Consider the following 71,185-nt stretch of genomic DNA (forward strand, 5'->3'; position numbering starts at 1 on the left):
TCCATGGTTTGTGGTAAATCCTTAAGTGTTCCAGGAGAACACATCAAATTATTCAGTATCGCTTTGCCAAAACTCTAGACAGCAGGAAAAGATTTCACTTTTTGACTGCTGACTGTCACTTGGCTCGAGTCTTTCAGGCTGAAGGGATGTAATAGACGAGTTGTTACACTGGACAATGTGCAGGAAAAAGAAGGGGCTGTGATTTGTTTTGATACAGTTCTAGGGTTTTGTCAGACTTTCCAGGATTCTCTGATACTTACCCTTTTTTCAGATCAATAACCAGAACACTGTGGATTTGGACAAGCATAGATTTGGGGCAGTTTTCTTCTGGGACTGGCAATGTGCAGAAAAGGGGAAAAAGGAGTGGTTTGGGAGAATTGCTTTGTCTCATATTCTGAAATACCCCACTCTAATATGACCCAAGTGTTTACTTCATCTCAGTGGATTCCTCTTCAGAAAGACAATATAACCCAAAAACTTAATATATACAAGTTACAGCCATAAAACCAACCATTTTAATTGAAGCCATTAAAAAAAAACATGTGAGGCAATATAAATGATAAAACTATACTTAGGAAGAAATAGCTAGCACTTTCTGAAAAGCTTTAAAACAGCAACAAACACTTTACAAAAGATTTGAAGGAAGAGAATAAAATTTCCAAACTACAGGTATCGTATAAAGGTAACATTAACAATTATCTTATAAAATACAGCAACAGAGACAAAACGGATACTCAAGCTCATCTGAAACTAAGCCTTCTGGGGTCTTGGTTAAAATGTGTGTTCAAAAACTATTTTAAACAAGGACTAAATACTTCATATTTTAAATGTACAGGTCCCTGGCATAAACATAGCACTATACACATCTTCCAAATAAGCAGTAATTACAAGTTCCTTTAACCATGCGTGGTGTCATCTTCTACAAAGTCTTTGGCCATTTCTGCTGTGATCACATCAATATGACTGACCTGGTGGAACAAAGAAGCATTCAGTTATTACAGTACCTCCTACAGAATAAGACAGACATTTCCAAAGGCTCCAGGACTCAGCAACAGGTCTATGACCAATTTATAACTCCCTTTAAAGAATGAGACATGGGACATCTGCAGGTATTTAAATTCTCTTTCAAGAATGAGAGAACTTTTCATAGAAGACCACAACAGAACTAGAAATTGATGAGATGAAGTGAGTCTGATTCATTTTGAACTCTTGCTAAGTCTCAAATGCACAACTTATTTTAATTGCAGTGTTTACCGAAAAACCTATCATACTATTTACCTTGTTTCTGAATTTTACACCATAGAACTTGTCAGCTGACTCAAGCAGTTCAGGCCTAAAAGTTGTTGTAATAAACTGAGCATGTTCAGCTAATTCCATAATCATATCTAAAAAAGAAAACAAAAATTCTTTATTAATGTAATCTTCTCAATAAAGTGAGACAAACAGGAATAGAAAACTCTGCCTTATTCAAAATGAGGTTTTGGTTAATGAAGCAAAATACTCACAAATCAAGAAAGTATTTATACCAGTTTTACTTCCCAGATAATACATACAAGTATTATCATTAATTGCAGTATGGACTCTGCTAAGTCCAGCCACTCAGCAAACCTACTATGGTATTAAACTTCTACAATAAAAACAGCATAAGCATTTTTCCATTAATTTTTAATATCAAACTAGACTTCAAAACAGGACTGTTTTTCAACACACTTAAGTGCAGTAAGGAGACCCTTTAGATGCAGTAACAAAATGGAGCTTCTAGCTAAAACCAAGTTCATGAAACCTTCCCCAAACACACCCCGGGCTTCTCAAAAATGTGCTTTTATGATTAAAAGCTTTATTCTTAAGCATCAGGGATGAGAATACAAACTATTACCTTCAACTACAATGAAGACTATAAAAGGTAGACAGGTACCTGAGACAGCTTTTCTATGCTGGGCATCCAAGGCTTGGTCGATTTCATCAAACAAGTAAAACGGAGCTGGATCACATTTCTGGATGGCAAATATTAGGGCCAGGGCCACTAAAGATTTCTGTCCACCTGAAAGTTGCTGCATTTCTCTCATTTCACCCTGCTTCCCTGTAAATGATACCTAAGAAAACAATGCAACAGGAAGGTTATTCCATAACACTGAACCACAGCATCACTTGCTATTAAACAAACAGGATCAACTAACTGTTGCCTTTTAAAATATAGTTCGAAGGCAACCTAAACGAACATGCAGGGGACTGAAAACCAAGTATTTTTCTTTACCCTTATGCCAACTCCAGTGAACTGATCTACAGATGGAACACTGCTCTGAGATCCAGATCCCCTTTCGCTCTCAGTGCTGCCTTCACCTTCATCCTGGGACTGGCTGCCCTCCACATCTCCTTTCTTCATCACTAACGTGGCCTTGCCACCAGGTACTAACTTTTGGAATACTTCACTGAAATTTTTTGACACCTGAAAAAGAAACAGTCAATAAACCAACTCATTTTTAGAGTGAAATCGAATGCTGTTTTTGCATGAGCACAAGAAGTATCTGCTTCAAAGCAGAGATCCACATTCTTAAGCAGAAGAAATGTATGCTGTACAAAGCTTGACTTAAAAAAAAAGAGCCAAACCAACCATTTTTGTAGTATGAGAATTTTCAAAATTTTTTACAAGAAAATGGTACAATTAAAACATAGAACTGTAGCAAAACCAAGATTTATTAAGTAACCTTCAGTTAAGCAAAAAACCTTTAAAGAGAAGAATTCACAGACTTCGTAGTGAAGATCCTTTGTCAACATTAGAATTACTTTCACTAAATCTAAGAAGGGATTTGGTGCAGTTTTCTGCCACAGTTCCCAGAAAGGGTTGTACAGCATACATAGGAACTCACTTGACAGGAAGTATTGAAAAGGTTTAAAGAAAAGCTAGAGTTGTATTGGAGATGGGCACATATTGAAAATGGTAGCCTATTTATTTTTCAGTACTTAAAAAACCCACAAGCCTGAAGTTACATGACACTGCCTTCTCCCAGTATAGATTTATTTAGTATCTGCTTCTTCCCATATTGCTGCTACACCATGGGACAGCTTGATTGATTTCAGCACCAGTGTCTTTACAACGGTTCCCATTTTGTTACCTGTTTGAAAGTCAGCTGAATAGCCTCATATTTCCTGAGCTCAAGGACATTCATCAGCTCCATGATGGATTTGTAACCCCTGTCCAGTTCTTCTTGTCTTTTTATCAATTTTTCCTTCTGCTCTGAGAAATTCACAAACTGATCTAAAGCTTTTTTGTTAACGTGACTGTATTTCTTCAGTTCAGTATTGCACTGCTCCAGCTTGCGGAATAACTGAAAACAGAAAACATTAACACACCAAAGTGACTTGCAATTCTAGCCACATTTGACACCCAAGATGCAGGTGACACTAACATCTCAGGTTGTGAAACATGAAACCAAGGACACTACTTACCTGCTTTAAACTTAAAGTCTGATACTTTTCAAAAGCCTCCTGTGGAAGTGAACCCAACTCTCGGATTTTCTTCATGCATTCCTCTTTCTTCTTGAGAAGCATGCCTTGCCTGTTCGTCATTTTTTCAAGTTCTTTTGTATCATGGTTAATGGCATCCATATGCTCCTTTTCCATGTTCTTCCAGCGTTCCATGCTCTTCTGAAGTTCCTTAATTCCTGCTTCTGTTTTGTCAATAGAGTTATCCAGATCTGCAATAATGAGCAAGAGTACAAAACCCAAAGTTGTAACTCTTACACGCCTGCATAAGATCAGCAATGATCCAAGAAAGTATTTATGAAACAAAAAGATAAACTAAAGAAGATCTATTAAGGAACAGGTTAAATTTCAGGCAAAAGGCTGAAAATCCCTCTTTTCTTCCCCTCGAGAATATGGCTTAAAAAACCCCCAAACAAATGTACTACAGTCATATTGTTCAAGTCTTGGAAGACAAGCAAAGGAAGTTTCAAGCCATACAGATGTGATAGTCTATTTGACAGCAGCTGAGCTTTAAATGGGTTAGACAAAATTCAGAACAATTATACAAGATCTTGCTTGTAGGACAGTTGCCTCGCAAGTACTATGCCCTGAAGCCAGAAGCCCATTACCACCAACACAAGTTAATTACAATATGGTCTATTTCTCAATCAAATATGGTATGTGTGAACTTTCAAAACCCTGGAGAGTTTTCTTTCCAAAACATAATGTTACCAACCATCTGACCGTGCCAGTGTATCCTTCACTCGTTTGTTGATAGCCTCAAGTTCTGATGTTGTGGCAGTAAGAACTGTGCCACCTTCTGTTTCTCGAAGCTCATTCAGTTCCTGTGGGATAAATAAATGCCACCAAGCTTCAGCAGGAATGGGAACATAAGTATAAGCCAGACAAACAAGCCATCCTTTCATATAACTACATGTAACTATTATATACATACAACATTCAATATTTTAGTAAACTTCTAGAGAATAGTTAAGACTTTCAAACAAATCTGTCATTATGATAGTTCTACTTATACACAGGACTGTATTCACAGTAGTTTTTGTCAAAAACTTACTGTACTGAAATTCAAAGAAACACTTAACTGTTTATCCCAGTTTATACATATGGAAGCAAACCCATCACAGACAATGCAGTGCAACAAATGAATATTTATAAAATTATTTAATACGTGTTAGCCCTGGAAATAAACCAAAACCAGACTGCAAAAGTACATTTAAGAGGAAATCCTTACTTGTTCCACTTGGTCTAAGCGTTTTCTCAGATTCTCATTGAGATATGTTTCAACTCTTGTGATAATGCCTTCTAATTTAATCCTCTCATTCAAAAGCTGCCTGTTTTCCTGAAGAAAGTACAGTAGTGTATTAGTTGCCTTACCTGACTAGGACCATTTTTTCCTTGTTACAAAAAAAAAGAAACTAGTACAACCACAAAACCAAAAAAACCTACTCTTCACACAATTCTGTGTATTAAAATATCACAATTCTCTAGACTGTTACTCTAATTTTAACGTACAGAAAAAACAAATAAGGTGTCTAGTGTAAAAGTCAACTGTACAGATCAGTGAGTTTATTAATCTTTATTTCTATATGAACCCAATTCTTAAACCCAGAAATGCTTTAGAGAGTATATTTAAGAAGCAGTATTTTTCCAGCAACATGTGTGTCAACCAGAAGCTTAGTTTTGTCTCCCCTATCACGTCCTTAAAGGAATTGTTTTCCTTTCCCATACTGTGCATCCTCCCTTCAGATGATACCTATTTGTATTTATTGTTGGAAAGTCAATAGCAAGAAAATTATGATGATTCCAACACAAATAGCCTTAATTCTCACACAATCAACTGGCAAAATTCACCCAGTGTTTGAGAAAACTTGCAAATACACTTTGCAAATGAGAGAACTTCAAACACACCTACCTACTACTAATGAAGCACTACTTTAATGACACTATATTCCTAAGTGACTTTTCATACAAAAAGACAAAAACAAGTTTATTGATAAGAAAGGGACTACATTTAATGGCAAGACATTTTCTTTTCCTTACTTGCTGTAGTTGTCGGATTTCATCATTAAGAGCATCCACACGCTTCTGATCTTCAAGACTGAGCTGGGACAACAAATCTGTCCCCAATTCTGCTTTTAATGATTCTCTAGTTGACTCCATAGCATGTAAACTTGCCTCCAAGCTCTGCAAGCTACGTTGCTGTGGAACAGATATTAGACAGAATCACTCCTCAAAGCAATCCTCAGATTTATATGAATTTCACCTTTATATTAACATATTTTTGTGGAAAATCTCCAGTTCTCTCTTCATATTTTGTATTATAATATTAACCAGAAAGGAATGCAAGTTTATCAGTAACATTAATGAAACAATATAAACCCAGTAACAACTTTCAATATCCCCATACCAACCTTAGGCATAAATGTCTTTTCAGACTGCTGCCTCTTCTCCTTCAGCATTTTCATCTCTGACAAAATACTGTCTCGAGAGGCTTTGAACTTTCTCTGCTGTGTTTCAATTTGCTGCATTTGGTTCATTAGCTGATCAATCTCATTATTAATCCATACTGTGGGCTAAGGAAAATTCTGTCCTTGTTTTAAAAATCATTTTATACCTACTAGTACCTTCAATTTTTTCTGTCTGACATATTCATCTGTCATCAAAATAAGAAACAAAGCAAAACTCCACCAAACCATAATAATCAGTTGTAGAGGAAAATTCAAGGATCATCAGCAAAAGTAACTTGAGCAGCTTATCAACTTATCAAGTCACTTATCAAGAACTAAGCTAAATGAAGCTTTCCTTGCTTATTTTACATGACATTTAGAAGAACGCTTCTGCTTATTTGCTGTCCCAACAGTGTCTCTAATGCACAGATGCAGGTCAACAAGCAAAGGAGTCCAGGTTGTAGGACAGAACGACCCGGGTGATGCAGAAGAAAACGGTATAAATCTCCCTTACTCCTGAACTGTAGATACTGGATCTCAAAAGGACACTGTGCGAAGAGACTGTAAAGACCAAACTGTCAAGAAACTCAGAGCTTATTATAACACAAAGCTCTCCCATCTCCCCTGCAGAGCGTAAGTGGACTATGTAACACATCAATTCAGGACACAAGTACTAAAAATACAGCCTGAGTCAGAAGAAGCAGAGAAGATTAATACAGATAACAAGAATATCTGGTTATGGCAGTTACTACAACAGACTCTAAAAGGAATAGAAAGCCTCATTATCTAGGGTTTAACCTCATCTCTAAGTTTTAAAGATCAATATCAAATACAGTAACACAGAGAACTAGGCTGCACACAAAACAGTCAAAAGAAATGCCACAGCTAATATGTAACAAGTCTGTCTCCTGTTTTTCATCTATTACTGTAAACACAAAACAAAAGCTTTGCCACACAACCTTCCCCACTAACAACAAAAGGATATTTTCAATGTTCCTGCGTAAGTTTTCATTGAGCTTTGCTTCAAGTTCACCAAGTTCTTCTTCTGCTTTTCTAACATCTTTTTGCAATTCAAGCCGAGACTTCCTGGTATCATAATAACCTCCAGTCAAAGCACCTCGATGGCTGACTTGATCACCTAAGAGCAGAACAGAATGAGATATAAAGTGCACACTACATGCTTGCCAAAAAGTCCAGCACACTTTCTACAACGCAACTGAGCAGGTTAACTAGAACATTTCAACTAACCTACAAAAGCACTGACTGTATCAGCAATCATATGTTTACAGTAATTAGGGAAATGTTTATTTCTGTATTCATTTTAAGTGCATTCCCTCTCTCAAGATGAACAGAGACTGCTATGATCTCCTTTAAGCATGGGCTTACTTTTGTGTTTGTTTTTAATTAACTTCTGAAACCCATGCAGCTTGAAGGAAAAAAAATACTTATACTAAGGGAAAAATGCAAATGCCTAGCACTACCAGTTTGGAAAAAAAATCTCAAGTTTTCTATGAGGAAATAGAGAGATGAAGTAATTAGCAGCATCTGTGGCTTGTAGAGTACGCTGACACTGAAAAATTAATAACTTCCTCCTCAGACACCCTTAGAAATTTTTTCAGATTGACTTTAAGACACAAAAAGACAACAATAAGCCTGCAGGGAATCTGCCCTCTTAAAAACAGGCAATTAACAAGAGATATAGATTGTTTCAGAGAACATAACATGTAAACAATCTGTTGCACAGAAGAATGCACCTTGCCCTTATCAGGAATTAAGGCCATTCATTCACACCCTAAACACTGGCTTGACCTTGGGAAAACACCGTGCACACTCCAGGAAAACAAACACCTGTTAAATTGGATTAAAAAACTGGATGAATGCAAACCTAATCTCCTTTGTAATTCTCAGGATGGAGATACATAGCTACTAACATTTAGATCCGAAGAAAATTCCACAGCTTGTCGAGAAATTCTGTATTTTTAAGCATTGTACTTGACCAAATGCAACCTTGTACATACATCTCAGTCAAGTATACTATTATTTTTAATTATCTTATTTTGACAACACTGAACAGACCAAGTTTAATGAGCCCCATGTCCCCAGGATTCCTATTTTTACAATAAATAATTTATAAAATTGCAGTATTTACCTTCCAGAGTGATACAATCCATTGTGAAAGCTCTGGCCAGCTGGGTGGACACTTCCATGCTACGACAAATTAAAGTCTTCCCAAAAACATGTTTGAATGCTTTATCGAATCTTGGATTGTATCTCAGTTTGCTGATCATAGGAATAGCATCCTGAAGTGACAGAATTACAATTCAGCAATTTAAGTAATTCTTGATTATCAGGTTACAATAAAACTCTACTTATTAGTACTGCCTTTTTACTTGCAAAGTGCAGTTAATAAAGAGCAGATATCTCGTAGGAAAGTGCTTCTCTGTGACAAGAGTTTTTTTATGTTGAGAAGCATACATTAAAAGTAGTATTTAACTGCATTCACCAGAAAAGCAAGTGGTGGGCAATAAGCAATGTACACAGCTCAAAACATGAGGCTTTGTAGTTATGAAGCAAAGGTAGGTTTGAAAGGAATTCTTACTCACATTAGTCTCAGGATAAGCAGTATCTCTAACATCCAGCTTGTTCAGAGGGAGGAAAGTAACTTCTCCAGGAAGGTTCATTTTGTTAAATTCCATTAGGATTTTTGTACTGACCTCATCAGAATCCACAATGTGATAAAACAACCTATTTAACAAGCCAAACAAATAGGCTAAACTTTACTATACTAAAAGGACAAACATTTGTATACAGACAGTATTCATGCAGGTACCATTAAATAACACATCACTATAAAGCTGCATTGCATTTTCAATTCCATGCCTTAGAAAAAGCAAGAGGAGATACTCTTTTCACTTTTGCTAATATGGGATCAGCCAACACCTTTACATTCCACGATCCAGCCAAGAGTAGCTCAATACATGTACAGTGACACTGTGTACACACCTCTGTCCTGCATTTCCATACACAACGTTCAACCCTCCCTCTCTGCATGGATCTACAGAATTTGTCTCTGCTACCTCTATACACCACACAGAGAGACACAGACCACATTCACCGACCTCCCTGCACACTATGAGGATTAGCACCACAGGGACTGAAATAAGCAATTTTTTCTTTGCAAGTTGAACTACAGCTTGCTTGTTACAGCTTTTTCCAAATTATGGGGCACAACAGGATTCAGAGAGAACTGAAAAGTGCTTGGAAGAGACGCCCTTGTTCACACTGAAACAGAAGTTGCAGAAGCGCCACTGCATTCCAGTCGTGGTAGCATCAATATTTCTATATGACACTTTGCAAGATCATGTCACCTCTGTGCTCTTTCCAGCTCTTACGCCACTACCTACATTTCATTAAAGCAAGAACTTTTATGACTACTCATGAGTTGGAACAGGGACTGATCACACAAAAAGACAATTTTAATTAGATGTTGCAGCAAGTGGTGGATCACCCAACAGACACTTACTTCTTCTAGAAAACATTTTACACGGACTCATTAACACTCAACATCTTTTCAGACAGCTTTTAAACAGTAGTTTTTGACAGTTTAGAGACCATTCTCAACCATGAGATTTTCTAGTGCAAATGAAATAGTTCTTACTGTTACTGAAACATCAGCCTTGCTTACTGTAGAATTCTCCACACTAGAAGATGCTGTCCATTTTATTCAATGTAAGTCTTACCACCAATCAAGTGTCAGGAGTGTGGGTCTGGGGCCTTTTTGTTTTTTTTTTTTTTCTTTTTTTCTCTCTGGTTTTGTTTTAGGTTTTTTTTAGACAAAGTCAGGAGCAGCTAGGACTAATATTTAAATAGGCAGAATTCTTCTTAGTTCCTTCACAAAGGAATAGCAGTTAGATCATGCTATATAGAAGGCCCTTTGACAAAAATAGGCAAGACATGAAGTTCAAAACAATAATATTTCAGTAGCAGCTTGCAACAACAACTGAATTGTGACACTGCACTAAAGAGCACATAATTACCTGTTCCCTGCAGTGACTTCAACACAGGTGTAGAAAGCTGGTTCACATTCAAAGTTATTCATCACGATTCCATGATAGCCATTTAGAACATGCTGGTTTATGCCTTTTCGACGGAAGTGCTCCAAAACTTTGTTTATGCTGTCTATACCATTCAAAATGGCCTGTTAAAATACAACTAATTACTGTATTGCAGCTAAAACGTGTGGGCATAATATTCATTTTACCATTAAACTTTGTAACAGGTGTAACCTTCTTTTTTGCCAAATTCCTGTAAACCTACAGCACTAACAGAAGATACTGAAATAAGAATCCATCACTTCTCAGTTTTTTTTATTTGGGGTTTTTTTAAGCAAAAAGGTATCAGAAGAAATTTTAAAAACATTCCATTTCTTCCTAGTCTCCTTATATCAACTACCTTGAGCTTGCAAAACTCACTTTCAAGTAGCTCTAGAACCATAAATATTTGAAAAATTCAGCTTAAAATATAATTTGTCGAACTTAATTATGACAGAAAGACAATAATTTAAAAAATAACTTATATCTTTCAGATAAAACTGACTTGTCCTTTAAGAATGAGATTCCACAAGGGATTCTCAAGAGCAAGGTTATCTTACCTTTCCTGTTGCTGCTCTGAGAAGCTGCTGTTTCTTTTCTAGATCCTCCCTCTTTGCAGCAAGAGCTTGTTGTTCTGCATTCTCTTCTCTCCATAGATAACTACAGAACAAAACCAATAAAATTTTGTAAGTGTGAATGCAATCTGTAAGTTTTATTATTATTTTCTTAAAGACTGCTAATCTAATGGGAAGGCAAAGTGCAGAAGTTCATACATGGCCATATTTAAAAAACATACCTACATGCCATGTTAAAAACTACACAGTTGGGGTCCTTCACATTAAGTGAGATTGAGATATATTTCAATTAATTACTAACTTTCTTTCACTCTGTAGCTCATCCTTTTTATTTTTCACTTCATAGTATTTTCTGTCCAATTCTTCAACACGAGCCTTCACTTCATTAAGATCCTGGTCCAGTTTCTAACACAAAGAAAAGAACAGTATGAAACTACAGCTCTCTATATTAAAAAAAACAAACAAAACCAACCAACCCTTTATTTTATTCAATACTGAACTACTAAAAAATCAGGTAAGTCCTACAAACATTCTAACCAGTTTACAACAAACTGCAAAAGCACTAAGAAAAAAGACAGCTTTGTAAAGAAGCAGTAACAAGGTGTAGGTGCCACACAGATAGCAAGGCAGGCACTGAGTTCAGCTGTGCCTCTGGGCATTAAAGTGAAATGGATCCCTGTAAGTCACAGCAAGAACTGGAATCAAAACAGTAACTAACATACATATAACTTCTGTGTAATCATGCTCTGAAATGACATTTGTGATAAGTACAACTAATCTTGTGTACCATGTCAACCTGCTATTAGTCAAAAGTCTCAGCCTGCTCTCCAGCAGTACTAGATTTTCAAGACAGCTGCTGTCAACAGTGTGCTGTTTAAGCCAATGCACAGACATCCTCCCTTTGCTCACTTAACACCTGCCATTTTCAAAGCAGCTCAGGGCTAGCACTCAATAGTGTTTACAAATTTATATGTGTACAAGGAGAAGTAACTGTGTTCTAAAAACACAGCCAGCTCACTCCAAACTAACCTTGCAAGCTCTCAATCACATTCACCCAAGATGCCTTCTCTTTGAACAACAAAAAGCTATACAACTCTTCACCTAAGCATAAATCAACCTTCCTTGAGGAGGAAAAGGAAACCAAGACATGTTTATAGAAAGGAATCAAAATCCACAACAAATTGAACCCCTTCAATTTTATAGAATTACCACTGAGCAGTCCAGTACAATTGCAGTCAGCCAGTGGTAAAGGCTGTTTTCTTCATTCACCAACTCAGAGAATCACGACTTTGATAATGTGGGTCCCAATCAAGAAGTGTTTTAGCAGAACACCATCATCTTTGTACAACTACACTCCTCCCTGGTGTCAGACTGACCCTTAATTTCAGTAGGAATATTACACAAAGACCAAGAACACCATCAGCATTGGCACTGTATGCTCTCTCAATATAAAAGCAGTGTTTTCACAGCTGGAGCTCCTAGCAGAAATGCTATCTTTGGATTATTTTGCTGTATTTGCACTCTAAGAGCTGTTTCTGAATGGAAATTAAAATCTAAGTTATGCAGGTAATACAATAACAGATTAATCTTCTAACATGCCTAGGGATGCAACTTCTAACCAGCTGCAACCATGGTACAAGGGTGCAGTGCCTGCTGCATAGTTAAAAAGATCCTCTTGCTTGGGGAAAATGAGAGAAGTGGAAACAATCAACACAGACTTCTATAAGAACGTAACAAACTTATCTATGACGTGGCTATGTTCAATGTAGACAAGAGCAAGGCAGATAGAAGCCTCTTCCTGATAACTCAGGCCAAACATATTGGGGAAAATACCAGAAGGCAAAGCCAACATAGAGAGTGAAGTTAGTGCAATGCTAAAGGAGTTTAAAGCTTATCTGCAGATTTTCAGTAAGCATTTTTCAAAGACCACATCCAACCAGAAAGTCACATCATCCTTATAAATATGCACTGAAGTCTGACTGTCCAAGACTGAGTATTTAACCCTTCTCCCAAAAAGACTGAGAGTAAGCTGAAAACTTACACTGTACTGTTCCAAGTTTTTCTCCTTGTTTGCCTCTGTATCCTCTAAATCCTTGTGTATAGCTGCAATCTGCCGCTTCTTGTCATTGATGGCTTGATCTAAAGACTTCAGCTCTTTCTTTATCCACTTATCCCTTTCCTCTTTGGAAGTAAACTGGCTCCCTCGACCTTGTTTTGCATAAAGATCTGTTCTTTCTTGTGTAGCCTGTGCAAGTCTGTTTTGAGAATGGAAAGACATGCTGTATTATAAAGAAATCTTGAATTTATTAAAAGCAAGCATTAAGAATTACAATTAGAATTTTCAAGACGTGTCAAACCAGGCTCTAAAATTTAAGCACCAAATCAGTAACAAAAAGGATCATGTTATAAAAAATAAAATCATCCACAAGAAGTGGTTAAGCTTAGAAAATCATTTTGCCAAATACTGCTCCCATCCCAACAATAAAGCAGGCTTTTTACAGACCGTCTCCAAGTGCATGTAGCTACCCCACTGTCAAGCAACATGTACAAGCTTTTGTTAATTGCAGATGGATAGCATTGATAAAATTTGTACAGAATGCCACAGACCTAGCAATTCCCCTCTCTTCTTTTTCTTTTACGCTGTTAAATTTTGGCTCTGTTTCTGCCAGTTCTTTCTGCTTCTCCTCGATTTTCTCAAGAAGTTTTTGCCTCTCTTTTAGCAGTCTTTTCTGAAAGTCAAACAAAGCAGTATTTAAAGCTAGTATTTAAACTAATCTACCAAACCTTACAAAACAGTGACAGGCTCCAGTCTAAAACCAAAACCTCAGTGTACAAGAATACTTCCTTGTGCCAGTGACATTTTAAGACTTCACTGCTGTTACATACCCTTTGCTCACTGTTGCCAGCTAATTCATCCTGTAGATCTTTAGCCTTCAGCTCTAATTTAGTCCTCTGTTTGATCTGCTCCTGTCTTTCAGCACTAAGTTGCTCCTTCTCTTCTTTCATTGCAGAAATCTTTGTCTTCAGTTCTCGAACTTGCCGTTCTATTTCCTATGCAAATTTAAGTATGCAGTATCTTAAACACTGAAGGAATATTTCACTATTTATCAAAACTCACAAGATCATTATTCTGTAGATCACAATACAGTAGATGTGTGAAAAACCCCAAGCTTCCAAACAGGATGAACGCACGCAACAGAATTCAATATAATTTTAAGACACCACCAGCCCTCACCCTCTCCCTCTCGCCTTCCTCCAAAAAATCCCCAAAACCACAAAGCAAAACACACCTCTGGAGAGCCCTTAAAAATATTTTTACCTCCATTTTATCTCTAGCATCTTGCTGTGCATCTCTCAGCTGCCTGGATTTTTCTCCACTTGTCTCTCGTTTAGCAGAAAGCTGTATGGAAATATCACCAATAGCTTAAGTAGCCAGATTCTGTTTTAGTAGTAGTTCCAGAAAGAAATTATTTAGTGAAGAACAGTGATGTTGAGGAGTACATACAGTGCAGGTAGTTCGGTGCACAGCTGAGGACTGCTGCAGGTTGAGTTTTGGGTGGCGGAAGCCACAGGAAGAGAACTAACATCCCGTTGCACAACAAAGGGCATGGGAAGCCCCAGGCTTCTACTGTGATGGGATAAAAACTCAGTTTCCTTTGCTGGAGTCCCTCCTTGGAGGCACCAGCTTGAGCTGTTCCTTTGTTATTTAGTTACTGCATCAAGATGCAATTATTTTAAGGATCGAGACATGTGAGACTCTGCTATGGGAAATCTGATCTGACTGTGAGCGTGGTGTGCAGGGAGTCAAGCGAGGCACCTGTGCTGGGAAGGGGCTTCGGTCCTAGCTCAGGTGGTGTGGTTGTGACTGCCAGAGTGGCTCCTGAGTGGCTGGACAGGAAAGTTTCCTTAACACTGTCAGGACTCCATCAAGGAACAAAAGGGGATGGTAGCAAAAACAACCCAACAGCTCATTACATTTTGTACTAGCCAAGATACTTTACCTCATCAAGCTTAGCTCGGGTTTCATTAAGTTCCTGATTATAAATGGTGTATTCTAATGCTCTCCTCATTTTATCCCATTTCTGGTATTGTGCCAGTTCTTCTTTCTCCTCTTCTAGAGTATGCAGTCGCTCTTCAATGTATTTCAACAACTCATTGATCTTCTCTCTCTTGCCCTCTTTAGAAAGCATGACAAGATTGAAATTCAGTTAAATGCTGTAATATAATCTCTCATCTTTACAGCCACTGAATCTACTCCAGTGATTAACTATTTGTCAACATACATGAAATGTTCATACACCCCATATACAGAAGTTCTCAAAAAAACCATCCTAACAGCAGAACTGTTGATACTTGTTACGTAATGCAACACAAGCATATACTCTCTTGGCTCATACACTTAAAATATTATAGACTGTACAACATGAACTTTAGTGTTTGCACAGCAGTAGGTATCCTGATTTTTGGATCACTGCCAGCTGACATCACTCATATATTTTGAGTAGTACATTTATCTGTATTAGCTTAGCTAAAAAGTTTTATTACTAAAAGCACACAGAAGGTAGCTTACTAAACCTTTTGAGATATTGGAAATTCAAGGAGGAAATATGACAAGCTCTGCATGGTTTAACATACCATGAACAACATCTATCTAGCTTTACTGAAAAAGCCTGAAGTTTTAGAGTTGACTTACTGTGGCATAAAGCAATAATTTCTTAGAAATTTTACCTGTTTCTTTCATTAATGAAATACTCTCCTCTTTACGTTCATCGTACACTCTGGTACCAGCTACTTCTCTCAGTAATTTCAGTCTTTGAGAGTCAGGAGCTGTGGCCATCTGGTTGATCTGAAAATTCAAGATCTATGATTTCAATAACCTGCTCTGGATGTATGGCTAACCACAACAGATCAAAGATTGCACTTTTTTGCTCTGCCTGCTTGCCTGAGGTTTTGGCAGGAAGATTCAGACACACGGCACACACCACACTGCTTTCTTTTTGAGACAGTTAGTTTAGGACAGCAAGTATTCTGCTTGCAATGAAATTTATTGCTTTTCAAATGTTACCATTTGTTGCCAAAACTCAGGATACAAGTATTATGTACACTGAAGAAATCATAAACCACTCAAAATTATGTTTAGAGAAACTCAAGCTTGGGCTTTTAAGTCCTGGTACTAAATCAAAGAGTTTAAGTGCCTCCATAAAACCACACTAAAATGTAGGGATTACAAATCTTAGAATAATTCACAGCATGAAACACTCATTAATATGACATCAAATCAGTCATACAATTACACCCAACGTAAGACTCATTTCCCTTTAATAGAATTTCAGTGGCTGCATGCTTTTGTAAGAAGGTAACTGTTTCTTATTTGTCTTATATTAAATCCAGTATGTGTATTTTGGCTGTTAAATAGTGTGCACCAATCCTCACTACAAGTGACTTTCCAGCTCAAGCTGTTTCTTTCAAATACATATATTCAACTGTATAGGAAAATATGTCCTGATAAACATCTGGCAGACTGTACTATGGGTTAGCATTCCTGACATCAAGTGCTCCTCAAGTGTCCTGCATTCCTCTCTAAGTATGCCTTCCAGTAACCTTTTGGAGGTGACACTTACCAGCATCTCTTTGATCCATCCTGTGAGCCATTACAAGTAGTCTGTTCTTTGTCTGCAGATGTGGGTGTCTTTTGAAAGCTCTAGTAAGCTGCTTGGGTCTTCAAGACCAGTTAAGACAGGCCATGAGCCCTTTACCTGATGTGCACTTTTGGTACTTCTGCATTTTCCACTCATTGTCCACTGACAGTACTTTTTAACCTCTAATTCTCTACCACTACTTTGCTGCCTCGTCTGTAGGCCCAGAAATCTTTGAATTTACACTGAAATAGTCACAGGAATCAAGTCTGCTTTGTATTTAACTATATGGAAAAAAACCTCATTATAAAGATGACCATGACACAAACCCTTTACTAAATATCAACATTTACGGACATTAAGTATTTTTTTCTTAAAATCAACATAAACTACTAAAACAGTAATATCTGCCAAAGAAACAGCTACATACAAGAACTATTTCAACTACAGTAGATTTAGGTTTTGGTTTCCTTCTGAAATAATTGAACTAAGTTTGGCATGCAGGAAACATGATACCCTTGACAGTGATTCCTTCTACTTCGTGAAAAAGACTTACCTTTCCTTGTTTGACAATATAGTAGGGATTACTGCGAGAAAATCCAGCACTTTCAAGAAGATTCATGACATCATTTTTCCTGAAATGTTATTATGAAGCCATTAAAAACTTACAGTAAAAATGACAGCTGTAAAAACGCAGTAAAGTATCACAACTACACATCACATAATGTAACCACCGTGTGCAATGCATGCTCTGTTTGAAGAAGCTTCTTCATTTGAAAATGGTGATACTAAAATGAAATGAGAGAATAAAAATGGAAAATATCTAAAATACTATAGAATTGGAAAGAGATTAAGAAGTAAGGACCTTGAAGCACAGAGGAGGGAAATACAGGCAAAGATAACACAAGGAAGGATATAAAACCACCTAGAGTGTGGTAACTTTTATTTTAAAAAGCCCTGAAAGAAATACTATGCAAGCAGTTAAACACCCCATCAATGGATGGATTAAACTGCAAATTCAAAGTCTGCTGTCTATTGCACAAGGACTGACACCCAGTATTACACAACAGAAATAAATTATTTCATCCTAATGATGCAAGTGTTGGGTTTGCCTGTAGAATTTTACAGGAATACTACTATTCTCATTCAGATAAGAAAAAGAAGTACCTACGTCACCATTTTCTTGTCTAAGAAATATTGGTCCTTCTTGGCTCCAATGACTCTACGAAGTGAGACTTCCTCTTTATCAATCTTAAGAAAACAAAAGCCAGTAAATACACATACCTACTGCAAGCAGCTGTAACTAACCCAGAATGTTTATGGCACTTTTTACTAGAAATGACTCAAAAGCAATTACCATACTGAAGTCTTCCATAACACTGAGACTACTTGAGTCTGAAATTATAATCTATGTCCAAAGCAGTTCACTGAACTTACCGGTAACCTGTTGTCGGAATTGTCAAATATAATCTCCACAAATGCCGAAATAACACGAGGACCTGTACCTTCCTAAGAAAGGAGATGTTTTGGTTAGACAACTGCCACCTTATAAAAGATTTTGAACTCATTCTTCTTCTCTTTTCCCTGATGACCCCACTTCCCCCTTCCTTTCAAGGACTCGAGATGCAAAAGCATTTACATAAGATCCAGCATGCATATTTTTATTTCTGAAAATCTTGGCTACACATTCACTGGTGTGCATTATCAACATAATGTATTACTGCGCAATAAATTCCCTTTTGCCAATGGAAACAAAGAAAGATGCTTTCAAAATAATTAGCTTAAAATATCCACAGCCCAGCAATTTTAACATTTTTGTTGTACCATTCAAATGCATTAGCTTATTCTTTAGTTTTTGTTGTTATACACCTTCACTTACATGCAGCAAAGCCAGTCTCTGCTCCGGACGAAGATGACTAAACTCATCACTGAGGACAAACTGAATTGCTGTAATGAAATAGTAAAGAAACAGAAGATTTATTCTTTCCTTCAGGGAGCTATGCAGCAGTTTCATTAACTCAAAACACAGTGGTTTACTGTTGTATAATACAGTCATGCTGTTGCTAAAATCTTACAATATTTCTTCATCAAAAACCTTAATTTGCTGGATCGTTATCACTCGACCTGCTGTACAGCAGGATTTATCTGAAGTAGTTATTGTTGCCACATTTCTGGCTCACTGCATAATCATTAACAATGCTGAACAAGTAGGAATTCATGAGCTTTCCTCTACATATACGCAGCACACAGGCTAGGCTAAAAATATTGCTAAAATACTTAGCACACAGCAATTTATAAACACAACTGTCACAAAGACTACTGACACCTTTAATTAGCATCTTTGCTCTTCCATTAGTGCTCCCACCCCACACAATCCCCCTCATAACCTTACATTAAGCTGTGCTAAACTGCTATGGAGTAGAATTTAGCCACTAAGGACGTCTAAAACTACTGCAAATATCATGAACATCTTTCATGGTGGGCAACTTTTAGAATCACTTTCCTGTAAATACTTTTGCCAACTGAAAGCCTTAGAAGGACCTTAGTAAGAGAAGCTGAATTCTAGGGAAAAACCTGGACTAAGTATTAAACAAGTGCATTGAGATATGCCTTTCATCACTGTCAAGTAATTTCCAATCTGCGACTCCTTATTGAGGAGGATAATTTGTTAAACCAAATTCTAGCACAAACAAGCAAAGAAACCTGGTATCTTCAGCATCCCTTGGCTAATAAGAAATCCATGCTTACCATAAAAAAAGTTGCTTTTTCCAGATCCATTTCTTCCCACTGAAAATTAAAACACAAAGTATAGCACAGGTTATAGTTGACATAGGTTAACAGTGCAAGGTACCTTAAATACTACATAAAAATATTCAAGAGCAGAACCCAAATATAACGCAGCCAAATGAAATCTCAGGGGAATGAGGTGAACTTGGTAGGTGGATCACTTAGTCATTGAGTACAGGACAGTAGCCCTTTGTCCACTCAAACACATTACCTGGATTTACAAACTCCAATACTATTCCACAATGAGAATAATAGTTATTCCAATCGTATTTATTGCCGGGCTTTTTGCTTCTTATACTGATATTCTGATGAATAAGAACAGTAGACCTAAGCCAAATTCTCCTGGCCCCAGAACATTTATCCAGAGGAAACCATTTGCCTGTGCATTCAGGTTGGCTGTATGAACTTCACATAGCACATTAACTTCTTAATACTCCACTTGTTAATCCTGCAGTGTTTTTTTTAGAAGACTGGAATAAGTGCTACTTCTATATAGAAAAATAAAGGTGTAAGAACAGAGCACTACACCAACATAATTTCAGTGTTTATTCCAAAGTGTTTCAGCAAGGCCCAGAGTCTTCTCTTTAGCATCAGCACCTGCTGTATCTGTTTCAAACCCACTTGTCTTCCAGTAGCAATGAACACCCCAGGCTTTTCATCCCTGCCTGCCTACATGCCATCCAGATTCACCTCATCCTCAAAACTACTTGGGATTACAAGGCATTCTTTTTAAAAAAGCAAAAAACCCTAAATGAAACAGAATTTTTAGTGTATTTTAAAAACATTAATACCTGGATAAAGTTTTAGCTCCTGAGGAAATAACTTTACTTAGCAAGATATCTATTCATGTTATATGCATGTTTTTACTCCTAGTACCAGAGTTAAATCCTGGCTATTAAGATTTTATGTCCGAAACTGACTGTTTGCTGTTGGGTCAGCAGTCTCAAAAGCTGCTGCACAATCACAAAAATCAACGCAAACAAAAAGGGAGCGCCAGGCGTCCATAGGCAGAAATAGGAAGAGGTATGAGAATGGTGGACAACAATGTGCTATTAAAATACGTGTTATTTATGAAACTGCCCTTTAAAACTTACACTTTTTGACAGTTTACAGTCCAGAAATTCATTCCCTTAAAACTGGAAGAAAGAGGATCTTCTTTCTCTGCACAAGTTCATAACTGCTGGTGTGCTTATTTATAAAAATTATGACACTTGCATAGATAAAAAAAAATAAGAACCCCGTACAAATTCTCTGCTGCTCTTCCTGCAAGGAGAACCTGTAAAGGAGGTCTGGCTGATACAGAGATGTGCACCTAGGAAGGAGTTTATGAACCTCACTCTGTTTCTGAAGATTCAGCTCTTCTTCCAGCAAAACTGAATGTTAATAGTTGTTTGCTGGAAGTGGAGCAGGCCTTGTGGTACATTACAGACAACTGTACAGAAGTTTCCAAAACAGAAAATACAACCATCACATGTAAGAGACTATTAAAAACTATAAAGGAGACTAACATGAATATCACCTGAAATAAACGTGCAATTTTAACTAGTGCTAAAAGGCAAGTATCAGAACTTACCAATGACATTGTGTTTGGAGCTGAATGGGTCCACAATGGTTTGGTCCCTGTAGCTTCGAAAACCCTGAATGATTACCTGGTGAGAAGAGGAAGTTGTTTTATCAAAGTTCTCTCTGTTCTTGAACAGTTTTTGTACTGTAAGGTTTGACAAAATATTTACATCAATTCTAATTTAATTTGCCTGCCCTTCCTGCACACATTCAGCTTTTCATCTCAAGATGAGAACTTACATGAAACTTGCTCCTCACCTAAGAATCGATTTAGGGACAGATTTCTCCCCTAGCAAGAGACGCTGGTATTTGTGCAGGCCAAAGCATAGCAAGCAAGAGAGTTCCAAGAGTTTTTTTTAACAAACCACACAAAAATATGTGTTTGCCTGAAGTATCATATATAGGAAAGAAAACTCAATATAACAAGCACTTATATTTAATTTTTCTAATGCAACCTACTTACAACAAATTCTCCAAGCAGTGAAACTGCAGGTTGCAAAAACTGTACTAGACTGCCTATTTCACATGCAATAGTCTCATTTTACTGCACAATCTAGAGGGAAACATAAAAAGGCAAGGTTGTCTTGGTTCTACCAATTCACAGCCTAACAAGATAAAAATGTGCACAAATAACTTCAGGAGCTATGAAGCAAATAGTCTGGAAGCACACATCAAATTTCAACTATTTAATTTCAGCAGCATTTTGAGGTTTGCCAGGCCTAGTAATATACAACGTACAGAGTTACAATATCCTAAAATTTCAGCTCTGCATAGCAACAAAATTGATCCAACTTCCCACACCAAGCAACCTGTTTCATACATCAAAGCTGTGCTGAAAGCACGGCAGCTTTGCTCTGCTCAGTACGACACCAGAAATGCAGCAGCCACCTGAAGGTTTGACATTTGCAGATCTTCCAGCAAGAATACTTGAAACAGGACTACAGTTACCATTTAATAGTTGTGTTCTTTGCCCAGCTCTTCCCCAAGAGAAACAGGACACAGTTAAAACAGTGGCACTGTTTCACTATGACAGCTACAATACACTAAAAATCACTTGTTAAGAAGACACCAAACCATCTTGCAAGATACTCCTCAATACTATTACTGCTGAAGCTTAAGATACGAAATTATTTAGATATTTTGTTTGTAAGGTCTATGGTCCCATCACCATTTTCTCTTTCTCTGAACATGTCATTCCTTCTCTCACACCCTCAAGTATTAAAGTAGCCCATATTCCAGAAAATGAGCATAATACTTTTTATTCAAGAAGCAGATACAAAACTTCAGGAAAAAGTCCAGAAGTGGTACTGTAAACATTTAAGCAAGCCTTTCCTCACTACTACAAAAGCCTCTATTAAGTGGACACCTCAGCATCTCAAGAAATAACTACCTTCAGAACTGCATTCATATTCTGTAATATTCTGGTAGCATTACACAAACAGTTGGGAGAAAAATTCTGCCCACAAGAAGTACTGGAAAAAAAGTTCCAGTGTTTTGACTGGGACAAGAAAATGCCCCTATTTATTTATGCCAAGTTTGATCCTCAGTCTTTCTCCCATTATATGACAGCCTGCTACTAAATATTACTGTGGAAAATTCCTCTTATCACTTGTTTGTACTAATGGATTAAAACCATCTCGCTCATATTGAATGAAAATGCCATGTCAGACAGCAACTCAAACATTGGAGTTTATAAAAATCAAAATGAAATAAAACTTTAAGGTATTAATTAAGTTTTAGTCAGAATTCAACAGAGCCCTTCTCTTCCCAGGCATTATAGCTCCCCCATCAAATTCTCTTTGCAAAATTATTTCATTACTGGAATCTGAAGCTAAAGGTAGGCAGAAAATTACTAGTCCTTGACCATCAAGTATCAGATTGAAGCAGAAGCTATTTTGGAAAAGGAATAGTGTTCCAATACAGCTTCCTTCAATACTTTGCCTACCTAAACCTTTTCTGAACTGCAATTGTCTGTGCTCCCTCTCCTCAGGCCAGATAGTTTTCTCTAACCACCTGCACTGTATTCAGATCAGCTACACTGGAAGCAATCAAGGATTTCAGAATCTAATGGACCAAACTACAGAAAGCAGGTTTAAGTCAATGTATGGACTGAAGACCCAGGCACTGTGGCTGTGAATACAAACACCCAACCCTCCCTAAAAAAACCAGTCTGCCTCATCTACCAGATGGAGACTTTTGCAGCAAGCTCTGTGCCAGCAGCTTTCAAAGGAAAAGCAGGAACAGAATATCTTACTCAGGTCTTGCCACTCACCCTAGGCCACAGCAACTACGTTCATTCACTTTGATTTTACATATTAAATAAAAAATATTTTTAAAAACCCAGAAGTTTTGAAACAGTGCTGCTTCCAAACTCACTAGATTTCAAGGGGAGGGGGAGAAATTAAAAGAATGGGCGAAAAAGTTGGTCTTTACTACATTTTTCCCATAATATTTTAAGAACATCTGGATTGGAATAATTAATTTACTTGAGTCTCATAAGAACCTGAAAGTCTCTATAAAATGATAAAAACAACCAATTCTTGTTTCTTGAATACTGCTATAGAAGCATAAACTTTTACCACAAGGTACTGGGCACAACTTTCACTCAGGCACCATGGGAGTGTGATACATGCAGACTCTGAACACCACCATCTTGTCCCCAAAATTTTTCTCTAGATGGTTTATCACTTCATCCATCCTATATATTCTGAAACTTCATTACTTCTTCGTTGCCTTGTATAGACTCAGATTAAGACAAATATTTTTAATGTTCAAATTCCAGGAATAACGTCTGGAAAGCAACAAAATAAGGGATACTGATGGAATCAAATTCATTCTTATTCTTTTTATTCTCATGTTCACACATTGTTACACTCTCTTTCATAGCTCCTATAACAGTATTGGTTACTAACCACCCAATCTTCCTTCTATTTTCCTCAAAATGAAACGTTTCTCCTGTTCTGAGTTAATTTGGACTCTTACTCTATGTATCTTCACTGCTGTTTGCTTTTGGGAATTCAAATCTGGAGAACAAAAACTCTTACTCAAAGTCTTTAAAGCAATGTGCCCACCTATGATGATAAGAGTGATTTACAAAAACACGATCAAAAGGCGTTTGAAACACTGCCCAGTCAGCCAAACAGTAGATGAAAACCTGGTATCTGTGGAGAACATGCACTTTCAAAGTTAAGTAAGTATTCTTCTTACAAAAAGACACCTGCAGGGTGTCAGGAACAGGTCAATTTTGAGTCCACCAGGAAATCAGAATCCTGGTAGGCTTAGTATGAACACACATATGCAGCAGCATGAAAGCAGTAACAAAAATCTGCTGCTAAAGCGGTTGCAGGGATACTACAGAAGTAATATAATGATGACCTCAAAAACTGTTTTAAAAAGGTCCATACCAGGATCTTTTTAACTGAGCACCAGCCATAGATCCTTTGGCAAGGGTGAAGTATAACAGGTGAAATGGTTCATGCCCGGGGGCCTGAGACAGCACCCCAAAGCAAAGAAGAGACCCCACAACTTGAACAGCTGAAAGATGCCTCTGACAGCTGAGCAGAGCCCTCTGTTTGGGTACGAGCCCTCCGCAGCCGGGACACCGGGGTTGGCGTACAAAGGGGCCCCGCGAACAAGTCTCGGGTCCATGAAAGAGAACCCCCAGCGCCACTTCACACCTGCAATGAATGAAAGGGGAGCAGAGAGACAGAGAGAGCCCCACCAGCCCAGCCGGCGGAAAGACCTGAACCGTGGCCGGGCCGGGGCCACCTCCGCCAGCCTGGACCTCGATCCGCCCCCCGGGATAGAAAAGATCGAAGAAAAGGCCTCCGAGCCCGCCGCAAGCCCGCGGACCCCCTGCTGAGGGCCGGGCAGATGTGAAGGTGCAGAACCCCCAGGCCCGGGGAGGGGAGGGCTGGACCTACCGCCCCGGCCAGGCCCAGGCCGCACCGCACACTGCGGTCTGCGCAAATCCCGCCGGCTCACCTGCTTGATGTACATGTTTGCCGAGGATGGGGTAGGCCCGCCACGCTGTCGCTCAGCCCGCCCTCGCCGTCTCTTTCCGGTCCGAGCGCTCGGCTTGACCGCGGGTCTCCGCCGCCGCCTCCCACCCCCTCAGCCGCCCCCCGCTTCCCGCACAGGGCCCCGCTCACCCTCACGCAAACAAAATGGCGGCGGACCCTCCCCGTCCCGTCCTGGCACGAACCATTCAGCGCCACTTGGAGGGAGAATTGCGGAGCAGAGGACGCGCTCCTGTCCCGCCGAAGGAGGCACACTACGTGGGACTTCGGAAATGTCCTTTTTACAATCTTCTAAAGTGTCTCGGTGGTCTTTTGGAGGGCGCTGAGTGGCGGGGAAGGCGGGCCACCCTGCCTCCAGGCCGCCGGAGTCCCCCCAGGGAGTTGGGAGAAGTGGTTTCTCCCGCCGAGGGGCGGATTGGGCGCCAAAGGCAAGTTGAGGCGAGCGGGGCGAGAGGCGGCGCGCGTCCCTAGGGGGCGCTGCCGGGGGCGCCCTGAGGGGCCACTTGCGCGGGAGGTGAAATAAAGGCTCTGTCTGAAGTCCCGGCTTCTGTTCGAGGATCTAAAAAGAATTTTTTAAAATTAAAATGGTAATAAAAAATAAGCAGCAGCAGCAGCGTTAGGACCTGCGCTGGCGCGCTCCTTGCCCCAGCGCACCCGCTCCCTCAGCCATCTCCGCCCGGCTGCGTAGGGCTGGGAGCCGAGCTCCGCATCCCCAGGGAAAAAGTCTGGGCGAAGCCAAATAGGTGCCCAGGGTGAGCTGGGCAAACAGCGATGGTGTGAAACATTCTCAGGAAAACAGATTGGCTGGAGTCCTTTACCTCGCAGAGCCACTATTCAGCTCCCCAGAGAAGCTGTCAAACACAAAAATAAGCAAAATGGTGGAAGAGAAACATTAATTTTCACCTACTTTCTTCCAGTTACGGTAATTTCAGGTGTTGTGACAACAGTCGGGGCGTGACGTCTCAGAGAAAATGCAATTTTCAATTTGACAGTGCTCCTTCAAAACTGCAGCTGTAGCCAGCACTTAGAGGCATGCAATAGAATTCCTCCACTGAGCCTCTTAACACTAATAAAAAATAGATTTAAACAGAAAGGTCTGGTTTCTACCTCTCCTAGAATAATAGATGGATGAATTACTTTTCTTCCCTAATGGGAAAATCTCCCCAGTCCCAGACATTCTTAAGTGCCATGTAATTAAATGGTTTTACTAACAGCCCTTCAAGAGGCTATTGTAAGAGATTTTACCAGCACCTATAGAGAAATGGTCCATTGTTTCTTCGGAAAACACAGGGCTTAAAAAACTAAACCGTTTAATGGTTGCTCCACAAACAAATTCAAAATGAAAATTTCCTGCCTGTCTTATTTGGCTTTTAAATAACTCAGTTCAATGGGTCTGAGGGGAACAATATTTTCTCTATTTGCATTTTCAAAATCCCTTTCATCTTAGGATTTCAGGGAATTTTAAATCCTCAAATAAGTCTCACAGCATCTTTCTGGGATGAGTTTGTGAAACTAAGTTTACTCTTCTTCACTTTTTCTGGGGTGAAGTGAGTTAGAGATAACAGTAGTTCAGGTCCCAGATGCCTGGCCCATCCGAGGAGACTCCTGGTGGGGGGAGAAGAGAGTTTAAGAAAAGAAACAAAAGTCAGTTTCACCACTTTTCCTTACAACACAATTAAACAATCTTGTACCTGATTAAAAGAATAATCTACATCAATCTTTATGTTAATGTTTGCTGTGAATTAATTGTACACATTTACACAACCTTGATTACACAGATTTACACATTCTAGATAAACTTGGAATTTTCAAAACCACCTGAAACACTCAGATGGGAGAAAACAGAAATATGTTTTGCATATGCATTTGAGACTCTGTTGGTACTCCACATCGGGCAGTGCAGTCCGACCTCTGCTGAAACAAGGCAACGAGGGTTTTGTCCCAACAAACAGTGAGGATATCTCCTCCCTAACAGTCTTCTCCTGCTAAAGACACAGGTGGTCATGGATGGACCATCACTGTTTCTCAGGGCAGTAATAGGCATAGAAATGTTCTTAAATTGGCAGGTTTTAAAGTTCATTCCTCTTTGTCTTCTGCTTTTAGAGGTACAGGATGCCTTGAGTCACGTTTTAGAGATTTCCTTTGTAGTTCAGAAGCTTATTTTCACTTAATCATAGACTCCCAGAGGAAGGAATCAATCTTTGTGCCCTAAAGAAGGGGTTCAGAGAAACCAGCTGAGGAAAATTTGCCTTTTCTCTTGACTGCTATACTGACATTGTTGTGCCTGAATGCACCAAGTCCTCTTGAAAAGCCTGTCTCAAGCCAAACAATGCACATCTGGTGCTCCAGACAGTTCCCTGTTGTTGAGGTGTACCAAGAAGTGCATCACTCTGTTATGAACAGGCACAAACAAGGACCTGGGATATCTTTTATCCCCAGGTATTCATTCTCTCTTGAGGACTTTGGATATACAACTCACTCCAGCAGTTTGAAGAGGGCTCATGTGCATACAAATGTGCACAGACACACAGGTTATATTTATTCATAAGAGTAAAATCATATCCCACTGATATTCCATCATCAAGCACTCTCACCAGTGTGACGTTCTTGCAAAAATAGTAACTGTATTCATTAAGGATTAAGCGGCAAATGATTGTCTGGTTCAAAGAGTGTTTCAAATACTCAAATAAGGCCCCTGCACACAGGTTTTGTCACATAGCTTTTAGAGATTGTACTCGAGGGAGGGGAGTGGTGGGGAAGGTATTACATTTTTTGTTATTCTTTTGGATTTGTAGTACATGCTGAAAATATGCTTCCAACTCAAGTGTGATGCATGTCATTTTTATTCTGTCAAGCTGCTGTCGCTGTAGGAGTGTGCAGAAAGCTGGCAGCTCATAAAACAGCACTCAGCTTTCAGAACCTGCAAACATATAATCAGTGCTTGCTACGCGTGGAGCTCACCTTTCTTCAGTAGGTGCTGCAGAGATTTTTCCATGGATCTGCTTTATAAGCAGTGTTTTTGTATAAATATGCTAGAATTAGACATTAGCATCAGAAGGGAGGAAGTGGGAACACTGCTTTAATTCATCTAGGCTTCATCAGCATAAAAATACGTCAAGCATTTATTTCATGAAACATAATGGGAACATATAGATGGGATTTCAGTTCTGCAGAATTTTTTTTCTCTCTTCTCAAATAGTAGAATTGCTCTCAGAAAAAAAATGTTAAACCTATTGCGGGGGAGGGACAAAGCACTTTAATTGTTATTAACCTCTTCTATTACCACTTTCAGTTGTGAACTAACACGTGTATGGACTGCTTTCATTCATGAATGGCTGCAATCACGAAGGTATTTACTGCCTTTTTCAAATGACTGTAGAAATCAGTAGGTTCACTGCAACATCAATCCCTTGTGCTTTATTGCTCTAAATCATTAGGGGAGGCAGAACTTCTGGAGACAGCTCTTCTTAATGCTGGTATTGCAGCAGGATCACAGGAGCAAACCAGGGAACTTGGATTTTGGTTGACACTTCGATTACACCCTGCAGAAACCAGTGTCCAATGGCACTTTGAACTCACAGATATTCTAATGTTCTACTTCCAGGCTGGGAAACAAAGGCAGTGAGAAAGTATCTTGCCCAAGGTCAAACAGGATAACTGTTGGACAGCCAAGAATACCTCTTCTCCTAAACCATCCAAGCCTGAATCCTAAGGCATGTTGTAAATAAAGTATGTAATTCGTGCTATTATGAATAAAACTGGAATGTAATCAGACCATGTAGAGACAGAGTTTCAAAATCCCTCCACCAGCCTGGCTGAGAGAAAAATTTCACAACACTAAAAGAAGTTCTCTCACAATAAGTGAGGATTCCACCTAGGTGGGGTTAGACCTTATCACCGGGACATTTGCACCATGACGACTTGGTTACCACCTTCTGATATCTACATCTCATCTGATAAGGAATCGGACATTCCGGGAACTAAAAATAACTGTTCCAGGAACCAGAGATGGCCCATTCATCAGCAGAGATGGCCCTTCCATCAGCAGAAATGGCCCACTCATCACCCAGGATGGACAATTCATCGGACCCAGGAAAGGCTTTGTGCAGCCCAACTCCGGGACAAGAAAACTTCATGAATATGCTAAAATTACGAGAAGAATAGAATTAATTCGGACTCTGCCCAAAAACTGTATAAGAAGGGACCAGCCGAAGCAGCAGTCATGAACTTGGGAGGTCTGATGCGATAGAGGTCATGATCTATACGTGTTCGCCCAGCTCCGACCCCGGGCTCGGAGCTGCTTTTCTTGATCGTGGCTTTCTGTGTGACCGATCTTTCAGTCGCGGAATAAAATCTATTTCTTTATTAAATTTAATTTGGCTGAATTTCTTTACCTCAGGCAGCAAGGCCAAAATGCATCTTTCTCTCACCTTTAAATTAATTGGAGATTCTAGCAGGCAAAGTGAGAGAAACCAGTCCTTTATTGACAGACCCTGGCCTGTGCATCCATCTCAATGCCCTCAACCCACCAGGCTTTTGAGGGACAAGGAGCACTTATGCTGAAAAAAAATGCAAGCCAACCACACATGGGCTTCCTTTCCAACAATTTCTTTTTGTCTTGAACAAAGTTACTGAGCTCTGTTGCTCTCAAACCCTGTAGTCACCTGTGCCTTGCAATGCAGAGTCTGACCCCTCACCAGAACCTTCAGAAATGTCTGTGATTTTGACAGTGAGCAACTGCTTGCCACAAAACTTAGAAGAGGGAGCCCCAAGTCTGCAAGAGCCTTAAAAGAATCTCAGTTTGATAAAGGGTGGATGTAATTAGAGGTTCAGATGCCAGCTGCGCAGCATTAGCCAGTGTTATCTCTGTTCCATGGTGGGTACCTGTTCCCACCACCCACAGGCCCTTTTCTTGCTCTTTTTTTGTCTCCTGCTCCCTGCCTCTACCACAGTGTGTGCCAAGGGGTGCCAGGGTGGTGCTGTACAGGGGAATTGGCTGGGAGGCATCTATATGAAAAATATACATGAAAAACACCAGAGGGGTTTTTTTTGCTTTTCCTTTTCTGACGCTTTCTAGTCACTCTAAATGACTCAAGACAGTCAGTCAGTCTCTTTTTAACAATAAAAAAAAAAGTTTCTCTTGATTACTATGATCTTTTGAACATGTAAAGTTGAATAATTATTGTTGACTATTAAGTATTCATCCATAAACGCTTTAATCCAACAACATTTTAAGAAAGCTAACATGTTTGTCAAGAAGAGAGTAGTGGGGTAAAACATCACCTTAAAATGAAAAGCAGAGAAAGGTTCCTTTTTGAAAAGAGCGTGTGTTATTATGAATTAATCTGCTGCAGGTTTACTGAGGGAGACCGTTGTTGTGCTCATCGTCTTTCAGATGAGCCTCTCTGTGAATAAAATGTGGTTGTGGTTGAATGAATTTCCCTCGCTTCACCAATTTCATAAATGAAGGCATTTTGCACACATGGAGCGGGGGCCGCCCCCGCGGCCGTGCGGGGAGCGCCGCCGGCAGGTGGCGTGGGCCAGCCCGGCTCCGGCCGCGGGCGACCAGGGTCACAACCTGCCCGAGGGGGAAACCAGCGATGCTTTCCTTTGCTGCGATGCAACCAAAAGCTTCGCTGCATTTGGAAATTTTGTGAAAGAAAGCATTGCTCTCTGTTTTTTCTATTTTAAATTCCGGAGAAGGGAAGGGACATGCAGTGGGATGCTTATGGAGTCAGCTGTGTCGGAGGGCACCCATACATGCAGTAACAGACCTGTTTTGGATGAAGGAGAAGCAAATCAGGGACCCTGGATCCTACAGATCTGTTGCACCCAGTAGCTGCCCTAGCAGTGAGGGTGGTAGCCCACAGCATCTCTTGGCTTCAGTAGGGGCTTCCCTGAAGAGAGCCTGGGTTGGCACCAGCTCACGGGCATCAGGGCAAGTGGATGGCTTCTTTCAGGGGCTGTATGACATTCCTGAGGCCAGCACCTGCCCATCCACCAGCAGGGCTCAGGGACAGCCCATGGAGGACAGGATCAACTGGTTCTCATCAAAATAAATCATAAACAAAGATAGAAATCTGAAGATCTGTTAAATCCCAAGCTCCAGGTGAAAGATCGCCAGCTGAGACAGCAGTGCAAGACTAGGAAATCAGGAGGTGAATTAAAAGCAATTTTACTTCCAAAGAATCTCCTCATGTTCAAGTGAGCAGTAAATGCAATCCTGTCAGTAAGAGAGCCACAGACATAAATACATATCCCCCATGTGCAGGACTGGCTGCTTGCTCTGAAGGTGTGTCTGCAGGAAGACTGATTCTTGCTGTTACACAAGAGGGGGTGAGGGACCAAGGGGAAGCAGTGGTGACTGTCTTGGCCCTGGAGGTGTTGCTGGTTTGATGACATCATTGACTAAAGGGATATTTTGCAACCTGTTCCCAGCAGTGGCAGGACACAGACTGACTGAGGGCTGTGGAGACTCCTTGGAGAAATTGGGGGATGGATGCAGAGAAGTCTCTGAATGTCTGCACTCAGCACATGTGATGAGCCAGACTGTGGGGTAGGGGCAGAAACAGCCTGTGTAGGTCTGTGACCCAGACTGCCTCATTTTGGGGCAGCTTTTTCAGTCTTTATGGCCAGTACAAACAAATTACATTTGACAGAGGTACCAGACTGGATATCTGACTTCCACAGAGCATCCTGAAATTCTGGAAAAAACCCTTTCCCCTTGCCTCTGCTCCTCATTAGCACCCTGGCAGGAGGTGGCTGCAGTAAATTTGTAATTAGATTAGAACAAAAATAGTTATTTAGGCTGACCACATCCATTCAACTAAGTAATACATATCTAAACTGAAGAATCACATCAGAATCACTCTGCCTGGGCTTTATTCCCTCTTTAAGCCATCCATCCGCAGCTTCGAGATCCACAAACAAATGTGATTTTTTAACCAGAGCACCAAAACCAGCCTCAGGAGAAGGCAGACTCCTTTCTCCAAGGCATTTTCACACTAAGGTAGGCGAGTTGCTGACCTTATGGCATCTGACTGACTAACAAGTTGCAGCAACTTCACCTGACACCGGGTGGCCTCCCCTAAGTGTGAAATTTCCCCCTATGCTTTGAAGATCAAAGGAAAGCAAAGATAACTTCCAGTTTTGCCATGGAAAATAAAACCACTGCCCCAGGAACTATCTTGGGCCTCACTCCCCATTAGCGCTCAGCATTTCTCAGGCTCTTCCCAGCCGGAGCCCAGGGGCAGAAGGACATTCTCCTATCACACCCAAGCTGGCAGGCTTCACCCGTGCAACTTGTCATGGTTCGGTCCAGGTAACAGGCATCTTTATTATCTTTTCCAGCCCTCCAAGGAAGTGTCTTGCTGTTTATTCTACACTATCTCTCTTAGCCCTGGCCTGCTGCCTCTTCTTGTACCCTCAGCTGCCTCACAGAGGGAGGATGGAGAAGGAAATGAGAAGAGAAACCAAGACGGGAACACTGTCTGAAGCCTCTTGGCAGCCTCCCCTGCTGTCTGCAGACATTCCTTATGTGTCCCAACAACCTTTCCCCAGGATCCCACAAGCCACAGCGCTGAGTATGGCAGTAGCTGGTGATGCAGAAGTCTTCTGCTTCTCCCTTCTTCATGGCTGAAGCCTATCCCCATCAGATGTCACAGACAAGTCCAGAAAACTCTTTTCAGCCGGGTTTAGTAATCAGAAGTGCCAGGAGCCACTTTAACACTTAGTAGCGCAGGAAACAACTTACCCTCCCCTTCTCTCCACTGGTGGCCCCAATCAATTCTCTCGAGCATATCCGCCTGCGTCTGTCATGCTGACTGCCAGAAAACCAGCTGCTCTTCACAGCTGGATTCAGTAAACTGAACCATGTCAATACTTTAGCACTCAGTAGCACACAGATTTCTTGCCACCCACCCAGGGCTCCCATTGCCTGGCAGAGTGGCTGCGCTGGCTGTCTGAAAGTGCTCCACAATTGGTTTTGTTTTTAACTAAGTAATACATTATAGCCTGGGGGAAAAAAGAAAAAAAAAAGCCAACAAACCAAAACCCCACAACAAAGTCTCTCTTCTAATAAGGAACACATGGACTCACAAGCACAGTACAACAAATACATCATGCTAACAAGATTTTGTGCTTAGGATAGTCTTTGTCATGGGTCTAATGTGCATTGCAAACATATGATAAAAGCTTTATGCCTTTCTCAGAGTGAGATTGATATCATTATCCCTGATGCAAGACAGGATGCAGAGACATATAGATAAGCCTGTGAGAAACGTTTAGAGAGAAATTCAGGTTCACTCTAGCACCAAAATGCTTCTTGCGTGAGCAAAGCCACATCAGCAAAGCTCTGTTTTAACAACAGAGCGGAAATATCCTCTGGAGAAGTGAGCTGTCCTGTGGAAAACACAGTTTTGCTGCTGCAGTCCTTTTCTATATACTCAAGGGACCCATCTGGTCAGTTTGGTCAGTCCAGGTCTCGCTCACTTCCTTTATGCTTTTGACAAATGTGCCTGTGCCAGCAGGAGCAGCTGCATCACTCGCCCTGGAAATCCACAGGCAGAGCCCACAATTGATCCCAGACTGCCTGACCCCGGGGCTTTCTGTTAGCCACAGTAATTACTGGGGGCAATGTGGGCATTGCTAGGGAGACCTCAGGCTGAAAGCATATCTAGGAGATGAACACAATTTCTGCTCCATCCCTGTTAGGAATCTGCTTCACCCTGGCCAGCCGCTCAGGGCCCAGCCGGATGGAAGTTAATGGTCATGCTGGAATTCGTGTCAATTGATTTTCCAGTTAACTTGACTTAATGTGATTGGAGGCATTAGAGCAGAGAGGATATACCCGCTGTTCCAGTTGGGTCCTGTAGACTTCAAATGCCATTTCAATGCAGAAGCAAGTTTTAGTTCCAATTAGAACAAATAGCTCCTTAAAATAAAGATTTAATGGAAAGATGCATCTAGACCCTGATCTGAGTCCCATTGTGTTCGGGGCCCTTCTCCCCACCAAGGCGATAACGCCTTGGTTCAGGGCCTGGAGGCAGCTCACAATGTATGGGCAATTTAATAACGAGAGATGACTCACCCACTGTCTGCTTTACAAAGGAATCTAAGAAATGGAGTATCACAGTGACAGAAATAAACTACTATTCACACACAGACAACCCCCCACCCAAAAAAAAAAAAAAAAAAAAGCCCATCAAAACTACATTGTCATTTCACTTGGGAGACATAAACCTGGTCCAATTAACACTTACTCAAGTGAGTAACTTTACTAACATGATTAGTTCAGAAAACCAAATCTGGACAAACGGTTATGCCAAGGGGGTTTGAAGTTTGAATTGAGGCCTTTATCAGTTTGCCTTTCATTTCCAAGCCTCTGACAGTCCCAGCAGATCAGAAACCTTTACGTGGTGCCTGTTCTGAAGTCCTAGTCATGACTGCAGCGAGCATGGGCTGAGGCAGGATTTGTACTAAAGGTCTTTCCCACTTCTCATGCATGGCATGTCTTATGGGTCCCATGGATCCCATGCAAGCTTGTGTCCTAGAAATGCTTTCCAGCCATGATCTCCCCAGCACAGGTCATATTCTGGGATATGAGAACAATCCCTGACAGAAATATGGGAGTCCTCAGGCAATGCTGTCCCTGAGGCTCCTTAAGGTTCTTTCTCTCTTTTTATCTACCATGGTCACTCCTGATCTTGAGTTACTGCCTTTATGGGTTTGTTTGGTGTCCTGCTAGGATTCCCAGAAGCTACAAATAACAGCCAGTGACTTCAGTGGGGTAAGCTAGTACATGAAAGGGATATCTAGGGGCCATAAATCCTCTTCAATAGCTAGACGAGGCTGGAAGAAGCGCTGAGCATTTCAGCTGTTACTGCAGAAGCCATTTGTCTCAGTAACCTTTATATTCCCTGCAAGTGTTCATAGGCAGGACACATAGAAGTATATCACCACTGCTGATGGAAAACATGAACAGATTTGGTAAGCCTTACTTAGATGTCAGAGTACTTTGAATTTTGAAGCTGAAATAAAAAGATTGAAATGACCCCAAAGTTTCCAATGAAATGGTAAAATAAAGTAGGACTTTACAACTGAAACCCTGGTGCCAGAACTCCATTTGATTTTCTCTGATGACTCAACCTATTTCACAAGCTATTTTCATATTCCTTATTTAGCAAACTTACTCATGTCTCAGTAAAAGCCTACGATGTGATAAAGCCAAGAAACCGTAATGTGTGGTACTGGTAACACCTCCCACGTAAAAAAAAATCCTACTTCCATATTTATGTGGCTCTGCAAATTGGTTCCTGCCTTTTTCTCCCCAGAGAGTGAGCTGGCAGTGTGTCTACTCTCCAATTAATGTGAAGCTGTGAAAAGTGGAGATGGAGGGTCAAATTCACCATACCTGGGGCCTCACACTTTTTTTTTTTTTTCCATGCTGTAGGCACATTTGGACCTTTTACTTCCCTGCAAGGCAGGTGTTGTTTTTAGCATACAAATGACAATGCCTGCAGAATACCTTCTTCATTCATGCTTTGTCACCTAAAAATAGATGCTCCCACCAGAAGGCAAGAAGCTAAGAAGAGCTGCCTATCTTGTGTTGCTCAAGGGACTGGGGATGGGCACCTCAGTACCAAGTCCCCATGGAGCAGGTCAATTTACCTGGATTTTAGTGGTAAGGATGCAATTTCTACCTTTTGGAAAGCTCTTTAGGCAGGAAGCAGAAGAAGCTGGAGAAAGCCTATGCTTTGTAACCAGAATAGACTGCAAATAACACCAGCAAATGTATGGACTAAGAAGACACTTAGGGACACTTAAGGACAGCACCCACTCATGCAACTCCACCCTAGATTTCTTCATAATCTGATTTGCAATGATTTGCAATGGTGTAGAGATATGTATTTTTTGTGGCAGTGTCTTGAATGCTTGTTTCTCTTGGAGACACAAAGGAAATGCAGCATGTGTAAAGCAGAGCCAGAGGCTGAGCAACTGCACTCATGCTTGCAACATGACTGCTCCATGCAAGCCTAAAAACGAGGGACCAAAAGCTGCATGGCACAAGCCCTGTTCAGTCCCACCCCAGGATCTGAAACAGGTCCTGAGTGGCACCAAGCTGTCCAGGATGCAAGGGTGCACCATCAGGAGTGTGAATGGAGATATGTCACATCCCAGCACAGCTCTGAACTTGCAAAATCCCCTTTTCACTGACATTTCCTCTCATCTTCTTTGGTGGATCATAATGGATAAGTGCTAATCGAAGCTTTGTCTCGAAGTACACCATTCCTGCCATCTTTCCCTCATTTGCCTTTTCTGAAGTCTGAAAGCATCCTGATAACAGCCTTCCCCTTGCTGTTATAGGTACAAGGATCTCTACTTTCCATCAGAATTTTGTTTTTGATGTCCCTATTCCTCTCTGAAGCTTCGCTGGTAGATGGACACAGGCCCATCAAACCAGCTAGTTCAGCTCTCACAACTACCAGCCTCCACCCTTCAGCTTTGACATTCCCCACACACCTACCTGATCTGAACTTCCATCCTTAGCAATGAGCCACTCAAACCCAAGCCCATTTGGGCTATAAAAGCCCCCTAAATATTCCATCCTACCATATCTGGTGAATTTCCTCAATGCATAAAACACTGTTGGAACTGTTCCTTTCCCTAAGGATGGAGGCACCTATTGTGTGCTGCTGTCTGGGAGCAGAGAACCAGGGGCTCTACCCTGCACGTGTGTTCAAACACGTTGCCTTTTCCCAGGTAGGTGCCATCCCGATTTGACACACTCACCTTCATATATTAGTGCTCAGATCCTCAGCTCCTTCTTTCCCATGGGAGCAGCATGGCCAGGAAGGGAGGAGGGCACGTACTCTCAGCCCAAAGCCCTGCAGTCAGATGGCTGTGATGTCCCCTCAAAGAGGTGGGGTCTGCCAAACTGGCCAAGGGACTGAGCTGGGGACAGAGGTCTCACACTAGCACTGAAGTAGCAGAGCAGGCACCAGCATGAGAACACAACCCTTTGGGAGTCAGTATTTGCATCCCACTCTGACTTTGATTCTGGGACTCCTTCTGCTGGAAGGGGAGGTGGATTGAGACCAGACATGAAGAGGGGACCCCTGCCCTGGGCAGGAGCATAAACCTTGGTCTCCTGTGTCCAGGCATGACAACAAGTCCTCTTCAGGCTCCCCCAGGGCTGTGGCCTTCTACCCTTGCTGAATCCCAGCCCAGCATCTCCCCCTACTAGCTCCCATATCCACCAACACACCGTGCTTAAAGCCCAGGATAAGAGCTCCCTTCCAAACACAAAGCAGCTGCCTTCCCTCTCTGCTAAATACCTGGCTCCTCCACCTGACCTGTGGTCTTTTCCAGCTGCCTTGGTCAAATCTGTCAAGGTCAGCAGTCCTTCTGTTAATCCTTTCAGCCCACTTGCCTTGTGCTCTACAGGTTCCCATGTTCCATCACTGGCTCTGCAGAGGGTTTCAGTTTTCCCATCCTTAAGAAACAAAGCTGGTTGTCCACCCAGAAGGGTTTAGTGCAGTTTTAATGAGAACTGTTGGCTGCTCTGTTTCTGTCCAGGTTGTAGGTGTCAGTATTCAGGACACAGCCACTCTCACTAAGCACAGCAGCCTTTCTGCTTGGGTGCTTGTGTGGGCTGAGAGGCAGAAAGCATTTTCCACATTTTCAAGAGTTCCCCAAGGGGTCTAGTCAGGTCTTTCAGGAAATTAATTGATCTGCTCTTACTAGCTCATCTGCCTTACCTCCCTGGCTGCTGGTTCCCATGTTCAGGTTTCCCAGAACCCAGGCAGGGCTGCTGACACATCCCTCTGACACTGGGGGAGAAATCCAATGCACATCCCCAATAAGACCTTCTCATCTATCAGATTTGCTTTCCTGGGGGTAAGAAGTTACAAATGGATGCATATGTGCACACATGCTGTGTAACCCAGATATTTACCATAAATTTTTCAACTCGATAGTTTGGAATTGCATATTATAAATGTGCTGTGGTGATGAGCCAGAAAAAGCCTAGAAACTTCAAGATGAAAAGGGGAATGAAAGGCATCAGACATGCTGGTACTTCTGATTTAATTTTTTTCATTTAAAGAAGTGAAAAGATGAGTGTTACCCACATGATCTGGTTCCTGGCACCCAGAGGTGCCACATGTCACCCACAAGCGTCACTCCAAGGACCAAGGCATGTAACATCCCTTGTCATGGGTTGGAAGGAAGTGGGGGCCATGCCTAGTTCAGATTTTCATCTTCAGCAAGATGGTAAATCTTATATAAAACATGCATGAATCAAAACAGAAGTGCCTGCCTGGCTGCTGGGAAGTGACGCCACTGTGACTCATGTCATTCTGTTTTAAACAATCCTCCCCCTCACCTTCTCCCCTCTGTAGTGATACACCTTGGTGGCTTTTCAGCACAGAGCACAGTGATGCTTTCTCATCTCTTCTACCTTCTTTTTTCTCAGGTGACCTCTCCTGCCACTGAGATCTCCCAAAGTACTTTCGCGGCTCACTCCAAGTACAACAAATAGCTTTATTTTCCTGGCATTTTTTTCCTTTATTATTTTTTACACTCCATAAAAACCATTGCAAGTTTTCTTTCACGTTCACGAGATCTCCTGGAAATTATTGCCATTTCCCATACATATTACATATTTAAAAATAATAAAAAGGCCAACAGACAGAGACACTCATCCTGAACTCTCTGTGGACACAGAAGCCAATGTGAGCAAGACAGAAACCATTTTTTCTGGACAAAGGCTGACTAGAGGTGACCACACACTCTAAGCAAGTCACATAACACTGAAAAAGACCACTTGACCACACATGATACACAATGGGAACAATTGGGAAGGGATGGAGGAAAAGTTGTCTTGGAGCTGAAAGCTTGTCAGGTTTTTTTGGTGTGAAGTCCAGCAGTTACAGTGTTTTACAGCGTTATCTGATGGGAAGTGGATTCGATGAGGATTTTGGAGACATTCAAGTATTCTAGGGCTGTTCTTAAATAACAGATGGGAGGATAATAGCTCAGCAGGGTAGCTGATAGATGTTAAGTCCCTGCTTTACTTAAAAGCCCATCCAGTACAAAGGCAAATACAGAAGTACAGGAAATGCCACACCTGAATGGACCCACTGGTGGGGTTGGTATCCAGTTACACTGTGGACAATACCTGACACTTCAGAGGCTGGAGCAGGAGAGGGGATTTTCATCTGGTTGTGCAACAGTGTCCTGGGAAAGGCATTCCCTCTCCCCACTCCAGCCCTTTGCTCCCTGAAACATGACACAGGAGAGGGGAGGAGGAAAGCCAGAGAAAGATTTGAACAAATATTCACTCCCACCATCTCTGTGGTTGCAAAGGTAGTGCTTTTCGTTATGCTTTCTTCCCTGTTGTTGCTGTTTATTGCTTGAAACTTTAAATAAGGGTCTTTTCAAAAATAAGATGGGAAGGAGATGGGAACTGAGAACACACTAAATGGATTTCTCATGGTTCTCCAGGAATCTGGAAATACAGTAGTGGGTGCACGTTGTGTGGTTAAAACCCTAAAAAAGCACTTTGTATTTTTTTTAAAAAAAGGACAATAAAAGTTCAGAAAACCTGCCATGCTTAGACCACTTGCATCTTACAGTCACAGCGTATGGGAAGTATGATCCATGACAACCACTCCATCTCAGAGTAAGTGGATGAGGTTTCTCTATTGCACATTCATGAAATGTTCTTGTTGGGGATCACAGTTTGGATCAGGACCACACCAGCTCTGGGCCCCCCACGGTGTTCAGCAGGACGAAGACGCTGTCATTGGGCTGAGCTTCAGCTGGTGGACAGGAGAGTGGATGGGCACAGAACTCAACACTGAGGTAGGAAAGGCAAAGCATGAGCCCTCAAAGTTTTTGCCCAAAGTCAGTTCCTCTGCAAAGAAAGATGCAGCTTCTCTTTTGCATGAGGCAACAGGGGGGCTGGGGGTGGAAGACAAGATCTCTGACTCGTATTGTAGCAACTGGCCCATGAAACCAAAGTTTGGTGAGATCAGGCTGCGGCGCTGCTTGATGTAATCGAAGGCTTCATCCAGGCGCAGCTTCTTTGTCTTCATGAGATAGGCCATGCAGATGGTGGGGGAGCGCGAGATGCCCGCCTCACAGTGCACCAGGATCTTGCCGCCTGTTCGCCTGACGTAATCTGAGGGAAAAGCCATTACAGACATCAGTTATTTTTTGGGATGGAGAGGACACTGTGGCATACCCAGAGCTGGGGCAGGACACAGCCAGTCTACCAGGAAGGAGAGGCTTGCTCTTCTGCTGGGTGCTAAGGGTGACATGGAGATCAAAAGACAAAGAGGACAAAACCCAGCCTGTGATGGACCTGAGCTGAAGATGACACTTGGTTTCAGAATCTGTGGATCCTGATTTGGTTCTTTTTGCATTTTTTAGGAAAGTCCTTTCCTTTCTCTGTGCCTACTTCTCTTTTGGAACAACTGACCTTGCAGAACATTGTGATACAGGCAATGCTTGTGTTTGCTGTACCTACATTTCTCTACCTGTGGCTCAAAATGTTGTCTCAAGCTCAGCCTGGCCAGCCCTCCCACTACCTGGTCACTCAAAAACTGCAGGGGCTCTCATCATCTTTGCTAGAAAAAGAGGATTTTCCTTCAAAATCCTAACTCCCTGCTTGGCGAGTTGGCAGCAAGCAGCAGTACCAGGAGGTGAGCCCTTGGTGGGTACCCTTGGGTGGAGAGGCTGAGCCCAGTCTGTGGGGCCTCACCACAAAGCACACAAGCACTGGTAGGCAGTTGCTAATTACAGCCTGGTTAAAGGATGCTTGGACTTAAGTCAGGATATAAAAGGCTTATGCAAAGCACCCATTTTACACAACAGGAGCCACTGTGGTTACTCACACAACACAATGATTGTTATTAGATTAAAGAGAATGTGCTTAAAATAAGCCCTTTCCACACAAAAACGCTGTTCAAAAAATAGACCTTTCTCTGCTCTATTGCCTTGAGCAACATGTTCATGCTCCAATTTATGGATAACTGTGAGTGAAACACACAGAGCTGAGGAAGTTATCATTTGCCTGCCTTCAATTGTCTGCCAGGGGACTGGTGCCACCACGACCAGTTATATTTAGCTACTGCACAAAGTTAAGGAAGACATGGGTTTGAGTCATCCCCAGCATCTACACCACATGCCCAATTTTAAAAGAAAGTGAAAATTAAAGTCATCCTCAAAATCTGGGAAATTTCCAAGTGACTCGACATCTATCAGAAAGGGTTGAGGATAGGACAGAAATGTGCCATAAATTATTATTTCCCTGAAAGGTGTGAGATGTCCCTTACTGGGAAGGAGAAGGACTTAGAGTGCACCCTCAAGTCAGGTTTTTGTAATTCTGCCTGCACTGTTGAAGGACTCAAACTCAGCTGAGCAATGAGTCTAGTGAGTCTGTAACCTTGTTTTATTCTTTCTCTCTTGAATATTCCTGGAGAGCAACAGCACCGATTTCAACGTGATCTCCACCCAGGTGCAGGCTTCTCCACCCCACCAAACCATCTTGTGCTTCTCAGGGAGGATCCTCTCTCTTGTGCTCCCTGGCACAGCTCTTGTTCACGCACCCACTCAGCCAAATGCAGGAAGATTTGAAAGGGAATGGGACAAGTTTTCTAAAGGCCTCCTAATTTTTTTGCACTGGAGTGTTTGATATGATCAAAAGGAGGAACAGAAAGAGCTCTGAGATAAGGGGGGACAATGGATTTCTAAGACCCCGCCTTTGGGATATCTCAGCACAGTACGGCAATAAGATGACTGCTTCACCTGGTTGTTACTCAGTCTGGCATGCAGGTCCAAGGAACTGGGGTTTTTTCCTTCACAAAATTCAGTAGACTTTGAAGTGTATTTTATTTTAAAATTAATTAAATGAATTTTTAATTGATTTTACATTTTAAATTAGTTTAAAATACATGAAGATCTGAAAACTTGTTCATTTGTACCTACCAATGAAGTCTATGGCTTCCTGGAAGTGAGAGCTGATGTCTGCTGTGTGACTGTCCTCCACTGGGATCCACTTGTAACAATACTGGTCTTTGAAGGACTCTGAGCTTTTCCTGGAGACATTTAGCAGGGCTGTGATGTGTAGGTTGGCGAGAAATTCACACTTGGAAGCATGATAGGCACTACCAAGGTAGAGAAAAGGCAGGATTTCGACTGGACCACCCTGGAAGAGAAGGAGCAAAAACATGTAATTCTTTTTTCAAAAGTCCTGCAACCTAAGAGCAATCTGTGTGGGTGCCTGCTCCCTCCCTCTCTGGCTTTTTTGGACCCCAGTGCTGCTGGCCAATGAATCAGTGCCATGGCAAAGCCCACACAGGAAAAATGTTTTAATTTTCTTGTCCACATCTGCAAGGTACAAAGTCAGACCCAACCCACTCATGTGGAGGATGTTTGTGGCTTTCTTTAAAGTGCTGCTCCTTGCAGTGCACCCAAAGTGCTTTCATATGTGGTGCCCATTCCCACTGAGGCTGTACTGAAATAGGGGCAAAGCAGGGAGCCATGTCCAGCAGGGAGGAAGATGAGGACAGAGGAAGAGGCTGCTTTAGCTCAGCCAGGGCTTAGCCCCTCTGGTCACATCTCCAGAAGTGAAACAAAACAAAAAAACTGGATCTAGGCTCCCCCCCACACCTCTCTGGAGCATAGCACCTGCTGCGTCACCCACCCTGAGACGTCGTCTCAGTTCCTCCTTCCTCAGCACAAGCAAAGGCTGGATGACGAGATGGCAAAAGAAAAGCCACCATCTGATGCGGCTTTCTGAGCTGGCAGGTAACTTTCCATGATGCACAGGAGCTGCTGCCACCCCCCAGCTGCAAGAAACTACCTTTCCACTCCCCCTGAACTGCCCACATGGTGGGTTCCCATGCATCAGGGACAGCTGGCAGCCAGCCAAGGCAGTGGGAGGACACCTGGTGTGGGAGGTACTCCCAGGAGAGCAGAGGCATCACGAGGGGACTCCCCTGAGCAACAGGAAACGAACGCCCTGGCGGAAGCGTCCTGACCGCAGGGTGACATCTCGGAGCACACATAATCATCACGACTTCCCCTGTGGAAACCCCACTTCCCCTGCCCAATGGTGGCTCTTGAGCCATTGCCCCTTCTCAGAGGCACTGGCCCCCTTGCCACCCTCAAATTCCTCCTGGGATGTCAGAGGAGACATGGACAAACTGTGCTCCTTTGTCTGCTGGAAAAATTACACTCTTGGCAGCCTCTCCCCTGCCCGTTTTCAGTCTCCTGTGGAGGTTTGAGCTGCTGATGGCTCATGATGCCTGCGTGTGTGATAAGAGAGTTCATAAATACAGTTTTGGGGCTAGATATGGTGTTTTGCCTCCTTCTGTTGCCTAATTTTGAAGCCAGGCAGAGATGATGCTGACCAGCAGTACACAAGGGCAACTTATTCAGCACACAGGCTGTCAGCCTGGACTGTGACAACTTCTTGACAGCCCACGGCAGCACCAGGGCCACTGACACCCTGCCAGCCTCCAACAGAGCCTGGTGGCAGCAGGGAGAAGTCCCAAGGGGAGGGTCACCCGCCGCAGCCATGACACACACCTGGTCGTAAGCGGGTTTGTGGTTGGCACTCTGCTTCTCACAGTGGCTGGCAAGGTTTCTCTCTGACTCCGTCCTCTCTGGGGAAATGAGTTTTCCATCCACGCAGCACTCAGGATATTGGGAGTTAAAGGTTTCATATCCCCCTAGGGAAACAACAGCAAAAAGAAAGATATATTTGCCCTCCCAAGGACTGGTTTAATTCAAGTGAAGGACAAATGAAGCTTCAGCACTTGCAATGCAGTGGGATAGCAGTGCACAGCAATGAGCTCCAGGGGAGAGTTAGTGAAGGATAGTGCTCCTCTGGGAAAATGGGTTTGCTTAAAAGGCTTTGGGCACCCAAGGAAAACCTCGGATACCACTGACAATTATTAACTTGCCAAAAGCCAGTGAAACCATACTAAAGCTGTTAGTGAATGTAATTCTGTTGAGTCTAGCAACCATTAACTCCGGTGCGGCAGGGACTAAACTCCCTCCCTCTGGGTTTTATACATGAGCACTAATGCCAATGTTTGAGGAAAGATTTCTGTACTCAAAAGTCATCTTTTCTAAACCTGTCATTATATATACACTGTGAAAACACACAAAATATTTTATTTGCATTTTTAAATGGACATAAACACAAGAGCGGGATGCTTGCATCTGTCTCATTAATCACCACCATGCACGGGACAGGGAAGTAACGAAGATGGTCCCACTGAAACCAATCTATTAAATAACAGCTATAAAACTTAATGAAATCCTGTGACAGCATTTGACAACTGAATAGCCCCACATGAGCTATTCTGCACAGTTAAGTACTGCATTCGTTTCATTCAGTGCGCTGCTAATGAAAAGGAATTAATCCTTTTATTACATTGTTACTCAAAGTTTGTCGTCAGCTAAATTGTTGCCTGTTTCCAGGCTGGGAATAATTCTGCATGGAAGCACATAATCTCCAAAATGAACCTGAATCAGTCAGGTAGCAGAAGCAGCCTGAAAGCGTCAGTGGTGTGCCACATGTCTGCCACCTGTGCTTTTTCAGAGCAGAAAGGAACGGCTCATGAACAGCTACATTCAATAATCCTTCAGAGTGTGGCCCTCAAGTAAACAAGTCTTGGAAAGCAAAGCCTCCCGTTGTGATTTGTTCACCTGCAACTGTTTCACCCTGATAAGCTGTTCCGGTGTGGGTGCCCGGGTGCAAGGAAGGATTTTGAAATAAGGGAAGTACTGAAGACCAGAGCAGCTGCAGGACCCCCACCAGCCTCGCTGCCAGGGCTGCCTGGTACAGCCACCTCTGACATTTCAGCCCCTCAATGCTGGTGTCTCATCTGTTTGCAATGTTTGAGCAGATGTGTGCTCAAATTCATGACGTGCTACTGTCGCCTACTCATTCCTGCCATGAAGTCCTCATGTTGCAAGTGGCCAGCATGATCCAAAGCCCACTGAATGTGATGAAAGTCTGTTTTCCATGACAGAAGGCAGGAGAGTGACTTTACAGTCAACGGGCACTCAGCACCTGCACCTTTCCTCCTGCCCCCAGCCACATTCTGCCAGCTCATTCCAGAGCTCACAGCATGAGGCAGTGGTCAAAGCAGTCAAGTGACCATGGAGACCATGGTGGTGGTGGGAGGTGCTTGATAAAATGATATCCACAACAACTGGGTTGAAAAAATGATATCCCTAACAACTCACAGTGTGAGAAAACAACAAACACAAGAAGCTCTACAGAGTTCCCTGATCTCCAACTGCCCTTCATGGGGTGAACTTTTAAATCCTCTTGTTTTGCATAGCTGACCTTACTTTCCCTCAACACCCCAGCCATTGCCATCGCATAGGAAAAATATGTCCAGTTTATATAAACAGCCATTATCCCCATTTACACCCCCTGTTGTTGTTTTTACTCTTGAATGAACACAGAAATCTGCCTGAGACAAATCTGCGTGTGTGTTTGAACAGACACGCATGTCTCGTGTCTCCTGGGGCAGCTAACACATGCAGCTGGTGAATGGTTAATTACAAGCCTTGGGGATCAGGATATTTGCAGACCATTCTTACAGTGAGTCATCTGCTCATCCCGTCCTCCAGCAATCTCCCCTCTTCCCCCTCCCCACTCAACCTACCTTCCCTGAGGTCATTTCTGCAAATACTCGGTTGCTCATCACAGAGAGCTGAGCTGCACTTCCGTTTTAATCAATAAGTAATAGAATCGTTATCAGCACCAAGGGAGGATCTGTTATTTTATCTTTCTTTTTCCCTGAGACACAACCACTCTCACCGTGCTGGTGCTGAGCTCACCCAGAGTGAAACTGCACCTACACAGACAAAAGATGTGACCCTGCAAGCCAGAAAGCAAGGGAGGGAACAGGGCCTGGCACGCAAGACTCTGTGCCAGCTGCCGCCCCTGGGACCAGATACCCAGGATCTTGATGACCTAGTGGGGTGGGGGTAACCTCCTCATATCTTATTGCAACGAGACCCCCTTAGCACTTAAGTAGCCAACACCTCCTCCCATCTCCATGCCTAGGTAGAACAGGAATATAAGGGGAAACCTCAATGTCGTTTTTTCCTCGTGGTTTTACAGCCTAGTATTTGCAAATTTGGTAGTGGAGGCTTCCAAAGGACCCTTTCTCCTGATCAGAATCCAGTGTTCCAGGGTGATTTATATCCCCACTGTTCCAAGGATCTTCCCCCAGGCCACCATAGCTTCGTGGGGGTCCATGACCCCAGTGAATCATCAGTGCTGCCCACTGAGTCATGGGCCTGAACCTGCAGCCCGGAGCACTTCCAGCAAAGCAAAAGGAAACTGCAGCAGGAAAAGGAGGAAACTTTCTCATAAACAGAGAGGAAATGTCTTTAGCCCCAAATCGACAGGCTTTTATGATAAGACACTTCACAACTCATAAGAGGTACAAAGCAGAGCCTACACTAATCCCTCACCCCGGATAAACTACCCACAGCCACAGTCACCACTTCAAAGTGTGGGACTGGCACATGAGGAGGAATGGATGATTGTGTGGCCAAACGAGCAGTCTGAGAGTCAGCAGAGCTTAATTCAGCCCCTGGTTTGCCACAGACTTCCCACTGTGACCTGGAGATATTTCTTCGTCTCTAGTTTAGCATGGTCCCTAAGGATTTGACTGGCACAGTGCCAGCATCTCTGCCCTCCAGTAGCAGAATTTGTGCTTATAGGATGACTGTCAGACCCCAGCAAAGGCTGATAGAGCCAGGGAGGTGGCAAACAACCTGGGGAACATCCCCCTACCTCGGTACTGGGCAATACCCCGGCTGAAGATGCCTCTGCCCCAGCGGGTAGGTCATCACAGGAGGCACAAACTGGGTACATCAGGACAAAAAACTAGTGATAAAAGGCTTATTAAACGGGAATCAACCCTGGCCCAGGAGAGCACAGAGGCAGGCTTTATTCAAGAAACATCGCTTGGTTTTCCCCTCCGTTTATGGCCTCATAGTATGGCAAGGGGGGTGTTTAGAAACTCCTGCCTCGGCGTGGTGCCACTGCGGGAGCCCCGCGGCAGCCGCGTGTGCGGGGCTTCGGGCGGGAGCGGCCCCGCCCGGGCACGGCCCCGCTCCCAGAGCAGGTGGGGGCTGCGCTGAGAACACCGAGAGCAGAAGGACAAAGGCGCTGCCAGGAGAAGGGGGGGGGGACACAGGGGCAGGAGGACAGGGAAAGGGCGGGCTGCTATGCTCGCTATGCTATTTATCGTTTTATTACCCCGAGTTACACGGAACGAAAACAAAGAACCGCAATCGAAGGGCTGTAATACACGTGAGGGGAAGGAGGTATTTTTGTCCCCCGACGAACCCCGGAGTTTCGGCTCTAGGTTTCCCCTGCCAGCGTCGATGTGCCCGATGGAGAGAAACCTCTCCGCCCTCGGTGGAGGGGAGGGCATCGGTCCCAGAGTTTTGGGTGCCCAAGGCAGGCCTCCCCGTGTCACCGGGTGGAAAGCGAGTAGAAGTGGCCTCATCTCTCCTCATACCCGCGGGGCTGATTTTGTTTCCCACGCAGCGCCAATGTCTCTCCCCCTTTGATAATCTGCAACTTTTACTCTTCTTTACTGCTATTCTCTGCTTTTCCCTCAGCCTCTCAAACGCGTGGCAGGGGTGAGCGGAAAGGCATTTCGGCTCAGCCGGCAGAGTCTATCCGGGATTTATTTCCAGTAGGTGGAAAAGAAACAAAATCCCGGTGTTACCTCCCTGCCCTCCACCAATAATCAGGTTCACTGCAGGGCGAAGGAGAGGGAACGGGAGCACCTCGGGCCGCTGCCAAACAGGGGAGCTTTGAGGGTCGATCGCGCCGCTCCCCCCCAGCTCCCGTCCGTCGTGTTCCCTCGACCCTTCTCACCTTTCAGGAAGCAGACCCTGGCCCCAGCCTCCGGCAGGCTGGAGAGCAGGGCGTTGAGGACGATCTGGGCTGTGCTGTCCTTCTTCAGCTTCTGCCAGTGGCCCGTGCTCTGGTCCAGCACCACCACGGCCGCCAGGCGGGCGGCCCCCGCCGTCCCCTCGCCGCCCAGCAGCAGCCGGGCTCGGGCCGCGGCGTCGGGCACCACGAAGTGGAGCGGCACGGCCCCGCCGCGGGCCCGCCGCATCACCACCGAATTGAGGTTGACATTGAGCGAGCCGCGAAGGCAGGAAGCCGAGTAGGACAGGTAGGGCCGGCAGTCCAGCACCAGGCAGCGGGAGGGCTCCTTCCGCAGCAGCTTCCGCAGCTGGCGGCAGTCGAGGGACGTGACTTTCATGCCGGCCGAGGGTCGCGCCCCGCGGCAGCCGGGGCAGGAGCGGCGAAAGCGGCAGGAGGGTGCCCGGTGCTAGCGCGGAGCCGGCGGCGATGGGATGGGATGGGATGGGACGGGACGGGACGGAGGCACCGCGGGGCCGCACCGAGCCCGGGTAGGGAATCCCGGCCGGCGCCGCCGGGTATTTATATGAATGGAAGGCCGGGCCGTGACGACACTGCCCATATAAGGGGAGTGACGCGCCCGCCTCCCAAACATGGACATCCCCCGCCCCGCGCACCGCCCCCTGGCGGGGATCCCCTCCCTCCCTGGCGGCTGTAGGTCAGGCTCAGAGGCAGAGGAAGCTGAAAAATGCTGCAAAAATTCTCCACTCATCGGCTGAGGCTCATCCCGACATCACCCCCGCCCCCTCCTCAGACTGTCAGGAGAGTAGGGAAGCGTGCCGGGGGGGGGCAGAGGAGAAGGAGGAAAGGAAGGAAGGAAGAAAGGAACGGCAGGGTTGGGGCAGGCTTCTTGCACCAGGTTGCGAATGGAGTTTCAGTTCCCCTTATTTCCCCCCTCACTGTGTATCATCACCCCCAGCAAAGCCTGAGCCCAGGCAGGCCTGCCCGCGAGAGCTCTGCTGCTCGTAGGATGGGAGCTGTTCGCTCCTAGATCCCCTTGGAAAGAGTTGGGTCCCCTGCTCAGGCCATGGTTTGCATCAAGGCAGCTTTGGTAAGCGAGTGATCAGTTCCTGGGGAACAACCCCGAGGATCCAGTTACTTGGCCCAAGGTTTACAGCCTGGCAGCTAAGGAGCAAACAAGGAGTAACAGACTGGGACAAAGCAAGATGTGTCATTTCTGCAAAATTAATGAATGCTCTGAAGCAATGGGGACAAGGATGAGAGGGCCACCTGCAACATGAAAATTGCTGGTATGGCTTTTTGAGGGGAGAGTCTAATGTCCCTTTCCTTGTGGCTGCAAGATTGTGTCTCAAGGACTTGCAAAACTTACACCACAGACCACTGACTGTGCCTGTGTCCAGAAGTCATGACACTAAGACGCACAGGAATTAGGAAATTTGGCACTTGCCCTTTCCTTGTAGATAGTTTTGTAAAGAGACCAAAAAGAAGAGTGGAAATTCCTAGAAGAAGTTAAACAAAAGGATGAGCTTCAGCCAAGCTCATTACAGCCTGGGCAGATGACAGTGGAGCTATCTAAGAGCAGGGTGTCATTTATTCTGATGGTGCCCTGAAAGAATGCTCACCTCAACAGCAGGCAGGAAGTGCCATCCCTGCCTCAAATTGCCTGCAGCTGAAACAGAGAAGCGTGAAAGAGACTGTGCAAAGAAAATGTTCAAGCTGATTGAAAGAATGGCAACTACTGGTTTAGAAGCAACTCCTCCTCCTCTTCCTCTTTCAATCCCCCTACAGCCCTCCCATCTGGCTCCTTCTAACCTGACCCCCCCCCACTCCCCTCCTCTGAGTCAGCCAGGGTATGAGGTGGAACAAAAATAGAAGTAGCTTGTGGGTAGGGGCAGATGTTCACAGCGCATCTTAGCGTGGGTGTTGTCTTCACCTGGCCACTGCCATCACGGCAGCCTGACTCCTTCCCTTTCCCTGCATCTACCCTGGGACGCAGCTGGGCATTGTCAGAGCCTCATGGCTGGGGGAGACCCACGTGCCAGCACGGTTCCCGTCAGAACTGGGTCACCACAGCTGTGCCAAAAACCTTCACATGGACTAGATGGAAAATCTGGCATGGGCAGGGGTGGTGTGACCTAGTCCTGCTCACACAGGAAACCTCCACACCACCTGAACACAACCCGCCTTTCCTGCCTCTCAGCCCCCAGCTTCAGGAGCTGCTGCTTCCTCTCTGAGAAGCAGCCTGCTTCCCTTGGGACTCAGACCCCAGTAACAGCTCAGCTGGCAAACTAGTCCCAGTGGGGCATAGAGAGGGGAAGAGGTGCTGTGGGCAGATGCTAGCGTGCTCCTCCCTCCGGGGAGGAAGGAGGGGGCCAGCGCAGTCACAGTATCATTTCCTCTCAGGAAACCCAACTGAAACGTGGAGGGGTGAGAAAGAGAGCTTTTTTCCCCTCCACACTCCTGCTTGAAGTGATAGTTCTGAAGCCGGGGCAAAATACCCCAGCTCAGAAAACAAGTTCTCTGGAGAGTACCTGAAGTTTGGCCTGTGCTGGTGGCAGGGTTTATATCATCAGACCTGACCTGCAGCTGACCTTCCTCCTTTTACACACCTAATGCTGAGCATCCAAACAACTGCCTTTCAGTAGATTACAGCTCTGCCTTTGTTTCTTAATGGAGTGAGTCATGACCACCTTTTTATTAGGAGAAAATAACAAGGCTAACAACAGCAGTACTAATGTTTCCTCTGCTGCAGGGTGCTGGATGCAGTGTCCCTGACTTCTTTGCCCACCAGCAAAATGTCTCAGTTGTACTTGGAAACAGATGAGCAATCGGGGTTGAAGCTGTCAGGGCTGTGGGATGGACATGGATACTCTTTCCTGCTGGAGCAGCTCCTTCATTTGTCAGATGCTCCCAGTCAGAAGAGAGAAAGGGCCTCGATTCCTGTAAATGGAAGTTGTTGAGTAAATTAAACCACTCTTTTCTCTAGGTAGGAAACTCCCCTCCTCCCTGCAGCATTTTACATCATTCCCACTTAGGTTCTGCTGCATCTCTCTGCTCCTCCTCCCGCTTCCCCCTGATAATCTCCCAGGCTCTTTCAGCCTTTGTCTTGGGCTTTTATCGGGGCTTTCAGATCAGCTGGTCCTTTCCTTTTCTTCCAGGCTGTATTTCCCCTAACCTAGCTCATTCTTCCCTTCTCCCCTCCCCACCTCCTCCAGGCTCTTTGTTTCTGCCTGTTCTCAGTGCTGCAAAGGGAAACTTTCTCGCTGCAGCTGGGGAGAGGTGGCCCCAGTTCCTGGGGGGTGCGGCTGGACCTCCACCCCAGGGAACAGCATCCTGAAGGATCTGTTATATATCTGAATAAAACATCCTGATGTTTTATTCTCTCCAAACTGCCTTTTGGAGAGAATAAAACTCAAAAGAAGCTTTAAAAGGGGGCTTACATGAATAAATGAACACCATTTCTTGGGACGCAAAAGAGACAGGCTCAGCCAAGTTTCTAGGGCTTGACTTGCCTCAGCTGAGACACGGGACGGCCTGTGCTGCGTGTTACAAATGTGCTTGCAACTCCAAAGAGTTAAGACCAAACCTCAGTGAGACCAAAGGTGAGAGAAAGCCAGTGAGCTCCTGGAAAGGAGACGGAGGAGAAGGCAGACCAAGGATCATACATGAGATAGGTCAGGGAGGTGTTACAGAGAGTAAATAAGTGCCATGAAGTCCTAGTCTGGAGCTTGAGCTTCATCATATCCCTGCTGGGGCACAATCCTGAACCAAAATCCTCCTGTTGGTTGTGAAATGCAAGAAATTCCTCAGATGAACAAAGCATAGCACAAGGCAGCAGAGAAGATGGGTTGGCATTCCTTTAATGTTATTAAGTTTTCCATATCATCAGTTTCTAATTTTGGAGTGGCTGATGTCAAAACACTTACAGGACAAGCAGTGAGATAAGTTTGTACCAGTAAATGGAGAGCTGCAAGACACTTAAATTTATACCCAGGGCTAAGGTCAGCTGAGCAGTGGCAATAGGAGTTTGTCAAGCTGAGACCTCATTGGTGTCATGACTTGGGCATTCATGAGATAAAGTCTGGGATCTAAGATCAGATCATGATCATTCATCTCGTTACGAATTTCTCTCAGTTCAACAGAACACCTGTTGCCAAAAGCTGATTCTACAGGGTGAAAAGCACTGTCAGACAGAGAGGAGTTGCCTGCACTCAGCATTTCTGAAAATTGAGCTGAAAGGGAATCTCAGTCTTAGTTTGATTTTTACCTGACTCATGCCTACGTGACTGTGACTGCACTGACTGCTGTAAGCTGCTGTCAACAGCTACAGTCAGGAGTGAAAGAGGAATGAACTAAACCTCCTGCCACTTTTTAGAAGCCTCTGTTCCTTCTGTTCCACTAGCTGGTGGCTTAACCCTGCATACAGATGGAAGATAATTTTTAAAAGAGGGAATCCATCTATCTGCACAATCAAGTTTTAATTTCTCTGCTTGCCTGATATGGCCCAGAGCATCATGAGCCATATTGATGGAGCACTTGCCAGACCCAGTTATGAATGTAAAGAACCCATCTTCCCATTTTCAACCACGTACTATCCCTGGGGTAGCTGCAGTAATTGCTTACATGGGAAAATGATTTGTGTAGTTAGCTGCCTTTAATGTGAGACAAAGCCCTTTTGTTCTTTTATCAACTTGCCAGTTCTCATTTGTTCTTTTCTCTTCCTGCCACGGCTTCCCTGCATGTATTTCTTGCCTTCTCATCCTGTCTCTTCCCTTTTCCTGGATGTATTTCCCAGGAACCTGCTCCTATTCTGCATTGGCAGATCTCCCTGCACTAACACAGCCATCACCAGCCTGGCTGGGCTTTCACTCACGTCTCCCAGCTATTCCTGCCTTTCTATACCCAACTAACCTGTCATACTGCAAGTCCTTGTGTGTGGTTACTGCTTCTTTAGACTGTTGTGAGACACCAAGTAACATAAAATATTCCTACATATGGTGTTTAATTGGATATTAGGACAAGCATATCTTGAAGAAATGCTGTATAGTTCGGTCCAGATCTTTTGGAAGCAAATCTTATCATCACTGAATCTGATTCCCTCTGCCTTGGTCTTTCTGACTGACTCATTTCTTAAGCACCAGGTTGCCTAGAGGCTATAATCACATAAGTATAATCCACTGCACAGTGTGTGTTACTATGCCCACTCCACTGAGAATGAGTACAGCTCCTGGGTACAGAAATGACTTTTTAAGCCCAAAATGGAACAGCTCATGCTTTTAGCTGAGAATGTTTTGGAGCCATTTCAGTAGGCTACACAGATATAAGCAAACAAACACATTCAGTAAAACCCCCCACACCCCTGTTATCTATAGCACTGCCAGTAACAAGAAAAATTCCCACCTCACAGCCCCTGCTTGTTTTCAGGGGTCCCCAGGCATGGTGCAGTCAGGGCAGGGCAACCAGTGGGTCATGGTGCAGACTATAAACGACCTCACTTACTCCAGCACAAGCATGGCACTGCACATCCCATGCCCAAAAAGCTCTTTATCCCACCTTTGCGAACAGAAAACAAGCAGAAAGTAGATCTTGGCTTTGGTCTGCCCTCTGGATATCATCTTAGATGGTGTTTCTGGGTGTCTAGAAGGCAGCTGTGGGGAAAGGGGAAGCGGCTGGAGCCAGTGGGCTGGGGGAGGCTGCAGCCACCGGAGCTGTGGAGGGGAAGCAGATAAAGCAGAGCTCCCCTTTCCCAGCAGTAACACGGGTAATGGGCTTACAGGGAAGCCAGGACAGCTGCTGGAGTGCTGGCGCTGCGGTCGCTCCCTGTGGCTGCAGGGTGCAGTTCTCCATGGCTGAGGGCTCCAGGAACAGGCTCAACAAATCTCTGTCCACAAAAACTTACACACAATCGATCCTGCCTTGGGCTACGGGTGGGCTGGATGACCTTTCAAGGAGTCTTCCTACAAATCCTTGTTTTAGAGGATTATGTGGGTCACGTTCAGGCACACATGCCTGTGACTTGGTAACCGTCCTAAAATTAAATGGCAAAATAACCCGAATTAATAACTTGATAAATTTATTTCTTTTTACTGAGTGTCCTCTCTGCTCAAGTTGCTCTGTGGTTACTTCAAGTATTGTCTCCCTCCCTCCCTTGACACTGAATCGTCCAGAGAACAAAAAAATAAATAATTTGAATGAAATATATTTTTCCCAAAATAAACCCAGTGAAACAAACTTGTAAAAGAGAGGAAATAGTTTACATCTTTTATGTTCCTTTCTTCTAGGTTCCTACTTACTTAACCCCATTTAAACTTTGCATCAGCTTATTACATCCGGTGAAAGTACACTACAGCTTATTAAAATTTAAAGCTGTTACTCCAAGGGAAAACACTGAAAGCTCTTTTATGGATTAGCCAAGCCAGCAGGATGTGGCTTCGACTTTGTATCCTTTTGGTGGCAGAGCCCACTTGAGCATCTTTATAAAATAAACCTCCCCCATCACTTTGGGCTCATTTTAGTTTTCTTTGCACCAAAGTGTTTCGTGCAGTAGGACTACATTCCACCCCTGTATTTCACAAGCAGAGTAAGAGGGTACCATACACTAACCCCTGAAATACAGAGCTATATTTAAGGTAAGGTAAAATGGAAGTAAATACCAACAACAATGACATTCATTTAAAAATAGGAGAGTTAAAAATAATGGATGATACCTGCCATGCTTTTGCTCACCTCTGTCCTGTAGGAAGAACATGATCTGAGACCAGCAGGATATGAGTGATGATTTGTACTGGTATTATCAAACACACAGTTGTACCACTGCAGCACCTTGGTTTCTTTTAAGTCAACTTTGTATTGGAAACCCTTGCCAATACAATGCTGCTGCGTATAATATGAGCCTTCACCACAGTTTCCTACTGACAGAAAAGAGCCTGTGGGGTGACACAGCTGATTTCCTCTGCAGCTATAGCAAATAGCCTCTTGCACAAGAACTCTCGTGCCAGAAACTGCCTTGCCCATCGGTGTGCAAACTGCACCCCAGCAAGCAGGGCTGAGGTCCTTAGTCCTCTGGTCCCTCAGCTTCAAGCCCATTTAATCCCACTTGCTATTACTTCCTCCCTGAAGGCTTGGGAGTCTGGAAGAGGCCAATGTATCAAATTTAAAAGGGGGATTTCCAAGTTTATTAAGAGTCTCTTGCTTATTAAAGAGAATAAAAGTCTTCAAAGCCAAGCCCTTCCCGAGTTTCTCCTGGGAAATGACCCTTCTGACAGAGACTGCTCAGAGTGAAGGATCTCTAGGGCTACCTTATAGCCTACAGCTAGCAGAGGGTCCCATCTTACAATCCTGATAAAGAAAGTAACAGCCAGTCCTTCAGAGCATGAGAAAAATGCTCCCCCTGTAAACTGCTGCTTGCTCCATCCCTTCTGCACCCAGCAGATCCAGCTTTGCTTTCCTTTGCCAAGATATCAGCAGAAAGGTCCCAGCAGAGCCAGTAAAGGGGCTCCATGCTGGAGGGGCTGCACCATCTATCACTATCCTTTCCTCCAGCTCTGGGGTGTGGAGTGCAACCTCTGGCTGAAGATCAGCACAAAACCATCACATTTCATACCAATGCAGCTGTTTGCTGCCTGACTGTGTGCTGGGGGTCCCACAAAAACGTGGCTTTGGGGCTGCAAGCTTTGGCAGTCTTTATTATTCATGAACTGTGAGCAGGGACTTCAGTCATTCAGCATCATGCTGCTCTCTGCCCACATGCAGGAAAATCTAGAAATCCAGGGGAAGAAAATGTGCCTCAGTGCAAACTCACCATCCCATCAGAGCACAACGAAGAGGGCATTCAGGCTGCTCTGGAAGCATCTGTGTAGGCAGAAGTTGACTCACAGGGAAAAAAAGGTGGGAAGAGAATGGGGCTGAGCTGGGAAACAATTTGTCACTTGCCAGAACATTTGTCCAGCATTGCTTTCAGTGATACTGGAAGTCCAGTTTAGGAGTGGGTGGCAAAGTAAGCCTCCATGCCAGTTGCTCATCTCTCTTCCCACCAGCCTCCTCCTCCAGAAGCATGGCACAGACATGAATGTTTCCTTTCCTGCATCCCTGGGATCTCTCAGAAGCCCCTTAAGAGACAGTGCTCTGGGAAGCAGTGCTGTTATCAGGAGTGTGGCTTGAGGGGCAGTTTCCCAGTTGGGAAGGCTGGTCACTGGGACATGCCTCCACCTCAGCAGTGCTGCTTTGGGAATAGGGACATCTGTCACATCTTCCTGGCTGAACCACTGACAGTTTCAGTTGTTTACAACACATCTTTTATCTACCAGGAAGGGGAAAAATATATATTTGGACTGATTTAGAAAGATCTTGGGCACCTGAACCCAAGGAGCTTAAAGATACACAAACCCAGGTTTTCTTTTAGAAACCATTCCACCAAGGGAGGTCAGTCCTAGAGAAACTGTTCACTGTGCAGAGGTGGCGTTCCTGGCATACCACTCGAGCCTACAGACAACAGGCTGCTCAAGTTGCCACTCCTTTTTTTATCCTAACAACCCCAGGAAGTGCCTACTCGTAAGGAACAACTAAAGCTTTTCCAGGAATAAAACACATTTATGATATTGCAAGTCTGCTCCTGGGGCCATGCCTGTCACTGCATTGAGCTATGAATTTATGGTGACAGGAACTCTCTTTTCCACACCTATTCCCCATGGATCAGAGCAACACCCTCTGTACATTCTAGCTAGCCAGAAAGACCATCAGCCCACATATGTGTCCCACCAAGAAGCACACACACAGTGTGACACCTCTGAGCACAAACCTCCAGAAGCAGAGAGGGAAAGCAGAGAGAGATGTTCAAACAATGGAGCTTCTTAGGGCTTACCTCTGCCTGCTCCCTTCTGGTGGTGTGACAACAAAGGGTCCACAGAAGGGAGTAACAGGCTGAGACAGGCCTGGAGAATCTCAGCTCAGCCTGGTTTTCCCATATGGTGACTCTACTTTGTCACAAGGTTAGCGAGACAAGATGGCCTGTGCATTTTCTCCTGATGTGAGAGTTTCTCCTATTAAAGAGGGGGCAATCACCCTCACTGCAGCAGGGAGAGCACACAAGAGCTATTTGCATATTGGCAATACCCCAGTGTCATTCTTAAGGGCAGGTTTAAGTATCTGCTCCCCTCTCCCGCTGTGGGCCTGAGCCCGCTCCTCAGGCTGTCCTGGAGCAGCACAGAGCTCCTTGCAGGGGCCATGAGCAGAGGTGTGATGAGTCCTCCCTGCTGAGTGCAGACCTACTGTAGGTTTGGGACAAGACTGTGGAATTTCTCTCTGACACAGGTTATGCTGACATTTCCAGAGGCCTCAACCTGACCAGCTCACACTTTGGCCCTTCTTTGCCCTTTCCCTGCTGCAGCTTTAAGCCCAGAGAGACGAATCTGCCTGTCTGCTTCATGCTGGCCATTCACCTCAGTGTGGTGTAGGTGGCTCTATTTTAAGATAATTCCCAGGTTTAAAAAAAAAACCACACCAGGTAAGGGGTAGATGTGTCTGCTTCTGCTACTCTTGCTGTGGGGACAGAAACCTGCAAGAAGGAGATGGGGCAGATGGATACTAGGGTCAATCAGTGCCCAGAAGGAGCAGCAGGTAGGCATCCCTCCCTCCATTAACACCCACCTTGGCACCATTTAGATCAGAGGCTGGTGCTGGAAGGTGCTGCATGGCTCAGCCCCCTTCCTACAGGCTTATTCCTTAACAAGAGGGCATTGTCCCTGCTGGCAGGAGCTTGGCCTCATGATGCTGAGCAGGACAAAGGCTCAATTTACCCTGTGAAAGAGCTGGAAACCAGGAAAGGGCCAGAGGCAGCCAAAGCCCACTCTCCCCGTCTGAGACACTTTGGATTTTGGTGCAGTGGGTTGGTCAGCTGCAGGCACAAGTGATCAGGGCTTAGAGCTGCCTGCCTTCAGCAGGAAGTGCTCTGGGACAGTGTGGAAGTGGGAGGTGTTGGGGCTTTATTCAACAAGAGAAGCACTTCAGATGCTTCAGACATGAATATACTCATATTGGCATTTAAGTTAAAGTCTCCTGCGTTGCATATCCACCCTAGTGCACAAGAGAAAAAGTGGGGCCTGATATTTGGAAAAGCCACCTATGATTCCCCAGCTTTTTGCTGCTGGCAGTGCTCTGCTGGTTTCAAAGGACAATGCACAGTGTGTTGCTCTCTACAAATGGTTTCTGCCCTCCAATAATACTGAAACTCCTGCCTCCTGTAATGCACCAAGATAACCAAGACAGGAATTATGGGGAAGATTCAAACATCCCTCTGAATGCAGACCTGCAGAGAGGAGGAGGAAACCCTTGTCCAAAGCCAAACACAGGACCATCTCTTCCAGGTCAAGTCACACATGTCAGTCAGTGACAGAGAAAGACTCTTTGACTGCCTTTCTGGAGGGTGGAAAAGACCCTTTGTTTCACCATCTCTGGTTAAAAAAGACAAAAAGGGTTGAAATTAAGAAGATAAGGGAAAAATTGTGGCACTGTCTAAAGTAAGGCAAGAACACGCAACCACAGATGACTTAATTCATTGTGGAGAGGGAGGAGCTCAGGGAGCTACACAGGCATCTGATCTGGAGAGAGTCTTGACACTATTGTGAGAAATGCCTTCCTCCAGCCAGAAATGAAGCAGTTTTGTATCACACCAAATGATGGCTTGGACAGGTTGATCCAAACATTCTCCAGGGGGCTGTACCTGGACACAAGCACACAAATGTGCAAAAAAACCTTCCACAACCAAAAAGAAGAAGAAAAAAAAAAAGCCAACCCCAAAGAACTTAATTGGAGGCAGGCTTTAGGACAACTTAGCACCTATCATTTTTCTCAGCAGGCAATTTCATCCATTTGTTCAGCTTCAATTCTTTGTCTGCAAATTCAGCACTTAGGCAGAAGACATTTCTCCAGTCCAGTCACAACTGACAGGATCGTCACAATACATATTTATTCTTGTGCGTTGTAGCTGTCAGCCTAAGTTGGATCATTTTGGACACCCCAGGAGAAGGCACAGTGAAGCCTGTCACATTGGCTGCCATGCAGATGTTGTCTGGGGAGGCAGGAGGTGATGTGACAGGCTGAGCTCAGTGCAGGAGGTGGCCACACAGCCACAAATAAACCCTTTCTGGTGGTGGACACTCATTAAACACTTGGCTGAAAATGATTCCCAGTCCTCCCAGGCACCCATATCAGCTGGATATATTAGAGAAAAACCAGAGGAGTTATTGACAGGAGTTTTGACTCTGACGTTTGGGATTAGGAGACACTGTGAGAGCAGTGCTGTCAAGTATCATCCCATCAATTCTCCAGTGAGCACAGGACAGTGGGAGATGAAGCTCATCAAGAGGCAATGATTGTGGTGGTATTTCCTTGCTGTTGAATGCTAATAGCTCTGGCTTGTAGGACTGCACTGCAAGAAACGTCCAGATACAGAAAGGCTCTCTTTCAGCTCCGTTTTTCCTTCTCTTTTTAGATTAGAGTTCAAGAAAAGAAATGGAAGTAGAGATAGATTTTATATCAGATTTTGTTTACATCAGGCTCTGTCTACAAGATTAATTGCAAGGTTGTTTTAGCTGAAATGTGCATTGCAAAGGATTTATAAAAACAACTGTAATTAAACTCATATTGAAGCATATTTCTTTTTGCTCCCAAACACAAGAATTGGATTGCATCTCTACATAAAGCTGCCAGCCTGCTTATTCTGCAGAACTAAAAAAGATGCTCTTGCTGTGCATTGCTGTGGGCCTGTTTTATGAAAGGTTCCTCCTAACAATGCAGTCCCAGCTTGATTAGCCATAGAGTGCCTACTCCTGAAAAGGGATTTTTCTATTTCAGTTTCTTCTTCCAGCAGGGGATTCCCTCTTAATCAGCTGCAGTAAAAGATTGCAGAACAGATTTGGAGGCAGAGAGAGAAGAGAGTGTGGAGGTCAATTCTTTAAAGTCAGAAGGTTTATTTCTCACCAGCTGCTGCAGAATATTTTGTCCATAACTTCTCTGAAGAAAATAAATTGCAGTCCTCTAGAAAATTTTGCAGGATTACTAGAATTTGAACTTGAGTTGCTCTCAGCCATCTGGCTTATTTCCACTGCTCACGCTGGATGAGACCCGCACAAAAGGCAGCAATGGAAAGCAAAAGTCAACCAAGTTCATGTGAGAAATGAGACTCACATTTTTAGCAGCAAGAATTACTAACCACTGGAACAAACTTCCAAAGGAAGTGGAGGAGTTTCCCTGTCCCAATGTCTTCAAAGCAAAAAATGCTCTTGTCAAGTAGGAGTTACAGGGTTTGGACCAGGAATCACTGGATCAATTCGTCACACCTCAAAAACCATGAACTGCTTGTGCTGTGCAGACCCAGGGATCACATGGCTGTCCTGTGCTCAGACACACTGGTTGGAACCTATTAGCAGCTGGCTGTAGTTTAGCTACGGATGAGGTGTTGGTAACAGTTCAGCCTGGCCCCTGTACCACTGCGCAGGGAGGAGGCAGGAGAGCACATCCTGGGGTGGGTGAGCGGGTGTGCTCTCCTGGGAAAGCTGCTGGTATACAGCTATAAGTGCTTAAAAGCTGACCAGGACATCTTCCTGCCTGCTTGCAACACCAGCCCTCAACTAAATCAATATTTTTAAGGCAAACTCGCAACATGTCATCAAAGTAACTGATACTTGCAACATCAAGAGAAAAAAAAACCTATCTGGGAACACCTGGCTTTGGCACTGAATGCACCCAGAGACCAAAGCACTTACAGAAAGGAAATAGATAAGGAAAAGGACACCATCCTGTAGATACAGGAGGGATCAGAGCTGCCAAGTGTGATCATGTGTGGGGCTGGAGTCCGGGATCCCAGAGCTCCTGATGCTAGTCTTTGCACCAAGCAGAGCTCTGGGATAGTGCCACTAGCAAACTTCTAGGAAGGAGCTGACCTCCCCAGCCCTCACAGTGGGAATGGGGGTCCCTAAAGACATCACAAAGCCAGGATTCCACCTCACTATGGCCACTGTCACCTAAAAGGATGAGGCTCACATACAGCTGACAGAATATACTTGAAAAATTCTTCCAGCCTCAACACATCTGGATGACAAGGATTGGTCCTTGGCAGATTTCCACCAGCACAATTCCCCATGGCCCCTATCTGCCCCTCTGCAGCCTTGGGGCCCAAACATGAGTCGTGCAGTTCAGATCCTCAGGCAACACAGAAAAATGGGGAAAAAGTTGAATATTTATATCTGTTGTGGCTACAGCCCACTTGAGACCAACAGCCGTCAAAACAGTCTCTGAAGTACAGTTCTGCTTCCACCCAAACCGAGGACTACATTGTCCTTACAGGGAGGTCATGCTCTTAACTTCATTTCTCTTGCATCTGGTGTGAAGAGCACTCAAATGTGAGAGCACACAAGTCTCTTCCCTGTCCATGGGCAGAAAGATCACCAGTGCACACTATTAACTGAATCTATATTAATTTCCCATTTTTAAGAATTTGAGTGGGTGCAATGTAAAATCCTTCAGCAAGTTCTCCTCTATCGAGTAGGAGAAATCTCCTACTGCCATACTAGAAACAAACACAAACCCCAACTGGGTTATGTTTGCACTTCCAGCCAAGCCTTAGCCAGCAGACAGGCTAAAGGGGAACTTTGCTTTGACTACTACCCACCCAAAGGTCTGGCTGCCACATTTGTGCTCCTGCACTTGCACCAAGACATCTCTTCAGCTCAGTCCTCCTCCATGGCCAACCTCCACACAGGGGAAGAGATCCCCAAGGGGAGCAGCCTGTGGGTTCTCCAGTGCCTACAGCTGTGAGAACACATATTCCAGTTCAGGCAGGCCATGACTGATACCTCAGTTACCTTTGATTTCACTCGAGCAAATTTAGAAGGGCTTCATTGTTCATCTAGTGCTCAGTGTTACTTACAGAGCTGTGTCAGCCTCCCAGGCCTTGTCTGGGGTTTTTAGCCAATACCAACCCTTCCCACTTTAATTCAGGGTGCCTGTCAGCAGGGCTGACATGCCCACCTGGACAGGGGACAAATTTCGCTTTACCCAAGGCTTCAGCCTGCAGGAATGCTGGAGTTTGAACAGTGTATACAACTCATGCTTCCCATGGTTCTTTCAGATTCTCAAAAGACACAAATTCACTTTGCCTTCCTCACTCTGGGAAAGAGCCAGAGAAGCTCAACCTGCAGAGATCCAGGACACCATGGAAAGTCCTACTAGGTCAAGGGAGCAGAGACAGCAGCAATCATACAAACATTTGAATCCATTTATCATGCCTGATAAGATTTTTTTGGCCACGTAATCTGTCAAGAGTGAGATCTCAAAGGTGTTGATGAAGGGGGTCTGAAAACAAAGGTGATCTCCAGGACATCTTACTGCACCCCCTCCCTACATGCTGCTGCCCAGCCACCTCCTCAGCTGCTCCTCACTATAGTTCACGCAACAATTACTTGCCCAGGGCAACAGCAGCAAGACATTACACGGCTTTGTGCATCTTCTGATGCAATTTAATTGCTGGAAACAAAGCAGAAGAATGTTTTCCCTAAAAGTTCATGGAGTTTCCAGGGATCATATGCATATTGGAGCTCTCCAGTGGGCTCTCCTTACACTTTGTGAGCACAAAATGAAAACATTGCCAGTGGAAAGAGACATGGAGAGAGAGGCAGTGCCAGAGATAAAGCAATAAGAAAAGCAGGGTGTCATCCACCTGATCCTGCAATCATTATCTTGGATAGCAATTCCCACTGCTTTCATCAGGTACTCAGGCAAAAGGAGGAATTCAGGATCTGGCCCAGCATGTGTGATGATATCAGTGGCTCATTGTCACGGAGCTGGGAATTACTGCCAGCATGCTAACAGCCCCTGCCACCCACACTTTTATTCTGTAACATCACACTCTCTAGAGAGTCGCTTGCTGCTGCTGCACCCTGCTCAAAACACCATGGGCAAAAAGGTTTAGTGGAGAGTCCTCAGCCTGGGGGTTCCTCCTGCCAGTCAAACCCCTTTGAGCTCCTAGCAAACCAAGCCATAGGGCTCCTGTGTGCCAAAAGCCCACGGCAGGGCTCAGCCAGAGGCATGGGGAGGGGAGATTAGTCAGAGTCAGCAGGCAGAGTGGCTGGACTCCCCAGCCCCTTGATTTGTTTGTCTGACTGTAAATATGATGCAACCTGACAGCAGCACAAGGGTGCAGGGGTTTCATTATATACCCACACACCACCTACATTTTCTGCCCCTGACCCACTGAGGTGCAGCACACCTGCAGCACAGACAAACATCAGCAGGTTTGAGAGCATTCAGCCCACAGCTGTATCTCTGGGCACTACACAGATCGTAGTCAGACAGCCTGATTGCCTTCTTTAAAAAAAACAAAGTCTGTAAGAAAGAGGAAAGACCTTTCATCTTCTTTCACCATTCTTACCTGGGGTTTCTGTCTCTCAAGGCAGAGGACAAATGGTTCTTGCTCCTCCTTGCCTAGGGGACCACAGCTCTTGCTGGGAATCAGCCTGTGGGGTTGGGCTCTAGTTGTGGGCATATGTGGGATACACTCACACAGAGGACAAACTCGTGCATCACCAGTTTTGCTGTTGCAGATCAGGCCTAGAAGCATTCCTCATACCTATTTATTAATAGGCACTGACAACCCCTCAGCTCCCAGGACTTCAGTCCTCTTTCCAGTGAGAAGAGATGCAGTCACATCACTGGTGCAGATGCAGCATTTCCAGTGAATGCCACCAGCAGGGGAAGGAGCTGCGCACGCTGCTTCCCTCCCCACCTTTCAGCAATGCTCCCAAAGACTCTGCAGGGAGCAAAAAGCTCTCAACATGAAAGCAAAGAGGACAGGACACAGCCTGATTGAATTTGCTCGTGGTCAACAGCAATCTTTACCTCTCATTACCACTCTTTATATGTTAATCCATCCTCCATTTTCTCCCCCACTCTTCCCAGGTGGACTCCCTCCCTCGTGGGTCTTACAAGAGCCTCACTCTCATTAGGGCAATTAATTAGATGGAGAAACACACCACTGAAGAAGCCAAAATCCAAATACGCTTTATATTCTCTTTCAGTATTTCCTGTATCAGGCTTTGCTGAGATTTGTGTTTTTCTGTTGTGTGTGCAACTCTCTCCTGCCCACTGATCCTCCATGGATGTACCCAAACACAAGGGTGAGGAGTGACAGTGCTTTAGGCCAGGCTGTATGTCAGGACTTTCTGAGTGCTCTTTCAGTCAAGGCCCTGTGAAGCCCCAGATGGCGAGAGGCTGCTCCTCAGGCACTGGGGCATTGGCTGAGGCAGAGCCCTGGTGTCTGGCATGACATATCTACCATGGGACCCCACCTTCTGCTGGCCCATGACCAGACTGCCCAGAGTGTTTGAGCTCAAACAAGTGCCTTTTCCTAACTCACCAAAACGATGCTGTCACCTGACAAGCATGCAGGCACTGCACAGTTCAGAGCACATCTGATGTCTCTTTGGTACCTCAGTACCTTCCCGGATCTGTAGGATCTCTCTTTGGTCCCCCCTTCTCAGTGAAACACCATGGAGAGAGCAGAGTAACACACCATTAAAGCCATGTCCCTCCCTCCAAGGAGCTCTTCTTCACAAAACTGCCTGAACAAATTAAATGTTTTGGGCCCCTTTGCATTGCACTGACAGCTCTCCAGGGCAGCACTTGGACCAGTAAAGGCAGCATGTGTATCTCCTGGGTGGTCTAGCCTTCTGCATGCCCCAATTGTGTAAAGAATTATCACAGGCAAGAAAAGAAAATCAGGGCAGTGAAACCACAGATGAGACAACACTTACTAGGCAAAAAAGATGCAGGGGAGGTGAACTGGAGACTGGACTCTGAAAGCATATGTGACAGGGCAAGTGAGTGGCTGCAGAGAAAGGGCTACCTTGGCAGAGAGAGGAGCAGTCTGGAAGGGGACAAGTCTGTCACTTGGAGACTTGCAGATCAAGGTGAATGGAACACAGGCTCTCAGAGCTGAAAGAATGTGGTAGGTAAACAGAAGCTGGAAATGAGCACAAAGCCACAAGCTGCCTTTTAAACCTGGTATTCAAAATTAACAACACAGCAAAGTCAACAAGCTCCTGAGAGTACCTGGTTTCCAGGCAGTTGTGTCTACAAACTCATAACGCACTCAGAGGCACTGTGGGAGAGCTGAACCCAGACTGAGGTCAGTGCTGTGCAAACACTGCAGGGCTCAGGTAGTGAAAAGCTCCAGAAACCAAGCCCCACCATTTGCTTTGCACTGGAAGAATGCAAATCCACAGCTGCAGCCCTGCTCTGCCATGTGTGGGGCTTGTAGGAGCACCCCATGCTGCTCCCTCCATGCACATGTGATAGCAGAATGCCTGGACAGGGTGTGTGGGGGACAGGGAGTAGTAGTTCTCCACCAAACCCTGCCCAACACCTGAAGATAACCAGCTTTCCACAGAGCTCTGGCTCTGAGAGACATCCTGCAGTCCCTGTCCAGGTGTGCAGCAGGCAGCTATCTGGCTCCCTCCTCACCCTCAGCGGGAGCACAGCCAGCAATGTGCTGAGCAATAACCCAGAGCAGGGCTACAACCCCTTTGGAGGAGGTTTTCCCTGGAGACTCACAGCAGGCTGAATTTGTTCCAAGGCTCCTGTTCAGTGAGCCCTTGTTGCTCTTTCATGCACAGAGGTTATCCTGCCCTCTCACCACAGCACTGCCAGCAGCCCAGACAGGAGCTGGTCTCATTTAAGCCCAAACCATCTCAAGGGTCCCATCTGTTGGAGTGCTGACGGAGAGAGCACATGGGGGCAGACACCCCTAGACAGGGCACCACAGGAGGGACATAGTTTACTTCCTCCTGCTGCCGAGCTGAATTCCTGTTTCCCAGTTCAAGGTTGTTTTAATAACTCTGAGGCAAATGTCTAAAAGGTGGGATGATGTTTCAACCCTCATCCATGCATGCAAGGGAAGCCCTAATTCATGCCATTGCTCACTGATGCCTGTCCCGATCGCTCCGTGGCTGCTGGTGGGCTTTGGCAGCTTCTCCTTGTGGCAGGGCTTCCCTCCTTCCTGTGCCCCTGCATCACCCCCACACAGCCCTGAAAGTGGGCGTTGGGAGCTGAAAACACTCTCCCCAGGCCTCCACACAGCCCCATGAAATGAAACAGATGAATCCAGACTGTTTCCTGAGAGACAAGAGTTTCAACAATCCCTAAAGCCTCTTAGGCAGCAGCAATATCCTAAATGGGAGCTTTATTCTCCTACACTGCTCAACAGAGCCTGTATTCAGGCATGAAATGCCGGAACATGCACTCAGGAGCCCCCTCAGGACAGGAAACCTTCCCTGTAGGCGTGGGTGTCCTGGATCATCCCTGAGGAGCTGCAGAAAACTCCCACTGATGAGCTGTAAAGGCCAGGGGGAATAGGATGCCCCAAACCAGAGAGCTCCTTGTTGGGTTCAGAGGTCCCCCTTGAGCTCTGCACTTTCAAGCCTTGCTGATTCTCCCTGTTGATAGTGGCAAATTTTGTGTTCTGACCTGTCCCCTGCACAGGGGGCAGTGGCACATGGACATGTCCCGAGCTGGTGGTGAAACCCAAGAGTGTGACCTTTGGCGCTTTTGAGGAAGCCAGAGGCTTCTCTATACCTGCAAACAGGGAAGAGGGAGGGCAAAGCACCCCACTGTCCCCTGTCTCACACAGAGGGCTTACCGCTGATGGCGGGGCAGAAATGAATCTGGGTTCGCTGCAGCCACCTCCACCTCCTCTGAGTTCCACACACCTCACATCCCTGTTCTCAGCCTCCTCCTGGCCAGGGATGCACAGTCCCTGCTGGGAATGGTGAAGGGTGAGGGAGCCAGCAGCTGCCAAGGGTTCACGTGAGCTCACAGCATTCCTCCAGAAGCTTCTCTAATCTCCGTGACCTCAGTGGGTGGATGGCAGCCAATTGCCATCACTGCATCCTTAGCAGACCTTGGCTGCAAAGCCAAGGTAGTGTTACCACTGGGGGAGTTAAAAGGGGGGGGGGGAAGAAAAAGGAAAGAGAAGAAAAAAACAACTGGCCTGGCCGGTCTAACTGCATTTGGTTGATCTGATTTCAGGCATCTGCTAAGACACAGCAGGCCTATTTATCATAATCAGCTTAGGGCACAAGGACAGTGTTAACTAGGCTTTACTGGATTAAAACCTGCCAACTAATTCATAGCACCTACCCAAGCAGTACAAGTGGGCTGAGTCTCTGTGCTTTGTCTAAAACATTTGAACTGGGCATTAAATAAAGCACCTGCAGAAGGTGGAAGGGTACAATGGCCCTATTGATCCATCAGCATTATGAGCAAGAAAAGGGCTCGGGAAGTAAAGTCTCATGGCCCAAGTGCAGGCAGGTCAATACAGAGCAGAGCTGTAAAAGCACTGAGCACAAAGACTGTGCCTTGATATGCTCCTGCCCATTCAAACTGCTCAAGGCTCACTCTGAAATTGCCAGCAATATGCCTTAGAATCAGCTGCAGGATTCAACCTAACTGGAATTTTCAGATAAAACATGGTTAAATCAGCCTGGAAGTTCTAATGTAAATGGATATTTTGAGGGTCTTGGTATAAAGAATGCAATATATATTTGAAGTCCCAAAGAGCAAATGTTAACCGCAGCAGAGCCCCCTCAGATAATACTAGTGTGAGCAAAAAGGGAATTTCACTGTTCCTGCAAAAGAAGATGTAAAAATAGAAATAATGCTTACAAAAAACCCAAAAAAGAAATCCCCACAGTAGAGCATGGATGGAAACCCTCAGCATCCATGACAACACCCCTGAGCAAGCCCAAGTCTCCCTGCCTTCTGGGCTGTGGAGCCTTGCACATATAACCTGCCACCTAAGACTGTTTGGAGTGCCTGTAAAGCAGGAGACAATTTAAATATTTAAATATTTAAGGTGCTTCCTGTGAAGGTGATTACACTATAGAGAGTTGCTTCATATTACAGTAAACTTCTGCTGGTCATTTACAAAGGAGTCCCTGGATCAACTGAGATGAGTTTCTGACAAGAACCAGCCATTCCTAAGTGCTAGGAATCCTGGCTAAGAAAAAACCCCAACACCCCCAAATCCAGATGCCTTCCTGCCATGGGTATAATCTCATCCATCCTTCTCAGGGAAGTGGTGTCCAGACCATGAACTGGAAAGGGCTGCAGCTTTACCAGTGAGTTACTTAGCTGTGTTGGACCCTCTACCCAACCCTCTCATCACACCTCCGCTTGTACACAGTGCTTTTACTCCCAGTCTTCTTATTGCTGCAGGGTTCTGTGTATTGAACCATCCCAATGACCCACAACACATCCCAATGATCCACATGGCAGGACCTGACAAGTTTTTGACTGGCTTGTCAGATGCTCTGCAAGCCCAGCTCCTGTGGTCCTACAGGTTACCTCAAGGCAGCTGCTTTGCTTAAAGAAAAATGCAAACCATGTCCCCTGAAGGCTTCAACATAAAAAGGAAGCAAGAACCCCAGTGTACTTTCTTTGCATGGAAAACCCACACTGGGGGACAACGGGAAGTGGGTTGACTTGGGATTTTTACATGTTTGAGGTCAGCAGAGCTGGTGTTTGTGCATTGACACATTAGATAATTAAATGCAGGCAGAGTCAGGTGTTGGCTGTAAGCTTCTCCTTCCTCCATTTAAGCCTCCACCTCCTAAAACAGGAGATGACCTCTGATTTCAGCAACACCCATATCCTTATTCAAAGGTAGGAACTGCTCCTCACTGGGGTGGTCAGGGAGTTACTGCAGCTCCTACCCACATCCTGTAACACAATGACTGGTGATTTCCCTCCAGTGGGCCCTGCTCCTTGTGCTGCAGAAATCCCTGGATCCTGGAGCAGATGAGCGAATGTAGATGAACCAAAGTAAAATGGTGGGGGGAAAAAAAAAGCCCAGGAATGTATTAAGCCATTCTAAAGATCTACAGGATGACCAAAGACTTCATGTATCAACATCCCTCTTCAGCCAGCTGAATCCTTAGAGTTGTCAGTGCTGTTTGTCTTCATCCAGGTACATCCCAGCAGGAAGTGTAGGAAATGGTAAAGGGGAGGATCATAACCATGCACTAAGCCTGGTATTACTGACTCCATGAATCCAATCTGCGTGTTGCAGACTGAGTCCCTTGGCAAGAGTTGCCAGAAGCCAACTCAAGGACTGAGCCCTACCACTTGGCTCCCTTTCTTTTCAGTGGTACTCTGTCATGGCAGATAAATCCTATTTACTGCCAACTCCCTGTTTGTGCTGCTGCTTAATTTGCACATACGCAATGTACTGAGGTAAAGTGTCCAGCTGCTGCCTCTCAGCAGCAGCCAAGCAGCCTTTGCTGCAGCTGGGAGGAACTGGGGGAGAGGATGGGGCTGGGCCAGAGCAGGAGTGGATGGCACCACCCCAAATACTTTTTCCCTCCCACACACTCATGCTGCTACTGGCACATTTATTCCTGCAAGCACTGATCCTTGTGACTCAAGCAAAGCAAAGCAGACCTGGCTCCTCTGCAGCACCCACATCCAACAAGAAAGTTGGTCCCTGTGTTAGGCACCTTTCCAAGAAGCCTTCTCCCCCGTTTCTTGACTCCTCACATTCACCATTGACACCTCTGCTGCCAGTGTGGCTAGTAGGGTATCATCAGCTGGGGCAGAGCAGCTGCAGAGAGTCAGGGACGCTGACATGTCCAGGAGGACAGATCCTGCTCTCCAGCCTGCTCGCAGCAGCAGGTCAGAGCACACAGCTCAAGGCAGTTTGCTAAACCTTACCTGGGAGGCTCCCAGGACTGAGAACACCGTGATCTGAATGGAGCATAAAGGTCTGAACAGTGGATTTGTTCCCTCTCTTGATTTCTGGTTATAGTCTTCTCCCCACCCTGCATCTCAGTTTCCTCAGCTGTACTAAGGGGTCAGTGGTGCTCAGAGCACAAGCCACTCTGAGTTGGCAAAGTGCTTTTTATGGAAAGCCTGAGCGCAGCACAAGAGATATTTACTGCACCTCAAAAGCAGCACTTGATACCTGATGTTTAATATGCATGAAAAAGGTCTGGACTTTCTGAACCAGGGCACTGTGAAGTCACACCCTACCAATGGATCTCATGTATGTGCAGGTACTGCAGAGATCTGGGAAGGACTCATCACCCAGCCATGCAAGAGGCTGAGGATTGTTATGATTAATCTTTCTCTGTGATGTGGAGGTACTAAAGGACTCCAGCATTTGATCAGACTGGCAGGAAGCCAGATCCTGGATAAACACAGACCCAATAGATCATTTTTGTCTCAAGGCATTTATAACCTAAGATGCTCAACCGGAATCATATATGCAACAGTGGAGAATCCAAAGGAAAGGTGTAGTAATTACACACTGAATGTGGAAAATACTCTGGGCTACTGCAAGTCAACTTTGCATACTATGGTGAAGAATTTTGGGGTGATAAAGCTAATGGTAATTTGTAATGCCTAAGTAAAATGGATCCAAGCTCCTTCCCAGGCTCAGGCTACGGACTCCAGCATTCCCAGGGGTTCAGAATACAAAGCACTAGTTAGCCCTTCCATAAACCCTGGCTAACACCTACCTCTGGCAGAACATGCTCAGCAAGGCAATCTGCCCTCCCACCACCTCCTCCAGCCTTGAGCTGAGCACAGAGCTGTCCTTCTCACCCAAGAGGCTGCAGATGGACAACCTGGACACCTCAGGGGGACGTTTTGCAGCTGCACTGATTTAGTAGCCAGCGGCTTCCCTGCAGCCCCAGCACAGCACGAACTTGGAGCCAACCCCTGTGCAGCAGAGCAGAGTGAACAAGCTCCTCTCAGCTCACACACTGAAGCAGATGGACAAAGGTGTGCCCCACATGCCCTTGACAACTCCTGTTCACACCAGCAGCACGTGAGCCCCACTGGCAAACCAAGCAGCTACTTACCAGCAATAAATATGTACAGCAGGGAAACTGTACAGATGGAAACTTCCTGTTTTATCTGTGGCACTATCTGGGGTTGTTCCAACATTAGACAGAGATCACTTGCTGTTGGGTTCTTTTTGATGTACTCTCTTAAAAAAAAAAAAATCCCTTAATAACATCCTAAATTAGACTACAGAGAGGAAGGCTTCAAAATAGGAAAATCCACACCACTTCTGCTTCTTAGTTGCAGAGGAACTCTTGAAAAAAATTTCTTAGACTTCAAAAAAAAACCCAACGCAGAAAAGAAAGGTACTGTCCACCTTTCACACTCTGTTTGCATGGCATTTCAGGTGCTCACGTACCAATTTCCTCTCCTGAATGTGGCTTTCACAAGACTGAGTGGGCAAGCTCAAAATCCAGTCAATCACTCCATCACTGCTGTGAGCTTTCTAAAATCTCTTACAAGGCAGTGATTCATGAGAATAATTCTTTCACCTGATGAATATTTGCAGAGAAGGTAGACAGGCTGTCAGATGACCAATGCTTTCTTCCTGAATCTGTTTGTGACTTTGTACAATTTTTATCTACCTGTCAGTAACTCACTTTTTACCTCTCCATTTCTGTCACCTTTCCCTAGTTTTCCTTTTGAGATGGGTTAAATTGTCTCATGCCATCTTCTCCATAATGGGGCTGAGCTGTGGTTCCTGGAAGCTGCTGTACTGCTTTCCCTTTTCAAATGGAAGG

At 44.5% G+C, this 71,185-nt stretch overlaps 2 protein-coding genes and 1 long non-coding RNA gene across 3 annotated transcripts; all 3 read right to left on the reverse strand.

Moving 5' to 3' along the window:
- Positions 1-410: 410 nt before the first annotated feature.
- SMC3 (structural maintenance of chromosomes 3) lies at positions 411-24,706 on the reverse strand. Its single transcript, XM_039554011.1, has 29 exons — positions 24,567-24,706; positions 20,593-20,668; positions 18,981-19,019; positions 18,112-18,179; positions 17,670-17,741; positions 17,404-17,483; positions 16,789-16,867; positions 15,325-15,442; positions 14,598-14,773; positions 13,916-13,996; positions 13,483-13,647; positions 13,204-13,325; positions 12,638-12,851; positions 10,898-11,001; positions 10,582-10,681; positions 9,968-10,128; positions 8,534-8,675; positions 8,080-8,230; positions 6,916-7,068; positions 5,895-6,046; positions 5,524-5,682; positions 4,715-4,822; positions 4,199-4,307; positions 3,448-3,695; positions 3,114-3,326; positions 2,255-2,446; positions 1,916-2,093; positions 1,279-1,385; positions 411-968 (listed from the first exon to the last, which is right to left on the reverse strand). Exons 1-29 carry the CDS (start codon positions 24,579-24,581, stop codon positions 897-899), a joined length of 3,654 nt encoding a protein of 1,217 aa, XP_039409945.1. The 5' UTR covers positions 24,582-24,706; the 3' UTR covers positions 411-896.
- A 13,417-nt stretch (positions 24,707-38,123) lies between these two features.
- Positions 38,124-48,088, reverse strand: DUSP5 (dual specificity phosphatase 5). The gene is made up of 4 exons (XM_039554282.1): positions 47,538-48,088; positions 43,199-43,341; positions 41,594-41,813; positions 38,124-39,785 (listed from the first exon to the last, which is right to left on the reverse strand). Exons 1-4 carry the CDS (start codon positions 47,929-47,931, stop codon positions 39,385-39,387), a joined length of 1,158 nt encoding a protein of 385 aa, XP_039410216.1. The 5' UTR covers positions 47,932-48,088; the 3' UTR covers positions 38,124-39,384.
- A 2,123-nt stretch (positions 48,089-50,211) lies between these two features.
- Positions 50,212-54,555, reverse strand: LOC109145927. Its single transcript, XR_002047636.1, has 3 exons — positions 54,279-54,555; positions 53,327-53,580; positions 50,212-50,492 (listed from the first exon to the last, which is right to left on the reverse strand). It is a non-coding gene; the product is annotated as an uncharacterized LOC109145927 (long non-coding RNA).
- Between the last annotated feature and the right edge of the window lie 16,630 nt (positions 54,556-71,185).

Source organism: Corvus cornix, chromosome 6, assembly GCF_000738735.6.
Source record: "Corvus cornix cornix isolate S_Up_H32 chromosome 6, ASM73873v5, whole genome shotgun sequence".
Classification (NCBI taxonomy): domain Eukaryota; kingdom Metazoa; phylum Chordata; class Aves; order Passeriformes; family Corvidae; genus Corvus; species Corvus cornix.

What these genes read in the sequence shown, in the direction of transcription:
- SMC3 (XM_039554011.1), bottom strand. An exon ending in GAGCTACAGAGTGAAAGAAA is followed by an intron (nt 10,682 to 10,897) that starts GTTAGTAATTAA and finishes TTTGTTCTGTAG; the next exon opens with TTATCTATGGAGAGAAGAGA. An exon ending in AGACTTTAAGTTTAAAGCAG is followed by an intron (nt 3,327 to 3,447) that starts GTAAGTAGTGTC and finishes TTCTGTTTTCAG; the next exon opens with TTATTCCGCAAGCTGGAGCA.
- DUSP5 (XM_039554282.1), bottom strand. Translation starts at nt 47,931, where the DNA reads ATGAAAGTCACGTCCCTCGACTGCCGCCAGCTGCGGAAGCTGCTGCGG. An exon ending in CAGGGTCTGCTTCCTGAAAG is followed by an intron (nt 43,342 to 47,537) that starts GTGAGAAGGGTC and finishes TTGTTTCCCTAG; the next exon opens with GGGGATATGAAACCTTTAAC. An exon ending in GGAAGCCATAGACTTCATTG is followed by an intron (nt 39,786 to 41,593) that starts GTAGGTACAAAT and finishes CTTTTCCCTCAG; the next exon opens with ATTACGTCAGGCGAACAGGC.